Here is a 60,948-nt window from a genome sequence, read left to right as displayed (position 1 = left end):
ATTTTGAACAGTTAGTGATGAATTGCACACACACGTCACAATGGCAAAGTTAATACCTTGATTGCAGTAATTTGACCTTGAACTTCTGTAAAAGAAAGGAAATTTTATTAACTGTCGGGAAGACGGATTTATGCAGAGAGTAATTAAGGGCGCTTGTTTGTTTACAATTTAATAGAAGTAAAGTGGTAAGGTATGGCATTTGCTAACATGGAGTTCAGAGTTTCTGCGCCTTCTAGATTTACTGGATTAACACCAGCCGTTGCAGGCTCACGGAGAACCAGTCACATTTTTATCGCTCCAACAAAAGGAACGTTTACAAGAAACGGTATTTACGCAGTCGAGGAACCGATCAAAAGAGCCCCAAAGCGACCGAAAGCTAAAGACTACGAAATCATCTACAAAGCGTACCTGGAGATAAGGGAAGAAAATGGTGCTTTAAGGCACGAGGGTCAACAGTTACGAGATGAACTTCTGCAAACGAAATCGAAACTTCTTGTTCTTTCCCAGGAAAACGAAGAACTAAAGGCCCAAATTTCTCAGCTTCCGTTCCCTGAAAACTGGGGACAGGTTATCCGCGGAAAAGACGAGGAATTGAAAAGACTGAAAGAATCAATTCATAAAATGTCGTACGACCGAGCTGAAGCAATCAACAACAAGTCTGTGGCAGAACTGGCCGTCGATGAACTGAAATTGAAACTTCGCAACAAGGTTAAAGAAGTAAAAGACGCAAAGGAGTTGGAGAAAGTTCAGAGCAAAGCAAAAATTCTCAACGAGACAGAGAAGTTGCGAAACGAGAGAAACATCGCAGTCGCCAATCTCACACGTCTTGAAGTTGTTGTCGACAAGCTTCGCCAGGAAGCCGGCCACGAGAAACGAATAAGCGAAGAAAGAAAAATGGTAATTCAAGAAATACACAAGAGACTTACAAGCAAAGAAAAGCATGTTGACGATCTACGAAAACAGCTCGCTTTGTCGCGTCTTTTTAGCAAGTAGAACTAAACAGTTCATTGTGACACAAACACGTGAAATTATCATCTTGGTTCATTTTTCCGAATAATGCAGAGAGTAAATTGTGTTGTTCATGAGAGGGCAAGATAGAACTGAATGTAATTTTAACTGACAAACCCGAGACACACATTGTGTTTGCCTAGGAAACTCGAAAGGAAGTTGATGTAAATGTTAATGTATATATGTTCGTTTCACGAAGCAGCAGCAAAACGTTAAATATTTATTTTTGAATATGGAAGCTTAATGTTGTGAAAACAAGTGAGTATTTTGAATGGGAGTGTATTAGCACTGTACGTAGAGGAAAAGTAATAATTTCAAAATGACTCTATAAAATGGAAGAAAAATCTCAACTGATGGTGATGTGTGCTGCTCAAGAATGAAAAATGGATCATCATGGGCTAACTGCAATTGATCCGAAGAAAACGCAAAACTGAAGCCTGAGAAAAAATTCAGAGTTCAACGGGGCTCAACCCCGTGCCTGCTGGAGATTTGTTACTAACAACTAAGCTACGAAATCATCTGTTGGTAACGAGTTCTCCTATAAGCTCCCCGCCCCCCCCCCTCCCGATCTTTTCATCTATCTTTTCTCTCGCACTCTCAGTGGCACTCTAACATTCGTTTTAAATCATGAATCCGTTTATTAAGTGTTATTTAAGAAAAGTTGTGATCTTTGTACAAAGGCAACTCAAAACAAAGTCATTTCTGGGTTCCAATAAACGCTGAGGAGGGCGCCAATCAATTCCTTTTCATTCTGGGCCAGTTTGACGATAGTCAAATGATAAGGTTCGGTTGCCAACGATGAGAGCAACTGGCTGCGAATCAATCAGTAAGCGGAAGAGGGGATTAAGGGTAAGGCAGCGTCGTCCTCCCTACCCTCATCCCCTCCTCGCTCTCTTTCTCCCCGCTTCGCACGAACTTGGAATAGGGAGCCAGTTTACAGGCTAGTTTCCCGCCGGCTGACACGACAGTAACGTACTTTTACCTAATGGTTTCCCATGTGTTTTAATGAGTGCTTAAGACGCATGGACGAAGCCGGGAATGAGTGAGGACAACCGAAAACAGGCCAATGAGACCAGTCTACACGTAAAGAGAATCTAATAATCAACCAAATTTATCCGCCTTGTTTAGTTAATTCACATAAACATATGGGAATTTATTACAAAAAGGAAAACGCTCGGAAAATAACGGACAACACTCAACCAACTCTTAAATTTGTTAGTCAATTCCAACCATTAGCCTCATGAAGAAAGCAATTTTTTTGTGACAGCTACATGCCACATGTAATAGACTTCTATGAAATTTTGCTATTTACCATATAGATCCCATGTTGTTGTGCTTCTGTTCAGTAATAAATCACAGATGACGTAAAATTGTGGTAAAAAAAAAGAGGCACACGAGGGTTGGCCGAGTGTGTCACTGATTTGAAGTCTTCTGTGATCTATTACTGTAAAGACACGGCAACGTGGAAACTATTTTTCTATAAGATAAAGGCAAAATGTTATTTATGGTAACGTCATCTTTGCCTCTGTCCCATACAATAAATCATAAGACACAATCAAATTGCGCGCACGATTCAGCCAATCATATAAAAGATTACAATCCACACGCTTATACTTGTTTATTAAATAGAATTTTATTTTTGCCTTTTTTGTTGATATATGGTTACCCCGTTGTCATGATGGCAAGACGAACAAGTTAACAAAAGTAGCCATATTCAGAAAATTATGAAGATTTTGAACCTCTTACAATAATATAAAATTAAAATCATGTAATCATTTAGACTTTATAAGATGCCTTATATAATCTCAATCATTATTTTCCTCAGTATTATTTTATTTTATTATTTAATCTCAATTATTATTTTGCTTAGTAATACCCCTGTATCAATTAATATTTCAGAGATTAAAATGTTCTTTTAGAACCACACATCATCATATTGTTCTCATTTACTTACCAGGTTGAAACTCAAAAAGGCCTTTCACATATCTTGACCAAACTAAAATATAAATTCATTATGTTTTGGAGTTTCAACTCTAAGTCCCAATTACATTACTTTCCCCGGATTAATCTTGGACAAATTTAAAAGCGAGTCCGTCACATCTCAGAGATTCAACTACAATTTCTAATAAAGACTCCTGTTAATTTTGGAATGTTATCTTAGAAATTCCATGCACTGAAGCGCAACTTGACTGGATGTCGTCAAACTAAAACCAAAATAATCGCAACTGCCAATAGAAAAAAATTATGTGGATATTATCCGTTTACGAAAATAAAAGGATCTGTGCGGAGCTTAAAAAAAATGGAACAATGGGCTTTTAATTTCACTAACAAGTTTTTTTTTTCCACTTTTAAATTTTCATCTTCCGTGCCATCGTTCGTGTGGCCGCTTCCCAGTTGGCTCCAAATTCCAGTCGGGAGTAAAGAAGAGGAATCTTCCTTTCCTGGATCTTAACCCACTTGAGCGCTTTTGTGATGTCTTTGGAATACTTCACTCCCAAACCACCAACAGTTACCTAGAAGACAAAACGTCAAACTAAAAAACCTGCCCTTGAAAAAACAATAACTGGGCCATTAGGACTTTGCCAACAGGTCCCAGACCCTACGCTAATAATAATTTTTCAGTGATACGACTTGGTTCCCAGTGTCCAGGAAGGCTTCCCGGCGTACATAAAAAAAACACAAAAAAAAACACGAAGACACGGAGAACGAAGTTTGAGACTGCTAAGATTCAGTAAGTAAGGAGTTTTTTCCCTATCTATATCACCTAAATAGAGCCAATTAATGACTGTCCTATCACGTTACGTTGCGTTAAAGATTCTTAATTTCGCTAAAGGGACATTTGAACGCGTTCACCATTGTTGCGTCTTAAAGGACACGTATCACCTTAGGAGACTTGCCATCAAAACGCTTTGTTAATTTTTTTTCCCAGCTATACTACCAGGAGAACCTGTCCAGGAATTCTTGTTTTAGCTGCCAACGTCTTCCATTGATGAATTAACAGCTTGTTCAGGTTATTGGAGCTAATTTTAACGATTGGTTAAGCACTCTAAGTTCTGACCAAAAGACAACAGTGCCTCAAAATATTGAGACAAATTCTCACCTCAGACTCAGGTTGTCCGAATGGAAGCGTCAGTGGGAACACGACATGAAGCCTCAGTTTCATGAACGCCAACATCATGAAGGTGGCCAGAAGTCTTTTCACGCTTTCAAAAACTTTAAGACCTGCAGTGTATCGCGTGAAATGCCGTGTAAAACAATAAATCAGGGAATTACTTCTTAATTTGGCTGCATTAAAATTTGTCTTCCTCATCAAAGTCCAACGAAAGTTTTACGGAAAATTATCCATTTTCGAAATTTTCATAGCCTCTGTTTTAAAACGTAGGCAATTGCTAAGCCTTTGGAATTAAATAATTCCTCACTTTGTTTGGCTCGCCTAGCAGTCTCTGTTTCTTTTCAGACAAACGGGAGAAGCACAAGGCTCAAGGAGGGAAGAATCAAGAGCGTAGGAGAGGGGTAGGAAGTGAGAGAAACTAAATCCTGGTTAAATTTTGCCCGATCTCGAAAAAATTCGAAGCATAAATTAGAATTAATCTGTATAAAATCTACAAAAGAATCAGCAAATTCCCACATTGTTAATGTCGCCACGTTCAAGATAAGTCTCAATTTAGCAACTCGGTAGAATCTTCTGTTGTCGCTGATAAGGTTGGTAGAAATGTAATGAAATAAAGATTTCAACAAAAGATCTTGTACTGAAGGAAAGGCGTTTGACTATGTTTTACTCTTTCAATTGTGTACCCGTCTTAGATAAAACAACAGCAACAATACAGAACAGAACAGAACAGAACAGAACAGAAGCGTACCAAGAGACCTGGCACCAGCACCTGCCAGCAAATCAGTAAAGCCTTGTGTGTCTATACCAATGATAGGCAAGTCATCCACATTCCAGAAACCCTCCTGAAAAACACCAAAAAGCTCATCAAATAAAAAAAATCGACAAATTTTATTAAAAAATATAAGCTGTACTGTTTATATCATTGAAACCAAAGGACTCTTGGGCTGTACCTGAAACACACTTAAGGTCGAGGGCAAAGAATTCTCCCTTACCTGGATTCTTTACACCATAAATGGTGGTTCTAGCTTAAGAATCTTTTTTCTTACACTGACGTTTGGGAAGCTTGTTTTACCAAAGGAAGACAGAATTAACAATTATTTACGACTAAATTAGTTACGGTCATGGGACTGAGGGGAGCCATGGTATCACACGACTGTTATAACATAAGAATATTCATTATTTTGAAGTTAACAGGCTATTACCAAACCTCCTTTTTATAAGGAGTAATGGAACTGTAATTTTTACAATTACAGTTCCAAAATAATACCAATTCCTAAACAAATCTCTGGCCGATAAAGTAAATTATTTACTATGCGGTAAATTACTGGATATGATCAATGATTCGATTTGAGGAGTAAGGAGTTATCAATATATATCAGTTAAAAATAATTTATGATATAACAATCCAAACTTGCATTTGGGGAATGATATTACAATCTAGGAAATTTCAATTGCTGATTCATAGCAAAATTGCATGTCCCCACGTAGTCTCAAGCCGTTACAGTTAGTTCTAAGGAAGAGAGTTGAGGTTTAAGGTTCGGAAAACCAACTGGAATTTGCCCAGATCAGTTTGATGATGGAAATATGACGAAATCCCACCTAGATTGTGTGACTTTAACCAATGGAAAATAAGCACCCTTAATTGGATAATCGTATGCATTTTGCGATACTTACCGAATTTTGTGCAGTAAATATCCGTTCTAGCTTTTCTCGCTCATCTTGAATGATGGCTTTCCTCAGCTCTCGACATTTCATCTCATTTTCATTCATCTCTAAAGATCTCGTACAAACGATCCCGTGGTATGTTGAACCGATCGAGGGAGGGGGTTTTGACCCGACAGAAAGAAGTTTAGAGCTGCCTGCTGCTGAACAGGCCGGAGGAGGAGGAGGAGGAGGGGGAGCCCCAAATCCGGTTACTGCAGTTGTGGTTGCAGATGCTGACTGCTTAGAGGCTACTGTTACTCCCTTTAGCGTCTTGCTCACTCCAGGGAAATCTTTCATCAACGACGCTCTAGCTGGTACAACGGTTGGAGGACGAGAGCCCCCTGGGAGGAGAGTAGGGCGGTGCAAGGGTGCAAGGGAAGCAGGTGGTGGTGGTGGTGGTGCAGGAGGTGGAGGAAGAGGTTGTTGGAGATTTCCTGGGACTGGACATGTTTCCTGTTTTAACATTGGCTCTGCATTCATTGGAACTGCTCCATCTCCTTTGATAGTTGCTGGTATCTCTTGCCTCACTTCCTCTTCCATCCGACGATCTGCTCTGTTTAATGTGGAACGAGAGCTACATGGATCGGTTGCAGCTTTCAGTGGCTGGGAAAACATTTTGATCTGCTGATAATTACCAAATAATCCACCAGTTTGTGGAAAATTTAAGGGGTTTCGCTGCAACGTCTGAAATCGGGCAAACGTAGAACTACCAGATGACTGAGCTGAGTTAGACATCTCCATATTCTGCAGACTAGAACCTGGGCGTCTTCCAACAACTGGGGGCACTGCTTCCTTTTCCATGAACGTTGGTATCTCTTGAATTGCTTTCTTTTTGGATGAATCAAATAATCCATCATCTTCTCCCGACTTACCAAATAATTGGTTTCGCTGTGACTGCTGTGAAATCTTCATATTCTGTCCACCAAAACGACAAGATCTTCCAAAAGGAATACCTTCTCTTTGAACAATTCTTCCTCCAAAGGTAACAGGTGCTGTCTTCTTTAATAATGGTTCTTGTGGCTGTTGTAACTTGTCAGACAAACCGGAACCAGCTTGGCACGAAGATGCCTCAGTGGTAGGAAGAGCTGCGAGCTTTGATGTGAAAGCAAAACCAGGTGCTTCAAAGGCAGACACGCCGTCTCTTGTAATTACATTAGAAGGATAATCCTGTCTTGGGAGCAAGAATGCCGATGATGAGGACGAAGCGACTCTTTGCGTAACCAGAGAAGCATCATCGCCTCGCTCCATTTGCGGTTTGTAACTTTCTTTCTTTTCTGCCTTCTTGCTCTCATCTACTTAAGGGGATAAATCAAAGAATAAAAAAATAATTAGTAGCCAGATTAAGTTACGACTAAGAACACCTATCTTTGTGTTCGTTTAAAGCTAGGAAATCCACACAAAAAAATTATGGAATGTTCATCTGAAACCTAACAGAGTAGTTTATTCTATTTTAAGACAGACAGTCCTGAATAAAAATATGTGAACTGGCGCTCTTTTCCATCAAAAACGCTACTAAACTGACTTTTCTTTTGGTCAGGGAGCACAAACTCGTATCGAAGAAAATATGGAACAAATTCTTAGTATGAAATGTCGAGAAATGTTTGGTTTGTCAAGTGAAGTTTGAAGCAATAAATGAAAACAAAGGAGCGATAACCTTTTCAAAATTGTGACTTCTGGTAGACTCTTCGACTCGCCTTTCAAATTGTCTCTTTTTTATTTGTAAAACCCGAGGAGAATTTGATTTTTAATCAGAGATGACCTACGATTTTTTATGTACACGCATCCCAGGACTTTTTATCTTCAAAAGTTAATGTTCGATTAGAAAAACTCTCCTGCGCAAATTGTCCGACTGCAGCCAAGAAATTGATGGAATTGTACCAAACCAATTTTAGTTAAATAGTGCGCCGTAATAATTATTTATTTAGTGCAGATCAAAAAATCTTCACAACAATAAGGTTTCCTCAAGTAATGTGCCATGAAATTTGAAGTCATACCAACTCATACTGATGATTGGAGGAATGACGACCTGAATTTTTTTATAGTATAGACTTCTTCTTGATTGATAGGGGGAATGTCATTTTCACCTTTCAAATTTCACTTTTATAGCTCGAAGAACCAGTTACTGCATCAATCTTCGAAAGATCACCAGATAAAGCGGTTCCTTTTGATGAAATGCTATATATTTCCTGATAGTCACCAAGCAAAGCAAGTGGCTTTAAAAAAGTTGACAAGACGTAGTTACATCTTAACATCAGTGTGCATATTATCCTTACTATTCTCCACACATTTCCTACTGCGCTGACAAGGAGAATTTGTTAAACAATCAAGAGCTTCTTAACTGGCGATCATTTCCTTTATTCTCCAGACCTTAATGTGTGATTCAGGTGTGATATTGTAAGGAGAAATTAGATGCTTGTCACACTTAGGGGTCAAAAGGTTAACTATCATCACCCATCAAACCGACTAGTAAGAGAAAACACGTTCTACTGTACCTTCGGTCCTCGGTTTAGTTGCTGAATTCATGTCTCTCGTGATTACCCGCGGGGAGGGCACCTCTGAAGCTTCCGCTTCCTCATCGATGCCTGTAAGTTGAAAATATAATTCGTATTTTGATGTTTAATTTATGTTGTCATGGCGTGATTAGCTTCTTTGCTCCTTTTTGTCTATCCTTATCCCAGAAAACTATCATGTTGAGGTTTCCGTCAATATTCTCTATTTGATAAATCCCAAGAAATAAACAGAGGGAAAGTACATTCCACTCCCTGGCTCCCACAATGATTATGTATACTTTTCTACTGTACTAAGTTTGAACTTCGAACTACGTGTAATGGTAACACTTTACGCAGTCTACATTGTAGCAAGCAGGCACAGTTTTGCACAACGAAAATTAACCTTAACTTGTTGTCAACGGACTGTTGTTGAGTTAGGGGAGGGGTGGGTGGGCGGGCAGTTGCCCAGATACTGATATTCATACGCTAACTCTAATAAAAGAACGAAGACAAAGAAAACATCAAAATCACGAGATTAACATTAACCTCTAGAGAACGCAGCCATGCGTGGCTTTGCCCTAGCTCGCCATAATGCCTCAGGTTTTCTCTCGGCGTCACGAGTGCCGATGCTCTTCACCGGCTCAGGCTTTGATTCACTCTCTGTATCCATGTCTGTTTGGACAGAAACAGGATCATGTTAGTGGCAATTAGTTTTTTTTCTTTTTCTTTTGGAGAATGCAGAGTAACATCCATTGGAAAATCATCCTTTGTAGTTGTCCGCCCAAAATAAGAAACTCTGTTCTGTCGAACTTTGTAATAATCGTCACACTCTGTAATACCTGTCGCACTATGTATAAAAATTGTCGCACTTTGTAATAGCTGGCGACCTTTACAAAAACTTTTCGTCGCACTTCGTAACAAAAAAGCTGTCACTCTTTGTAATAATAAATTATCGCACTTGGTAAGAAAATACGCTTTTTGAAATTTTTTCCTCCAACCTCGAGCCTTTAATGGGCCGTAATAATTATTTGCATATCAAAAAATCTTCGCTACAATTAGGTTTTCTCAAGTAATGTGCCATAAAATTTGACGTCATACCAACTCATACTGATGATCGAAGGAATGACGACCTGAATTTTTTTATAGTGAAAGACTTCTTCTTGATTGATAGGGGGAATGTCATTTTCACCTTTCAAATTTCACTTTTATAGCTCGAAGAACCAGTTACTGCATCAATCTTCGAAAGATCACTAGATAAAGCGGTTCCTTTTAATGAAATGTTATACATTTCCCGAAAGTCACCAAGCCAAGCAAGTGGCTTTAAAAAAGTTGATAAGACGTAGTTACATCTTAACATCAGTGTGCATATTATCCTTACTATTCTCCACACATTTCCTACTGCGCTGACAAGGAGAATTTGTTAAACAATCAAGAGCTTCTTAATTGGCGATCATTTCCTTTATTCTCGACACCTTAATGTACGATTCAGGTGTGATATTGTAAGGAGAAATTAGATGCTTGTCACACTTAGGGGTCAAAAGGTAAACTATCATCACCCATCAAACCGACTAGTAAGAGAAAACACGTTCTACTGTACCTTCGGTCCTCGTTTTAGAGGCTGAATTCATGTCTCTCGAGATTACCCGCGGGGAGGGCACCTCTGAAGGCTTCCTCTTCCTCATCCTCATCCTCATCCTCATCCATGCCTGTAAGTTGAAAATATAATTCGTATTTTGATATTTAATTTATGTTGTCATGGTGTAGTTAGCTTCTTTGCTACTTTTTGTCTATCCTTATCCCAGAAAACTATCATGTTGAGGTTTCCATCAATATTCTCTATTTGATAAATCCCAAGAAATAAACAGAGGGAAAGTACATTCCACTCCCTGGCTCCCGCATGATTATGTATACTTTTCTACTGTACTAAGTTTGAACTTCGAACTACGTGTAATGATAACACTTTACGCAGTCTACATTGTAGCAAACAGGCACAGTTTTGCACAACGAAAATAAGCAAGCATACAAACTAGTAGAAATCAAGCTAACTCGGATCAATATCAGTATTTGGGCAACTGCCCACCTACCCCTCCCCTAAGCCAACATTAACCTTAACTTGTTGTCAACTGACTATTGTTGAGTTAGGGGAGGGGTGGGTGGGCGGGCAGTTGCCCAGATACTGATATTCATACGCTAACTCTAATAAAAGAACGAAGACAAAGACAAAGAAAACATCAAAATCACGAGATTAACATTAACCTCTATAGAACACAGCCATGCGTGACTTTGTCCTAGCTCGCCATAATGCCTCAGGTTTTCTCTCGGCGTCACGAGTGCCGATGCTCTTCACCGGCTCAGGCTTTGATTCACTCTCTGTATCCATGTCTGTTTGGACAGAAACAGGATCATGTTAGTGGCAATTAGTTTTTTTTCTTTTTCTTTTGGAGAATGCAGAGTAACATCCATTGGAAAATCATCCTTTGTAGTTGTCCGCCCAAAATAAGAAACTCTGTTCTGTCGAACTTTGTAATAATCGTCACACTCTGTAATACCTGTCGCACTATGTATAAAAATTGTCGCACTTTGTAATAGCTGGCGACCTTTACAAAAACTTTTCGTCGCACTATGTAACAAAAAAGCTGTCACTCTTTGTAATAATAAATTATCGCACTTGGTAAGAAAATACGCTTTTTGAAATTTTTTCCTCCAACCTCGAGCCTTTAATGGGCCGTAATAATTATTTGCATATCAAAAAACCTCACTACAATAAGGCTTTCTCAATTAATGTGCCATGAAATTTGACGTCATACCAACTCATACTGATGATTGGAGGAATGACGACCTGAATTTTTTATAGTGAAAGACTTCTTCTTGATTGATAAGGGGAATGTCATTTTCACCTTTCAAATTTCACTTTTATAGCTCGAAGAACCAGTTACTGCATCAATCTTCGAAAGATCACCAGATAAAGCGGTTCCTTTTAATGAAATGTTATACATTTCCCGAAAGTCACCAAGCCAAGCAAGTGGCTTTAAAAAAGTTGACAAGACGTAGTTACATCCTAACATCAGTGTGCATATTATCCTTACTATTCTCCACACATTTCCTACTGCGCTGACAAGGAGAATTTGTTAAACAATCAAGAGCTTCTTAATTGGCGATCATTTCCTTTATATTCGACACCTTAATGTACGATTCAGGTGTGATATTGTAAGGAGAAATTAGATGCTTGTCACACTTAGGGGTCCAAAGGTTAACTATCATCACCCATCAAACCGACTAGTAAGAGAAAACACGTTCTACTGTACCTTGGGTCCTCGTTTTAGAGGCTGAATTCATGTCTTTCGTGATTACCCGCGGGAAGGGCGCCTCTGAAGCTTCCTTTTCCTCATCCATGCCTGTAGGTTGAAAATATAATTCGTATTTTGATATTTAACTTATGTTGTCATGGTGTAGTTAGCTTCTTTGCTCCTTTTTGTCTATCCTTATCCCAGAAAACTATCATGTTGAGGTTTCCATAAATATTCTCTATTTGATAAATCCCAAGAAATAAACAGAGGGAAAGTACACTCCACTCCCCGGCTCCCACAATGATTATGTGTACTTTTCTTTTCCAAGACAGAATTTCTCCGTAAAATATCGATATAATATCAACCAGATAAGTGATAAGAATAAAAAAATATCAATTTGGGGATAATTAGTTTATCCAATACTAAATTCTCTGAACTAACATTATAAGAATTGTATGGTTGATAGCAAGGAGAATTACAAATTTGATCTAGGAGTTAAAGGGTTAAATAATGGCCGCTCCCTTGGTGTAAGTTTCCTCGTACCTTGCTGGTCCATTTCACAGAATTCAAGCTCCTCTTCATCCAGAAGTTCTGCCTCCGCCACCGAAACATTATTGTCGCTACTATCCCCAGAGGAGAAGGCACTACCTTCTGTAGGATCACTCCAGTCGGAATCTTTGCTTGTGGAATTCCGTGGCACTTCCACATCGAGACTACAATCGAAAAAATGTATAATCGCGGAAATTCTCAAATTGATTTTCTCTTGTTGATGTTCTTATTTACCTCATGGTATCGATCAATTTCCAGCTTTTTATATTTTCGCTTAGAAGAAAAATTTAAAAGTCCCTTTGGTTGTTGAAATGTACATGTAAATGTAAATGTTAATGTAGGGGAAGATTCAAAGGTCAGGTTCCATTAGAAAAACACGATCTTCAACTGCAAACGATTGGTAAAGTGTTCGATTGAGAGAATGACTGAACCACTTCCAACTCAAACAAGCTGCAAACTGAAAAGGTTGATCCCGATGAAAAATAACCAAAGTATAGCTTGCCACAGGAAACCAGACCATCGCGTGAAATCAAGAAAGTTGTTTAGTAATTGTCATCACATGAATAGGAAATATCAGCGACAGTTAACGACAACCCTTCATGGCGAGTTATAACTTTTAAGAAAACTTTAGGCAAAAAGACCTATTTTACGGAGTCAAAAAAGTGTGATCACATATTATCACCCGTTCTACTCCGTGCTTCGAGAAAAAGTAAAAAATGAAAATGTTTTATTCCTAGCAAGCAACAGGTTTAGTTAAGTTTAGTTCAAACTTCGATCCAAGGGTTAGAGGTTAAGTAAAGGAGGGGAGTAGAGGGGAGGGGAGGGGAGGGGAGGGGAGGGGAGGGACTGACAAAAGATGTAACTTGTCCTATGAAGTGACAGTCACAGTCATGATAATTAAACACTATAATATATATATATATATATATATATATATATATATATATATATATATATGGAATCCGTATCAATGTTTCTATCCTTCACTATATCCTTGTACTTTCTTAGTGAGTCTTTCCTTCGTTTTGGTCTTTCTGTCGCGCAAAATGAAGGTAGTTTGTCCAAGTGCCAAAAGTAACTTAAAATATAATGATGAAGGAGAAAAGGAATAAGTACGCTCTTACCTGAAATCACTGACAGCCGACTCGTTTTCTTCAAAAATTCGACAAGCCTTCTCCTCTTCACCCATCAAAGTGTACAGGTGTGAAAGGGCTTTTATTGCCTGTGTTAAAAAAAAAAATAAACATGACTAAACGGCCAGAAATACTCTTCATTGTTGGTTTTAAAGACAAAGACAGTCAAGGACTCCAGAGGCAACTTATTCGTGTCTTAACATCGTTTGTATACGAGGCTGACCTACACAGCTGCTGTAGTTGAGCTCGGGCGCTGTGGAATGAAGCAACTAGGAGTACTTCTCATGAATAAAATGTCAGTCCACCACAGGTTACCACATCCCCTCCTCCAATTTCCTTGGATTTTACTTACAGTTCAATGGTTATCATTTCTACTGAGTTGAGAGAAGGAGGAGAGGGTTGTTCAATATAAATTATCTAGCCCAAGAATACAACACGAAGAACTAGAACCCAACCTATTCGCTTCGAAGTTCAGTAGGCTAACCACTTGACAAATACGTCTCTCTTGCATCTCGTGGCGTGTCTTTGTCTACTCTACCACACTTTAGTCATGAACGACCAGAAACAGACAAGTAGACAAAAAACCATGGAAATCAAATAGGCCCAGTTTACCTTAACTGTCACTGGCTGATCAGCACCGAGGTTTTCCTTCGCTTCTTCAATAATTTCTTTGTAAAGGCGCTCGCATTGTAAAACTGAGCTTGTCTCCAACACCTTCGCCTCTTGGAGCTTTTTCTCTAGTTTCTCTTCAATATTCTGTGGTTGGAACGTGGAGGGCAATCATGCAGATTTGCACATAACGACAAAATTACAATCTTAGCCTTGACCTCCAAAATCATTGTAACAAAACACCAAACCCCGAAAACGCTTTTCTTTTTGTTAAGTTAAAACCTCTCCCAACAAGGAGTGACTTCAAAAGAAGTTTGTCTTTACAAGATCTATACATTTTCAAGCAGAAAGCTGATGGGAAGAAAGGAATACCAGAATATCAACTAGGGGATGTTGTTTTATTTGACAGTAAATTCTCCGAACCTAAAATGAGAAATATGTTCTGGAAAATGGAGAAAATTTATAGCTAGATCTTGGGACTAAGGTCATAAAAAAAAAACAAGATATAAGGCTTTGCAGTAAGCTCGATTTGAAGGCTACTGCTGAAAAAGGACCATTCTTACCAGTTCCTGATTTTTCTCCATTACAGGTCGACTCTCCCAAGCTATGTATTCCAATATGTCTACATCTTCCGTAGAGACCAACTGGAGTATACTCGGTCCCTGGCCCTCCTTGAATTTCTCGTCCTATAAGAAGGAAACGGAAAAGCAACACACATGTTGTCAAGAAGTTTGAGAGGTTATATGGGTAATTCAACTCCAGCCAATACTCCTTTAAACAGGGTTTCAACGAGACGTATACTCTGGAAACCTTATCATTCATGTTATTAAAAAGCATTTACATGTAAATTCTTAGCTTACCCCTATTTGAGATTCCAGAGTTATCTCGCCATTCGAAAATTTTCTCCTAATGCTTTAAAATTCAACTTTAGACTCCGCCATTTTGAAAACAATTCAGTAAAATGGGAACGCACACATAACCTATGAGCAACGGTTCACATTCTGCCGCTCCTGTAGCTTCAAACAAATTGGCGAGAGATGGAAGAGTGGGGAATGAGCCTTGTTATGTCACAGGTAAGAAGCCAGATCGCTAAGAAAGATTTAATATGGCGACCTCCATGGTCGAATCTTCAGCAAATTGAAAAAAGACTTAGAAAGGCTCGGTTACTCTTAATAATCTCAAAATGAAGCAAGAATCATAATTTCGTACATACGCTATTCATCAATGAGACTAAATTGCATGGTTTCTTGGGCATATTTCTCCCTTTATCTCATTTCTACCTTTTCTCTGTGTTCAACTGCAACAAAACTTGTGAATTTGGATACCACGGAGAACGTCTTGCTCAAGGAAACGATGAAGTCTTTCCTGTCTCTCTTCACAATCTACGGAATCATAAAATAACAACAACCTCGGTTCAGTCATGAACAAGGCAAATCTCGACGGCCTAGACATAAGTAAGCACTTGGGTATTAACATGCAACTGCTGCCCCGGTTCTTTGAATGGTGGATAACTCAATCCCCAAGACAAATCTCTATCCCGTGGATAGCGCAATACGTTTTGTTCGCAGTTATCCACTAGATAGCGACTTATCCGTTATTTAGTGTTAGTTTAGCCTCTTAGTCAGCCCCTTGAACAACTCGCAGCCAGTAAATTGTGTTCGCCAAGAACACAACATGATAACCCTGAGCAGGGTTTGAACCCAGACCCCTCCATCAGGATAGTGAATCAGTGTGTAATGTGTCAATCACCATTTGAAGTTATCGTCATAATCCTCATTGTTTCTGTCTCATCTTATGGAGACTAGGGCCAATCCCTCTTTCTCCCTCCAACACGATTTGAATTACTCAGCACCGACAACATGCGGCTAAAATAAATGCAATGTTGAATGATATTATTTAATATTAGCTATGTTTTTGAGACAAACCTCGTGCCCAGTGCGCTGCTCATGCAGGCTACCTTCGTCCCAGTCTCTGATGATTGCACGCGCGGTCAGCTGATGAAGAATCTGTGCAAGGAAGCGATTGTAGAAAATTACCAAAAATGCAATCACTGAAAGCTGGATAGTTTTGTTCCACTTGCACTTACTTTGCCCTTAGTGATATTTAGATCAGCGGTAGACACCATGGTTGATACCGTTGTGCCGTTAACCTCTGCGCTCAAGGTGGCCTGGTAGGAGTTCAGAAAAAATTCAAAGCATCAGTGTAGCCTTAAAATGAACTTGATGTCAGAAAATCAGTAGTTACCTGTGTGCAGTTATCAACAAATCCATAAACCACTTGTCTAGAACCGTTGAACAGCGACAAGAGTTGGTGAGGAGCTTGTACAGGGGGACTGGACCCGGAATCGTGCTGCTGCCAGGTTACTCCCACTGATGTCAGGCCTGGTTGCTCAGCTTTGGACAACTGCGATCTCACCTAAATAAACATTATTTTCTCAACAACGAATTCTTAAATATTCTTTGGATAATCAATTTATCCAGAAGCTATGGCCGTTTTCTAAGAGACTATGAAGATTGGCGGAAGTTGTCATCGATAAATAATTTCATGCCATCAATTTTCATCTCGAGTCATAATAGCCTTTTCTGTTGACAGGAATTCCATACCTTTCTTTCCCATTTAGACTTGGCACTACCGTCAAAAACTCTGAGGCACCAGCTCCAACTCTGGACATTGCTCGTAGAAGGTAACGATTGGCCGTGGAACTGAGGAGAAAAGGAAACGAACCAAACAAGGTGTAGTGATGAGAAACTTCTCGCATACAAACGGATATATATAGCAATTTTAAAGGTAACGCCTCAAGTCATCGGTGGCGTTTAACCAAAAATCCGAATTGTCACTTATCGTCTACAGGTAGAACAGGAAAAAATAATTTAGTATCAGAGATCACATTTCTTTACGGGATGCTGCGCACCCCGAGATCTGCCCAATCCTAACTTGAAGCATCGTAGCTCAGTTGGTACCGGCATCCAACCGCAGCACACGGACTTGAGTCGACTGTCATCAGAAAAGAAAAGAAGACCGAATTGGACGACATCTTTGGATCTCTTCGCTAAGATTAAAAACAAGGGAAGCTTTATCTCATGGAAAAAACATTAAGTTTACAAAATCTGAGAGCTCAAAACGCCCTTCCTGAGTGTTTGCAAAATTTAAACTTAGCTTGAGCATCCAACACAGAGCTGAAGCCTTTGGGAGATATGGTACAATACGATCCTAACCTGGAAAGGCCCTTTTCCGGTTACTTACCCCACACCAAGGGAAAAGAGCCTGTCACTTTGGCAATGATTGCGGATCAAGCCAAGAGTGGTTTCCTCTTCTGTCACGTGGCCATCCGAGATTAAGAACAGATTGCGTGGGTGGTCAGCGGTCGATAAGGTGGGTAACATGTACAGCTTCCGAAGGACTCGCCACAACTCTGTGCTGCCTTTGTCAGCGGTTAAGGACTGGAAAAAAATGACGTAATAACTAACGATCTTGACTTTCAACCGGGTTGAAAACCAAAGGAATGGAATGGCATTTTAATTCGTTTGCACAGAAAAAGAATGTTATATTCAATGAGAAGGCAATCTGAGGAAGGAATTACATTCTCAACAAGTTTTTAAATTCTTTTCACGTGCCTTACACGCGGTAAATTTTGCCAGCATGAGAAATTTTCAAGTGAAATAACTGAGAAAATCGTATGCAGCCTGTGCTCATATTTTACCATTGCGAGAATCTGAGTAAACGCAGGAGCCCATTAATGAGCTCCTAGTATACGCCGATATGTCTCTGGTCAACTGAGCCACCCTACGGAAGCTTAGGAGTTTGCTTACCTCGACAAATTTTTTAGCTTCTTCAAAAGAATCTTTGTCTTTTCGTACGCTATATAGAAACAGCTCTGAATGTTCTGAAAACAGACAAGTACAGCCAGTTAACTGAACTGATTTAATATCAATTTGAAGCTGCACAAAGGGCTAAAGACGCGATGGAAATGCTAAAAAACGTTTACAGAGTAAGTTGACAATTAAACGTGTCCCTCCCTACCTGCCGTCAAAACACAGTAGTTAAACTACAAACTAATCTGAATTTCATATATTTGCACTGCGGTGAAGAGATGAAATTAAGAGATCCTCGCAGCTAAGAACACTACTGAAACGAGTAGTTGAAAATAGGACCTGAAAAAAATTCAGGCTCGTACGGGATTTGAGCCCATGACCTCTGCGATACCGGTGCAGCGCTTTACCAACTGAGCTAACAAGCCAACTGGGAGCTGGTCAATGTGTTGAGTCCAAATAAACCATCCAAGTAATGAATGAAGATTTTAGATATATGAATTTCATATATTTAAATATATATTTATAAACTAATCTCTTGTTTGTAGTCAACAAACCATTGACAGAAATGTAGCGTCCACGGATTTACGAAAAGAGCATGGAAATGGAGCGTGTTACTCTTATTTTAACTTCAATGTTCATGGCAATCAAATTTATAACCAAGGATTCTAAGTTATGCGCGAGTTGATTGGTCAATTCCGTTTCCGAGCCCACGTTCTACCAGGCCATTGACTCCCACAAAATGAGGAGAGCACCTGGTAAATCAAACGCTATTCATATGTACATCTGAATTGTTGACGAGACAATAAATATTCTAATTCAAATAAATTACAGAAACTTTTGATTCTCTGATCTGCGATTGAAGCTGGTTCGGAAGGTTTTTTCTGTAAAACAATTGTTGAGGGTTTTGAGGAGGATTTATGACCATTGCTCAGTACTGACTGCAAGGAAAATTAGAACCATTTAATTAAAGAAGAGGTACTACATTGTGACTATAAAGTAGCTAAATATAAACTTATGTACATGGCATTTCGTGCATTCTGGCATGACTGCTTTTCATACAATTCGAATTGAGTAAACAGAATAGGAAAAACGCTAGAAGAGCAGAGTTCGCGGAAATAAACTAAAACCGAGAAAAAATTCCTGGTGCAGACCTGAGTTCTAAGCTTGCAAGGTTTTGTATGCAGTAGTACTCTTTCGCATTCGTCAGACAATTTCTGGTTACGATATTCTTGATTTCACTGTCAAAATTGATCAGTCTATTTGTCTCTGAACGAGGTTGTGCTTCATTTAAAATTACGTTAGCCCCGGTTAGTTCTCTTCGTAACTTCTTCTGAATCTTTCATCTCATTTTTTTCAACTATTGGGCTAATGCAGGTCCTCCTTACTCTTTCGAGCATTTTGATTGGTTTCTAACGCCAATAAACAATTAAGCACCACATAACAATCGCTTTTATGATTGAAATAAATTTAATTCACCACCTGACAAATCCATGTTAAGGTTATGTCATGAAAGAAGTAAGATACATTTTCCAAGGGTTTATGCCGTGATAAACACTCACGGGATATTCAAAGAATACTCAGAAAGACTGACAATCATTCGCCCAACGGCTCGTTATTCATGTTCTTTAAACAACCTGAGCGACTTTATGCCGCTAAACACTCTTGGATAAGGCTCTCTGTCGCCTACATAAATCACATCAGTATAATTTTGCACGCTGCGGAGAACGAGTCAATACATCGCTAAGTAGCTACATTAAATGGAGATAAAACTCATTCCTACACTATTTTTGCTTTCCTATAAGGGAGATCTTATATCACCGTTTTTGAAAAATGCGGAAAGGACTCAAAGAAAATGTAATATTTAAAGCCTTAAAAATAAGTCTGAAATCATTCTCAGTTTATGCGATAACTAATTGTTAATACTCTCAGATTTGTGCTTTACAGAACGCAGCTTTCCCGCACACCACAAGACAATAGCAACATGTCCAAAGAGAACAAACATGGCCACGCCGACCGTGTTCATAAGAGTGGGCTGTGAAGAAAAACGATCTAACAGAGCTGATCTCCTTTCTTGAAGATCCACTTGGGCCGCGTTGAACGCCTGTTGGATACCCATGGCGATCAATATATGAGCTAAGTTGTGGCTTTGGCCAAAATTATCGAACACACCTGCCATTAAACGTTCTGGAACTCTCGCGGCGTACAGCGCGGCGCCTAAACCGCAGAAGACAACATGACGTTTGAAATACACCGTGGATATGCGGTTATACGCTGGGTCGGCGTTTTCACATAACAAAATACGGACCGTGTACGGTGATGTGATAACAAGCCAATTTACGGCAAGAACGCCGACCCTTAGCAAGGCTTTGTAATCTTTACAACGTGGATGGTTTGATGCGCAACACAAAAAAGTTATGAAAAACGAAAAGAACGTCGAAATAGACTGGAAAACGGTAAGCGAATCGTGCACTGCCCAAGCAGACGCGCCCGCGGTCCTAGAGTAGAAAACATTGCTTGCCCGGCCGTGAACGTGTAAAACCCGATAGCCGCGTAGTCAAAGAAGAAACAAATTCTATGGGAATCCTCTGACATGCAGTTGAAAAGATGTGCAGAGGAACTCATTAAATACAGAACCGAAATTCCCACGGCGAAGGAGATCAGCGGCAGAAAAAATGGGTCAGTCGTGGGTAAGGACGTCATGTTTACAGACACGAACAGTACTAGAGCAAGCAGGTGGCTCCAAACGTTTATAGTTTCGTTGGAAGATCGGAGCAAACTTCTGATACATTCCCAGAAGGTTAATCCGGGTCGTCGATAACCAGACACGATGAATGGCGTCCTGAACACTTCAGGGATTTGGTTGCTTGAGAAGCCGTACTTTTTCTTGTTCGCCCCTTCAGAGTTCTCTTTTACACTTGAAGTTTTCTTCATATTGTCGTAGGCTGAAAAATTATTTTCCCATTCGTGACAGTTTGTCGGCTTTCTTTCTTTCATTTCGTTGGGTTGTTGAGGCCTTTTGTACGTCTTTAGATGCATTCTCACGGATTAGCAGCTCCTTCTTTCGTTTCACTCAGCGATAAAATTGATTGATGGCGTTGTCTTCCTCAATTAGACAACAGTTTATTCATTTGTGGGTCATTCACTTGAAGATTCCCGCCGTTAAATAAAAAATGTGGCTCACACCTACGGCTGATTTCCTAGGTGCTTTCGCTTTTGCTCAATTTCCTTGAGCTTACCCGGTGTCAAGTCAAGCACTGATATCAAACCGCTACCAGTTCTGAAAACGCCAAGCGCTGATCGGACCGCTTACCAGTCGCGACGCTTATCATGAATAAATAAAATCGTTCTCTGCTACACTGGCAGGACAGATACGCAGACATTCTCTTGAAAAGTTCATTAAGAACTACACGAAACCACAGATTAATACAACATTCCCGAACAAAACAAGCCAGCGCTAAAACCGGTATGAAATGGATGGCACAATAAGTTCAATTGCAACTGGCTTGTAGAATCCCACGCGCGTCTGCTCGCGTTGACTAACGTCATATAATTTTAAATATTTACCAGATCATCTTTCTAGAAAGCATCTCCCAGCATTAGAACGCCAGCAATTACCTTTGCCAGTATTATAAAGGCGAACAAAAGAGATTTTTTTCGCCTGTGGCGCATAAATTTGATAGATTAGGAAAGTCCCATTATTCATGTTAATATTTATTGTATAAGTCTCGAGGGACCCTCTGTTATATTTGAATATTTGCGTAAATATGGGCCAAACTGAAAATAATTTGAAACAAAACAGTAATACTAGTTAAAAATTTGGTATTTCAAGTAAAAACAACGTTCGTGATAAACTCCACAAATTTATCAATTCCACTCACGAGTATTCGAACCATCGACTTTGCAATGTATTACAAAAAAACGGACCGCATGAAATGGAGTTAATTGTACAGAGATGTATGTAAAAAATCTGTAAAACAATTCCGTTGTGATTTATTCTATCTAGGAAAAAATCAACAGAATCTGATTTTCCTCGTTTTCTTCGCGGGATGTTTCGGTATGAGCTTTAAACTGACATTATAACGAACTAACAAAGCTAGGTGATACAATACTGTAGCGGAAACAAAACGATAAAATTCATTCATTGGATAGAGAAACAGGTTGCTAGAAGCAGTACCCTCATGAGGGCTTCTCGCTTTTTTTGTTTCTTTATAGCATCAAAGCAGGTGATGACTCTGGACAATCAAGTCACCAGAAAAGTTTTATTTAACAAATTTCTATGGAAACGTTAGCGTTTCAGCGGAAATTCGCTAATCGTAGTGCTATAAATCACGACGTTTGCTTGAATGTAACGGTTGAAGCGCATGCATGAAACGCACGTACAGTCAGTCTTCTTGTTATAATTTCTGTCTAGACGGATAATTCCCTTAAATTATTGAGAAGAATTTTTTAGATGCAATAACATATCACCAAAAGGATGCTCTAAGTGGATAGAGTTCCAAAGTCGTAATATATCCTTTGAACTAGACTAAAAGTAGACTGCTTTATAGAGCTCTTAAAATAGCTCTTCACGTGGAGCCCCGCACAATGCGAGCAGGGCTACCACAGGAACAAGTTGATGTAATATCTGAAAATAATATTATTCTCTCTACTTGAGATTAGGTATCACGAGGAAACATATCAAAATTCCATGCAGCTCTTGATAAAACAACAACTACATCAGACCCATAAAAACATCCGGAAGCAAGCACCTTTGAAAATCCTCGCGTTTGGGGCGTATATTTTAATATAGGAAATAAATGGGCGCTTTTACAAGGGCAAGAGAAGACACTCATTGAATTTTTCCCAAAAACGAGGCCAGATGTGGTCACTTTAAGATGCAGAATGAAAAAAACAAAGAAAAAAACAACAACAAAAAACCAGATACTATGAGTAGAATAGAAAGATGGTGAATGTTAGGATCGGTCACAACTTACAATTTTGCAATGAGCGCTATGTAGAAAAGGAAATGGTTTCCTTTATTGAAATGCTTTAGTTAGAATCTATTATCAGTTATTGGAAGAAAGGATAGACGAGTGTGATAAACCAGTCAAAGAATCAACGCCGAAATCTAATCCTCTCTCATAATAAAACATTGTTCTTAAAGGTTTTGTAACTCGTCCTTACAACAAAGGGACTGAAGAGAGCGCTTTTTTCAATTGTTTCTAATTTTTTATTGGAGGGCCGTTCATTTAAAGAGAGCTGCTGAAACGAGGATTGAATGTGCGCCACTTAAAAGCAGTTATTCTGATAACAGTTCGAGTACGATGACCAAAGCTGTCTCAAAATTTGTTTTAACCACAATGGTAAAAACATTTTGCGAGTAAAGACAATCATGAAATCAATTTACAAGTAGAACAAAGGTACTATGTCTGTAAAAAGTTCATTTTCATCTAATTTTCATGGACATTACATTACAATGATCAGCACAAGAATAGCGTGGAACACTGAAGTGTTAACAGGCCATTGATATCTGCAAAAAATGAATTCAAATACCTTTCTAATTAAAAATATATATAAAAAACCTCATTAAAAGATCAAGTCCTAATTGAAAGAAAAAGTTTCGGACATTTCTCTGAAGAGGACAACTTGCCTCGGTGACATAAAACATCTGTACTTAAAATAACATAAAAAATATTCAACTAAATTCATACTATATGTATCTCAACAGTAGAAAGCAAACCGCTTGTTCTTCTTTACAATTTTCACGCGTTCCTCTTTAGAAAAACAATGGCAAACTTAACATAAATTTTACTTTTGGAGGAAACATCCACTTCGATCAAATTACAGTATTTGCAACATAGGCGAACTTCTCGCCTTCCTTCGCAGAAATTTAAAAGTTCAGTTTAAGTAGATTTATCATGTCCAATTTTACCGGATGAATTCGAAATTAAAGACCTAGCAAACCAGAGTACGATAGCGAGATTCCCAACCAGAACTAAAAGAGTCAAACCGATCGTCTCGAAAAAACTCGGTGTATGTTCCGTGATGAGGAATTCTTTTCTGGCTGAGAGATCCGAAAGGAGAACGGAGAATGCAAAATGGTCACCGGTAGTGGTAAGCACATGAAGAAAGTTGTGACTTTGCCCGATAAAATCGAAGAACCCGGGAACGAACCGTTCAGGTATTCGGGTCATATTCATTAAGGCAGCGGCGGCGAACGAGATAAGACACCCTACGAAGAGACCAAGAGAATCGGGATTGCATGCAGGATCAGAAGAGCACACGAACAGACGAACGAAGTACGGTGAACAGTTGTGCAACCAGGATAGGATGTAGAAACCGGTGCGGATGATGAAACGGAGATCGAACCACTGATGACGAGACTTGCAACAGTTGAAAGTGGCACTGAACGAAATCAGGGCTGAAACGAATAGGAACAACTCCCGCCAGTCGAACAAAAGGAGCCCAGATCCCAGCGGATGGCAGTAAAAATAGAAGGCTTGGCCATTGGTAAATGTGTATACGCTGATAGCAGCGTAATCCAGGTAGTACCCGATGTGGTTTTGTAGCTCGGTCATAGAGCTGAACATATGGGCCACACAACTCATCGTGTACATAATGCAGCAGCCGAGAGTGTACGACACCAGTGGAAAATAAAAATGATCAGTGAAAGGATTATGGTTCCACACCACTGAGCAGTAGCGGGCAATGAGTATCACGGCGGAGAGAACATGGCTCCAGAAATTTACTGTCTCGTTGTTGGCGTAGAAAACACTCTTCACGCTATCGAGAGCGGTCAGGTTTCGCGGCCGGTATCTTGTCGTAAGAAACTCGGTGCGGAAAGCTTGTGGGATTTGATCTTCACGTAATAACATGGAGTAGCGGTGGACCTCTTCAGTTTTACCTCCTTTCCGTGACCCATTTTTGTAAACACTATCATCTAAATCGTGCGACATCACCGCACCGTTTCGTTCGACTTGTTGAAGCTTTCCTTGTCTCGTCAGCACCTTCGTCATTTTTAACGATTTCTCCGCTCCTAAAAATATTTTTGTTTTTCTGAACCGGCGCCGGCGCTTCGCTTGTTGATGAATCGATATTGCAAACTGTAAAAACAATTATGCAAATTCCAAACAATACGTAAGAACTGAGCAGATCTAACTTGCGCACGTTCAAAGTCATCTTCGTGGGTTGCACATTTTAAATAACGAAAAATCATTAGAAAACGACAAATTAAAAGACACATTCTGGAGAAAACTTTACAGTAAAATCCTTCTAAAGCATCTGTATCTGTTGGATTTAATAATGGTTTCAAAGTTTTGAGTATATGGACTTTAAACTACTATCAATTAAAGAGTCTGATTATCTTTTGACTAAATAATTGACTCGTGACAGAATAGAGTGATTTTCACAATATCTGTAAAGAATGAAGCAAAACCAAGTTTCTTTTTCTCTCTCTCTCGCACAGTTAAACCATTGCTTTGTTCATTTGAGAGTTATGAACACACTGAACAGAGGTTTAAATAAAAAGGTTGGAGAGAAGAAGCTTACGCTCAAGAATCTTGAAGGGAGTACTTGAAGAAAGGAAAATACGTCACACCATAAGTGAAATTTTTTAAATGTCTTGAAATCCGCAATCGTTACGACGTGACGTTAACGCGTGACTGATTATCATGCTGAAATGCACTGGCGTTTTTCAAGGATAGTTATTTCATATTTGCACGCTTGAGTTGTTACAAAATTACGCTTCAAAATGCACACCATTTAACATCTAAATCCAGGTGTTTTAAGATGTGTTCAAAAATTAAAACTTCAGATATTTCGATTCCACTCTAACGGTTCACGAATATCGCACCACAGTTGTGGTGTCGGCTCCAGGAACATTGCACATCATGGGGACGAGTATGTGCAAACATCGTGGTAACTGAAGACATTAGTTGTTAAAAAATTTTCTCTAAGTCTCGTTTAAAACAGATTTTTTTCGAGCCTCTCTTTTGGCACTGTTCTGATCTTCGTGCTTTAGGAGTGGTGCCTTCTTATGTCTAACGTGGCTTCAACGGAGTCTACGAATGTGAGGCGCATGAGCGAGTGCAATTAGCTATTCTGACGAAAATATGACCATGGACTAGTATGAGATAAGACACATGAAACTTTCTTTTCCAATGAAGAAACGCATTTGAGTTGCAATGTGTAAGTCCGTGGTATATCTTTTTTCAAAAAATCCCTTTAACACACAAATGAACTTACTGCTTCCAAACACGAGTACGTTGAAAATCCAACCTTCCTTCACAAGACTAAGGCACATCAGTAGTATCTTTTTGGCGTCGTTAAGATTTGAACCCTGTTAGAGAAAACAGATGTCAGCGGTATAACATATTTTTTTCAGAGCAATAAGGACAATGGTGCAGTTCTGGGCCCAGTTCTGGGCCCAGTTGTTCGAAGGCCGATTAGCGCTAACCCAGGATTAAATTTTAGTCTGGGTCTCTTTATTCCTTTACTCAAAATCCTTTTCGGGGTAGTTTTCAATGTTATTTTTAAAGCATCAAATAGACATATTCTAGACAAAAAGAATTTGACTGAATTTTCTTTTAAAGCTTTTAGATCTGAAATCAGATTTCACAGTAACCCTAGAGCTTGGTTCGTTCCTTGTAAAAGGCTAATGAGAATGTGCCACTGGATGGGGTCGCTCAAACGACTGGATTGCCTGCAATGAGGTCGTATTTTCAATGGAGTTACTAAAATGGTTAATTTAGTATTATCAACTGAATTGATAACGTAAATTGGCCACCGTAAAGAGTTTCAAAGCATTAGCCCTTCGTCAGAGCGATTGGAGGAATTGTGGGTTGTGTGTGACGAAGGGCTAACGCTAAAAACGTCAGCTTTTAAACTCTTTACGGTGGCCAATTTACCTTTTCAACTCAGTTGATAATACATTACTCTCCCACCGATGCAGCACCACGGTTTCTTTAGAAACTTACCCCCTTTATTTACTAGAATGAGTTCGCCCATTTTCGGCATTATAGGGGTAGGAGGTTTCTGTCAAGTAGGGATTTAAAGATGGGAAGATTCCCGGCTAAAAAGTTGATACCATGTTACCAAAAGTGATTAAGGTGGTATGATACCTTAAAAAAGGCAAAAATTTCGAAGTTTTATCTAAAAATTTTTATTGCTGGAAAAGGTCCGTATTTCACTTGGTATTAACGACACAGTTTAATTTTTCATGAAAATGTTATTTGTTGTCCAGTATTTACTCATTTTTGAGACCAGGTCTTTGGTTGCCAGGGGCAACAGGTTTGTTTTTATCTTGTTTACAGTGAAGAAACAATCCCCTAATAGTTGTTTTCGCCCGGAAAACGATCGTTGCGTGACGAGGGACTCTCTGTTACCCCGTACATAACAACGATTAGCCTGTCGTAGTTGATGAGCCTGCGAAACACTAGAAATTGTCGTTGCGAAATTCACAACAATACTAGTGGCGTAGCGTTTTGAGTTTTTTATCCTGTTTCTCGTTCTTTTTTCACGTTAACAACCATGCCTCCTAAGCATCGTGCAATAAGGCGTCCTAAAAGGAAGTTTTCGGGAAATCAATTCACGAAACCTTCGAAAGAAAATGCCAAGAGGACGAAAGAAGCGAAAGAAGAAGCACATGGTTCGAACACCCTCGGTCAACATACTAAGAAGTCCGATGCCATGGAATCAAAACCTGGCAAAGTTGAGTTTTGAGTTTTGAGTTGCAAAAGTCAAACCTGTATACCAAAGATTAAGTGAAGATTCTTTGCTAGAAAAATGCCTTCATGGAAAAACCCAAAATCAGAATGAAGCTGTAAATGGAATGGTGTGGGAGCGCATTCCCAAGGACGTTTTCGTGGGAGCTGACTTGCTGGAATTTGGCTTGTTTGATGCCATAAACCACTTCAATATTGGAGCAAGGGCTGTTCTACTGCTTCTAAAAGCACTCAAAATTTCCCCAGGAAAATACACTGAAGAGGGGTGTAGGCACCTTGACATGGATCGAATTCGTGGTGCTGAGTACAAACACAGCGAGGAAAGGAAAAAGAGGAGAAAGGTCCTAAGGGGACAAAGAAAGAAGAAAGAAGACAAGGACCAACAAGCAGAGGGTGTTACTTATGCTGCTGGAGCATTTTAAGACACTTCCTTTGCTCAGAGATTGAACAGAGGGTTTTCAAACCCAAATACAACTTTTAAATGCATTTTTCCATCAAACTGCATTTTGATAGAACTCCGAGTAGCTCAATATGTTCAGTTCAAAAACTATTTAAGATAATTTCATGAAATTTCAACAGAAAATCTTGAATGATGCTTCTGTGCAATAAACCTAAAACAAAGTACAAAGGTAAATTGATGATTCAATGGCAGGCAAATTTTTTTCCAGAAGGGGCCCATTATTTGTTTATGTGAAAGTTTTTCATTATTTGACATGGTTATAACCATGTTGTATAAAATGATTTAGGTTCATTGCACAGATCCATCTATGCATAAGATATCCTGAAAATTTCAGAGCCATGGGATTTTTTGTTATAGAGTTATTGTTGTTGGCGTGATGCCTGTAAAATGAGGGTTTGGTGGGCGTGGTCCTGTTGCTATAGTAACAGATGGTGTCAACAACAGTGCCAAACAATTTCTCTCAGTGAGTGTTATCACTGGAGGGACTAATAAAAATGTTTCAAATAATGTAAAAAATTTCCCTTTTTGAAGGTATCATACCACCTTAAGATGGGGTCTGTAATTGGCTAAAGTATATACTACAATGGGGTTGGGGTTCTGAGAGGCCAGCGGCACGTTTCCGGCAAAAATTGACCCAGGAACCTTCCTTGCCCTGGCTTATCGTTTCCTTCGGAAAGTACAAATAGCACAACCTGAGATTAAACAGCTGTGGACAAACCATAGAAAAATGACGCAAATTTCCTAATTAAATGGTTCTGGAGTTTGAGATTAGCGCCGGAAATGAACAGCTCTCATTTGATCCCCAGAGGGATTTGCTTTAGCATGCGAAGAACATAACTACTACGCGCTTCTGTACAGAAACGTACAAATAATATATTGACAGAGATCAACACTGACCTTCATTGAGCAGGAGAGATCAAGCAGAAATATCACTTCAACTTCAGAAGGACTTTTAGCCTCGAACTCAGGATAAAATGTGAGCATACAAGCCTAGAGGAAAAATGCGTCCATGAGATTAAAGGTCTTTAGAGAAGAACACACGTGGCCCTCATCGCTCTTCCACAGCAGAAAGCAACTAAGAGGATCTTAACTACTTTGGAATGGAAAGGCAGGTCGTCACAGGTCCTGAGTATTAACCTTGCTATTCCGCCTCTTTACATCAAAAGTACAAGTGATTGTAAGTGTTCAATGTGAAAGATAACACTAGAGAGCTGACCACTGACCTGTCTATCTGAATTGTTGGTGTGCCGCTCCACCCACATCCGGGGTACGTGAATCTCTGCTAAACCAATCAAAAGTTGAAATCCATCCCCAAGAGACTGGCCTGGCTCCAGTTCTATCACTGCTTTGGTGGCTGTTCGCTGGATAGAGAAACAAACAAACATGAATATTCAGATAACAACGTTATGCTGGGCTAATGCTCGAAACGCTAGGTTTTCAAAATTCGCTGCAGCGACTCATCTACCTTTATCAACATATAGTTTACAATTGACAAAAGGCGATTAAAATCTTCCTCTCTAGAATCGTGGATAGAAGAGGAAATGCGAAAGGCACAAGTAAGAAATGAAGTCAAGAAATATAACTAGAGAGCGCTATTCAATTGCGTATTTTAAAACCAAAACTTGAGAAAAATATCGTGAAGCGCAGGAAAACGCGGGCGATCAAGTCGTGATCGGTTTAGTCTTGTAACTGATTAATTGAGAAGAAGAAGGCGCGAGTTTTCTGGACCAGTCACAAAACATAGTTGAAAGTAGCCAATGCAGTCCGTTACATCTTTCGATACGCAATGAAAAAGTGCTCCACAAAAGCGTGAGTGAATGAATATTACCTTAACTTTCATCGCATGAGTCGGTGAGTCAAGTGAGCGAATCTCAAAGGGCATCTCCACGGACACTTTCATAGAAACGTCAAAGGCGGGATCGCTGAAAGAGAACAACGAATAAAGGATAATAAAAAAAGGAAATGCAGCTTAATTTCTCAAGGTTGCACCCGAGCAACAAATCAACGCACTCCCATCCCAGAACTCACCAGGGTCCCACTTCCCCTATCCGCACTGTATCCACATAAGTCTGATAAGAAAAAAAAACAAAAGAACTTGATTCAACGATGAAGTTGAAGTCAAACGCGCAACAACACAAAAGAAGTAAGTAAAAGAAGGCATAAAATGTGGCTCATGACCTGAGTTACTTCTTCTAAGGCCTTGTCACGTGTCCACGGAGCCACGGAGCCTGGGAGAGAGAAACAGATGTGTTCGCCGTCCACTGTTAATTCAGTGACATAAGTTATCTTGATTAATACTTGAGCACCGGGAGGAAGGTTTCCAACACTGACTGTAAACACATCCTGAGTAAATATGAAATAAGCAAGAGAAATATGAGATATAAATAAAGGGTGGGATCTTATTAGCGTTACCTTGAGGAACCCAGAGAATTCGGAGAAAGGGGCCGACATGTTGTGGTGGTGGCGCAGTCTTACTCCATATAACAACAAATGAACATTTACTCTAAAGATTCTACGTTTCAAGAAATCTACGAGGAGGTAATCCCTCTCGGCCACCACTAAAGCTATCCACGATTACCTTCATCTCAAAATAGCAAAGACTTCGCTACAAAGGTGGAGGTGTACGAATTGCATGATAGCCAAAATTTTGTTTGAAGGAGACAGGATAACTAAAAAAATGTAACCTTTTCGAAGTTTTAGACCTATAAATTCTTCTTGTGTTCACTCAATTCAAATGAGCAACTTCGATATCACAACACAACGTAGATGAAGTTTCGTGGTTGAAAATCAGGTGGAAAACACGTTACCTACCGGAGTTTCCTCGTCCATAAGGTAGGCCCCATGCCCCTTGCTGATGGCTTCCCTATATTCTTTGTGCGCTTGTTCTTTTTCCTTCACTTCACCAACGATATGCTTACCATTGATGAACGCCTCAAAACCACAAACTATGACCAGAAGGACGTCAACAGAGAAGGTATGTTAAACTTCTATTCAACAGTACTTCGGGAGCTTTTTAAACCCCGTTAAGATAAAACAGCGGGCCCGATTCGTCGGCAACGTGAACCCTTAATTTTGAATTCATTCTCTCAACCAAAACAAGGGAAAAAACTATTACAGAGAAGTGAATCACCTGGATAATATGAGAATCCAACAAAGTTTACCCCTCAACTATAACCACAAGTCCGAAGGTCATCTGCCGTAGCCAAGATACAAATTACAGGAGTTCGAAAGTTCATCACACAAGTTTTTTAAAAAGAGTTTCGAATTTTTCTATAAACTATCAGGCCGTCGACTAAAGACAAACCTGCTGCCATGTCGTCGAGAGGGAAAACGTATTTAGCTTCTATGGGCGTCGAGCTGTTATTGCTGTACTCTTGAAAAACTATCACCTGTGGTAAAAAAAAAAAAAAGAATATAAAAATGATTTGTAAGCTTATCATTGCCAAAAATTCAAACAGCTCTTGGAGAGAGACGATAGGAGCTACGTCACGCTTCGGGCATCTTAAACTAGATCGCTTGCAATCCGTATGAATCTTCTCCATCCTTGACCTTACTTCTTCCAGGGCCCCTAAGGATACCAGCCTTGCAGCTAACTGGGCTACCCTGGTAAAATAAAGTTGTCTTGTCTTGTCTTCCTTCTTAGTTTAGTCTTGCCTCTCTGGTGTTTTCCTGTCTAATCAAACTAATCATTAGTCATTACTAATCATTACTAATTTGCAATCCGTGTCAATCTGCGCCATCCTTGACCATACTTCTCCCTCTTGGTTTATCTTCTCCCCTTCGATGTTTTTCCACCTTGCCGATCTAATATTTTGTAGCCTTCTTCAAGATGAAATTGATTTTTCGCGCCCAGAAACCGGAAAAAATGTGACATAATATCAGAGATCGCGATGCAGCTCAATCAGAAAGGGAATGAATGATGTAGCCTACCAAATAAGCTTAATCAAATTTTCCTCGGCAATTTGACCAACCTGAGCCGCCAAATCCAACAGCCTAGCTCTAATATGAACTGACTGCAACGGGATGGACTTGTCTCCAGTTCCCTTAAGTCCTGCCTCAACTTTAGTCAGAGGATCCACAATTGACATCACATCCGTTAGGACTACACTGCCGCGATGGTCTAGGAAAAAGCATTTGAAATCAGTTCAAAACTCTAGTTACATTTTCAACTATTGTAAGAACATGCTTAAAAGCAATAACAAATAGCAAATAGACTCATATCGCAATTTATTATCCATAATATAATTGAATAACAGCGACCTGTCACCTTAATTTTAGAAACCTACAAAAAAAATTTCAAAATGGAGGACGTTCATTCAATACCTTCGGGAGCAGCTTCCGAGCTATCATCGAAAAACCCGCTATCAATCGAGGCATCATCTCGATCAGCGACTACAACATCACCACGCAACACAAACTCAACCAGATATCTGCAAAAAAATGGAAATTTTTAAAGATCTTTGGACAGATATTTTACACACACGTATCGTAAATAAAGGTTATAGTTCTAAAAAAAGTATCAAATAAATCTGGCCCTGCATAACTGCCGAGGCTTAACGCACTTTTTTTTTTTAGCATTACGTGACTTAGGGTAGTAAACAGCCTCAAGTAAGCTCCCTAACAACTCTGGGAAGGAAGAGAGACTGTATCACTTCAGGCTTTTCCAGAAACGAAAAATCGTTTCCCGGCCAAAGCTTGGCCTCAGTTTATTTTACAGATCCAGAATTGATCAAGATGCACCGTCTCTTTTTAATATGAATCTATTATCCAACAAACAAATACCGAGAATGGAAAATCTTATCAAGAAAATATGTGTTGATATAACACCGAATCCTCCCAACTAATTTAAAAGAAAATGTAAAGCAGTTTATGAATCAGATCTATGAAGTCCTCTTAACTGCAACCCTCAAAGCTAGGTGATGGACACCAAGCACTGTTACAGTTACCTTATTTTCTGTTGGTTCCCGTTGTAGATGGCAAACTCGTCGTCCTGAAGATCAAAAACGATTTTGTCAGTTACAGCAGTCTGGTGGAAGCAACTTGCTTACTTTAAATGCCTACACAACCGACCTTAAAGTCAGAAGGCTCATTATCCGTGTTTCTCACTCCATGGCAGCTGCTATAACCTGGTGGAGGCGAGGTCAAATCCATGGCAAATGTCTTGAACTCCTGAGGAACCACAAAACACCAATTACATCGGTTGTTGCTTGTGCTTTGAACGTCACACCTTATTGACCAATAGAAACATCTTAATTGGCTTCCCACCCCCCCTTCCCTTGGGATCGAACATAGAGGCTCGACGATTAACGTTCAGGTACCAGACTCACAATCACATTGTAAGAGTTCGAATTCTGGTCAGAACTATAGTGCTGTTTACTTTGGAGAAACACTTTACTGTCACAGAGCCTCTCTCCACCCATGAGTATAAATGGGCGAGGGGGGAGGAAGGGCTAGAGAGGAAGGGGGGGGGGCAACCTGAGATAACCCTACGTCCCATCAAGATGCAGTAGCAATACTCTTGGTCGTTTCAAGTTTCAAGCAACAAAAACCGCAACAAGCTCTGACTGCAATTTGGGGGTAACTCGAACTTAAACCACATATTTTGGGCGACCTACATGTGAAATGTGAAATGTGAACTCACCCATTTCTGTTACTTCATCAGAGCGTTTTCCGTAGGAAAAAGAGGAAATACAGGACGTTTCATACAGGCTATGGTATATTGTGTTGTTCATCATCATCTTAAAAGGTTTTTTAGAAGCCTCTCGTGTTACTATGAGTTTCAAGATTGTTACCTTGACTTTACCCAAGGCGACCTCATTCACAAGCATAAGCCTTGATCCCTTGCTTCCAGGTGCCGAGTACTTGGCACTGGTGCTGTATGAGAAAAAGTAAGAAAATGATGAGGTTTGAGCTTAATTTTGATATAAGACTTTCCTAACTTCGCCCACTTAGATACAGTAAGAGATGGAACTCAGGTTATCCAGCATGTGTGCAGCAAACGCTCCTCTTCCTCCCGGAAAAAAAAAAAAAGAAAAGAAAAAAAAAGACGAAGTATCTTATTTAGAGAAGTGACAACTTCATCCTGGCTGCAGACTAAGAACAGTACCGCTCCAAAGCGTGATACGTGGCGCGAGTCAATAAAAACCGGTGGAAGATATCGCAACGCCCCGTAAAGGTGTGGCTTTCTAGAGTTAAACCCGTGAGGAGATCTTTTATTGATTACCACATTGTTTGAATCGATTGAGAGGCACTGACTGTAGATTATCGAGGCTGGATCATTCAGCACACAAGTAGCTCCTACCTGGCAGAATTGGAAAAGTAAATCCCACTTCCTAACATTCCTGGGTCTGAACGTTGTCCTCCAAAGTCATCCACGACAATTTTAGGCATAAGAAGCCCTCTACAAGAAATTTAAAGTACATCTTACATGTTCCCCTCCTCCTCTAAAATATGATACTGTACATGACTCTTGAAGGTTTGAGAAATAGGAGAAAAGAAAGCTCGATATAATTTCGAACAATGTTATAACAACAACAATCCACAATCTTAATAATACTCATAAAGACGTACCTTGAAAGTATGCCTACAAAGTTTGCCACCTGCAATAAAATTAAAGTCACATCATTACATATACCCTTTACATATATGCAGCCAACTGTCTTCAGCTCCACTGTCCATTAGCGCACGTATCTTCCTTACAGGAAACCTCCGGGTAAATCAATTTAATATCTTGTCCTGTTACCGTCTCCTTTTAACGATTTAAGATATCAAGTGCACGCGCGGTTAAAATTAAAACAGAATATTAACATACACAAAACTATAGAAGAAAACTAGAGAAAAGGAAAGAGTGCAGAATTACTAACAAGAACGTGACAGTTAAGCGTTACTTTTGCAAATGGCGCTCACCTTCGATGCATGGAAAAGAAGAGCATTATTTCCAATGTGGGGAGAAAAGGCAGTTTCCTCCACAGGACGGTGGATAGAGTATACATTGAGTACATCAATCTCTGGAGGACTGACAAAGAGAGCAACATTTACAAGTTATATTCAACTCTTATATCTCTGACTTACGTCTGTTCAATGTCTAAAAATACATCTATCACGAACACCTTTAACACGATAGGTAGACTAAATCCTACCCCTCCCCCCCCCATCCTTCCCCACTCCCAATCCGGAGCTTATCCCGGTTTCCAAAGCACAAATCCCTGGATGGCATGCTTGTCCATCGCCAGGTAACCACCCAGCTTTTCATCAGGCTTCCCTGACCGCTGGCCGGTACCTGGGTGGAGAGAAGCACTGTGAGAGTGAAGTATTTGGCCAAAGAACACAACACAGTGACCTGGCCAGGTGTGAAGAAACAGAACACGAACATTAAGAACTGAACCTTAAGAATCTCAGAATTGAACCTTGCCAACAGTTGTATAATTTTTAATTAGAACCTGGCATGAAACCGAATACTGTTTATCCTATCAAAGGGCATGTTTATTGACCCACGCATAGCTTTCACATACCAGAATTGAGTTTAAGCCTTTGAGAGAGGTTGTTGTTCATGAGTAAGGATAGTTTTTTTTGACGAGGTAGAGCCTTGGAATCAAATAAAATCTAATTCTGGGAGGATACAGCCAATAAAAACCTTAACACCAGGTCTTGAGACCAGCCGCTTGACCCTGAGTCCAGAGCACTAACTGTGAGGCTACCTCGTCTCCCACCCTTTTGTGTGGTTACAGCCAATTCTTTGAATGTGATTCACACACTTGTAGAATGCTATCAAATCTCCAGAAGTGTTGCTAAAAAAAATTAGTAGTTGTTTTACAGTGGAGTTCTCAACTTCAGTTGTTTGATTTTCTTACCTTGTTTCGCTTGATTTAACAAGCTTTTGGATTTTTTTGAAGCCATCACTTTCATGGTTAAGGCATTCAATATAGGACTTGAGTGCCCTGTACTTGGAATGTACATCTTGTCTGGTTTTCCAGTTTGTAGACTCGCCAATGCTCACCATGTCTTTAATAAGCTGTCAACAAATAATGATAATTTAAGATACAATCAGAAGAAATGGGTAACCCTTATAAGCTTTACCGTACCTACCCAAACTGTAATCTTAAAATTGTCACCAGTATTTCAGAACTGGTGAATCAAACAACTTCCTTTCAAATACAATGAAATTTACCAGTAAGCCATTTGAAAGGATGTTCATGATCAACAGTATAACTGACACCAGCAATTTAACTCTTCAACTCCCAGAAGTTACTAACATATAACATCTCCCTTTAATTCCATGTAATATCCAGCAAACAGGTAATAAAAATACTTAAAACTTTTCAGGTAGATGTTGTAATCACAAATTCTCCTAACTAATTTACAAGAACATGTGTAGCAAATAGAGGGGAGAATTAACAATCAGATCTCAGGAATTTAAGGGTTAAACAACTATTCCCACCCACATGATAAAAAACACTCATGAATCAACCTTTTCTAATATCTGAGATGTTCCTTACTTGACAAAAGTCTTGTTTTTGAGCAATGAGACGCTTTGAACTTATGTTTTCTCCTCTGTTCTTGTGAGGAATAGCTGAGAAAAACTCATCAGATAGCTGGTGAATAGTGCTGACCCCTTCACCATCATCTATTGATTTTCTCAATAAAAGTAAGATTGCTTCAGCTTTCTCTACATCCTCAAGTTTGATGGAACTGAGAGGAGTGGCCAGAATATCTGCCAGACTGCCTACTGCCTCATTCCAAATGTAATTGATAAGGTTTGCAACTTCAGGGGAGATTGAAGAATCTTCTTGAGAAGATGATTCCTCATTCACCAACTGAAAATAGACAAGAGACATATATCAATAGACAACAAAAAGATATTTTTCCTGGGGAAATAAGTTTGAGATATGTTGTATCTTGTTCTACAAAATACTACGATTTGAGCATCCTCTTTTATGCCATAAATTTGTCTTACAGAGCAATATTCAATCTTGTTGTCCTATCAGTGGGTAAGAGTAGTCCCAAGAAGGACTATTGTTGGAAAGAAAATCACTGAAATTTCAAAAATCTTGATGTAAGTAACTCTTGGAGTCCTTGTCAGAGTCAACTTTGATGACGACTTCCACAAAGGTTGCCAAAGTGTCAATCACTTCTACCAAAAACAATCCCTCTCAGGACTAATGAATAAAGGGGGTAAGTTTCTAGAGAAACAGTGGTACTGTGTCAGTGGGAGGGTATAACAGTGTAATTTAGTGTTATCAATTAAGTTGATAACGCGAATTGGCCACCATAAAGAGTTAAAAGGCTGACGTTTTGAGTGTTAGCCTTTTGTCAAAGCGATTGGGACTCAGGACTATTCACACTAGGACAATCAGACCACACTATCAAATATCTTTTTTCTGTGAGGATAATTTCCAAACAGATTGTCAAAGCCTCTGTCACCCTCCCTTACAATAGTCCTTTCCAGGACTACTCTCACTCTAGATCAAGGAATTTCTCATTTTCTTCTATTTTACTCAGACAAAAATTACCATTTTTTGTTAAATACATAAGTTAATACCCACCTGTTTCAGTCTGTCAGAGCCAATATTAGGTGATGGATACTTTGATAATTTCTTGTAACCGTCTGCAAATTGCTGATCTGTTATAGCAATGAATGCTCCAAATGCCTCCTCAGAAGAGCTGAAATATCTGCACTCCTTTGTTCCTTCATTATATCCCTGCAAGAATCAAATGTAAAGGTTACCGGTAACCTAAAAGAAATCACACTTAAAGCAAAAATAATTATGTTTTGCTAAGGTGTGATGTATCCATACAGTAAATGCATATTGTTAAGTCTTGTGCATCTTATGTAATGGGGCTCCAGGTACATTTTTCATATTCACCTTTTAATGAGGGATAAAATTTTTGTTGCTTCAAAAGAAAAAAGCCAAATTCTGCAATATTACTTATTACATATATGTCTACAGCCAGGTTGCCTTGAGGTTAATCCAACTATTCTGATTAGTTCTTACTTAGCTGGGATTTTGCCATACAGATGGTTTCCACAGAAATGATTATCAGAAGTGTTTACAAAGAGGTGGTAAATTCAAACCAGACAAGTTTAATCCAAGTGCCATGATGATGTATGAAATTACTTACTAACCTTACTTGCTTGAGCTGCACTGGGTAATATTGGCCTGCAGTCCATACTGCCATGACCTTAGGCCAATATTCCTCAGTACTGCCCTTGCACTTAGTTACTAAGAGGTCAATATTCAAAACTGCTGATCACATTGCTTTTCTTTGGAGTTACAACCCAAGGCTAAATACTCGAGCAGAGTTTGCTGTTGTTAATTTCATTTCTGTGAGTGGGCTGAGTAACAATGCAAGAGATACACAGTATTGTTTTTCCACATCTTGCTGAAGAAATTACAACAGCAAGGCTGATGGCACTAATTTTGTCAACGACCAAATTTGAAACATTTGTATCTACATATAATTTGTGGTTCAATTGCTACATTATCATAATCTGGCACAAAAGGAGATAAAACTCAAACTGATTTTAACTGTCTAACAACACTCCAAAATTTGATCTTACCATGATGAATGCCATCAAGGTACCTTGGTGCGTAAATAAGCGGTATCTTGAGCTGGTGCAAGGTACATGTGAAGGAATGAAGTGCAACTCCAGAGAGTAAAGAAGAAGAGGACCCTCACCAGGATTTGTTTTCTGAAAGAAGCAATGCTATATCTAGAGCATCAATTACGCTTATTATCAATGATTACCTAATAACTAAAGGTCTTCATTGTTACTTTAAAAAATTCAGGTTTAACATAATTTTTACCCAAACTTCAAATCTTGTAAGCCTATGTGGGGATTCTCCAAGTCATGCAAATCTTTAAAGTTCTCGCATGTCTGAAATTGTAACAACCAGAGTTCCAGAGCTAAAGTAGGGCTCCAAGGTCATTTTCTTTACAAAAAGCCACCTTTTGGCAACCTTCAATAGTAAAATGGTTTTCAGGAAAAAAATTCTGGTTCCCCCCCCCCCCCCCCCCGCCAAAAAAAAAAATAACCTTCATATAAGTGGGAAGACATTTCATGTCCACTACATTAACAACCAGTAGGACATGGTACATGTTTATTTGCAACACTTTCATTTGCCAAATTTGTATGGTCAACCTCTTGCCAAGTTGCAATTTTTGTATATTATAGAAAGAAAAGAAACAAGTTACAAAAATAACCACTGACTGAACATCTTGAATAAGAAAAACTGACTTAAAATGGCCCATTTACGGGAGAATACCACCTGATTGGTGTGTGTTTTGAGACAATTAACTGTCACATAATTTTTTATCTGTGCTGTAATTAGATCTTGGAAGTTGAGTAGCCATAATAGCTTATCTATAATTTATCTTTTAAAGTTGAACAAAGCATTACCGCTAGTAGGGCATCTTTAACAATTTCACAGTTTGGCTCATCAAATTCTGGACCATCAACTGCTTTGTAAGGCCACACCCTATTAAAAGGAAAGGTTGAGACTGAAATGAAAGCATTACAGGATCATATTTTTCTTAGTTGGCTAGCTAACCAGCACCTTCCCAGCCTATGGGCACATCAAATTGAAGGTTTTTGCTGGTTTCCATAGCATGAAGCAATTCAGTAACATCACCAAGAGGCCAGCAAAGTCTGTCGACTCCCTGCTCTTGGTTAATGTATATGCTCTACTGCTAATAGCCTGGGATTAAGCCACCAGAACTGGACACACCCTAGAGTGAAACTGATTCAACCAACCCCAAGACTGTGGTACGTACTTGTAAGGGATGGCCGTAAAAAAGTTTGATAGTCAGTATCAATGGACACTAATACTATTGCCCTTTCTTAAAGTGAAACCTCCAAAAAGAGATATCAGTTAGTATTGAGCCAAAAGTATGACTCAAAATGTAAGACTATATACCACACGTCCATGGTCAACATTACCAATAACATATCTGATGTATTTTATTACACCTACTTTATTCTATTGAGATCTGGAAGCTTCTGTTTCTTTGTAGGTTTGGTCACATTATCTTCCCTTTGGTTCTTAGCTATCATAATAATAAATGTAGCATGCATACAATAAGCACAAATTTAGCACAGATAGAAACTGTAAAACTCCTTTTTAACCTCTGATGTTTCTGTTTCAAGGATGGAAAAAAATAGGAGACATTTACATGCAATGGATAGGGTTGCTAATTAGAGAAAATAATTAGAGGACTTCATGTTTTAAATACAATGATCAATTTGACTCAAATGATTATGTTCTTCCAGCTGTTTTGTCAAAACCACATCAAAGGAAGTCAATTTTAAAGGGGAAAAACTGCATGCTTTTATCTGTATGCCTTTCATGAATTCAAATAACTTGCTTGGTATCTGATACCTTACTACTAACTTTTCAAGATTTAATAGTTTGGAGTTTAAGATGTGATTAAAAAAATCTAAAAGTAAGCCAAGCTGACAATCATAATGTGCCTCCATAACCCAGTTTCTGCTGCAATATAAATAACCAGAAGCATTTCAACTTCCCCTGAATGCCAGGTTTAGTAGTCTCAATTTAATTAACAATTTGTGATTACCAATTTACTCCTGGGTGATATGAAAGTGAAGTACTTTGCCCAAAACTGACAAAATAATCTTGCCAGGATCAAAATCAATGCATTATGGAATTAAGTCCAACCCCTACTATTTGATATTGTAGTATTAGATCCTATCTGGAATCTTAAATGAACCAATAACAGAGGCCATTGGGCTGTTGAACTGTTAGATCTGACAAAGTCAATGTTCACACAAAATTGACAACCATGAATGCCAAAAAAGTTTGTCACAGCTTACCAACAATCTTGCCTGAACTAAAGTTCTGTGATTCAAGGGTTTCTGACAAAGGAAAAGGCTGTGGATCAACAAGTTTTCCAGACTTGATGCAGTCAGTAATGAAATCAAATGGAACCACTGGAATTCCAAGCTTCACTGCAGTTCTTCCCTTATACGATGACAAAGCTCGTTCAGAATCACCAGTCACCAGAAAGTTTGTCTACAAAAAATAAAATAGATATTTTGATAATGGAGCTTGTAATACAGAAATATACAAGTTTCAACAAAACATAACTGTTGCCACACAAGCATTTCCAAATAGGAGGTGTATTCTTATAGACTGCTAGATTCTCAAACAAAACAGTCTTATATTCCATCATAGAAGACAGGAATAAGTGAAGGTACATAAGTAGAGATTGAGAGCTTTATTCAAACTAACCCTTAAATTTATTGTGCCATAAAATCTGTTAAGTTATTAATAGCAAAATATTTACCCTTGTAATGCTCTTATTGTACTTTTTGCCATCACCTACTTTTGCCAAGTCTAATGCCTATTTCAAAACATTTGAAACCCTGTAGTAGGTATCAGTATACATGTTTTTAGTTTTTTTTTTTTTTTTCAGACAGGTTGGTAAAGGTATCGCACCTTTACATCAATACACTCTCCATAGGCCAGAATGACAGCAATGCTGAACCAAACCCTTTCCCCTCCCTCTCCCTAGCCTGCTAGGGTCCCCAATTGCAACATTAGCATGATTATTGACAAATTCGACTGTCATAACCCTAAAAAAAGGAAACAGAAACCTTTCAGGCTGTGAGAATTTCAAGCCAAAAATAAAAAAAAGTCACTATTTCATTTTCTATGATCAGCTAGAGAAAGTTTCTTTTCAACAACCCATACATTATTCAGTTGAACTAACTTCGATTTGCCCATAGCTAGCTGCCCTATCATTCTGTGACAGAGTTCGAATGCCCCCTTACGGACCAATTTAGAATGTCGGACCATCCATAACACCGAATTAAAATCACCAAAATTTGGTTATTGAAAGATTAAAAATCGTTTGAACTTATGAAATCCTCCAGCTATTTACAACCCACATTGTAGGCTCAAGTGTCGTTGTGGCCAAGGGGATTTTGCTATACTGGTTGAAAAGCCTCGTCGTCTAAGTTGACGAAGAGCCAAGCTACGTTAATAAGCAAAGCTACGACTGAAACTAAAGATTATTTATACCTGTTTTGTTAGTACATATGACAATGTACCGCCATTTTCTACGATCTTTCGTCGAATTTCTTCCTTCCCTTTGTACGTTAGCGACAAGGAAGCAGCAAAATCAACCACGAACTGGCAATTTTCAAAGACGCCGGAGACTTTCAATGTACCCATGTCTAGGACAGAAGGCATACACTTTGTGTTTTCATTTTGCACTTTCTGCAGGTAGCTGCGCTGTCAGCGCTAAATAAAGAGATGGCCTGGGAATGAACTTACACCAGAGAAAATGTCAGGCGAACAACAACAATAATGGCCGACTTTATCATCACAACACAGCGGTCAAACGTCCAGCATGCGCGAAGGGAGCAATTCTGGCCGACCCCCGCTAAATAATTTCAAAGAAAAACATAACATGTAACTACTGCCTCGCAAAATAGGCGAAAGAAAATTGAAAAGTTTATAAATATCTGTGAAGACTTTATTGCCTGTTTGCAGTCTGCAAGTCTGATCTTCGAAACCTTTGTTTCTACGGGCGACTTGACCGGCTACCGGGGTACACGTTCCCCATTTCTTCCACCTGCTGGTTTTCAGAGGTTTTCGAGTCCGGCTTTGGCGCAATTAGTTTCCTTCCATCGTAATAAACTTTTGTAAACATACTGGTGTTAAATAAACGGTTCGGTGGCTTGGCTAGCTAGCGCGCCCTGGCAGCAACACTTTGTGTGCCCGGATGAGCAGTAGAGGCAAAATAGCTCATTTTCGTCGTTTCCGTCCAATTTGGACGGTAATTGCAGATTTTATACGCTTTATTTCAATACGAGTCGCTTCTATTTGATCTTGGACGTTTCTGACCATTTCCTCCGATTTTGTGGTTTCCGTGAGATTTCCATCCAATCGATTTCTGTCCCATTTCAGACGCTTCCGTCTGATTTCAAACAAATTCCGCCAAAGTTCAGATGGAAAAGTTCTTTCGACTACTCGCCATCACACAAATCTGCTTTTTTGAAGGAGAAGTTACTTAGTGGTCATTCCTAACGGTCAGAGAAGGTTAATTCCGCAATTGTACAAATAAAATCAATGTTGTTTTTCCAGATTTTGTAATAGCGCAACATCATTAGGCCTCAATCATTTAAGGTTTCCCGGTAATTCATTAAATTAGCGGCCACAATACACTCATTTACCCCAATTACCGGTTCAAATCAATATTATCCAAAATAAAAGCCGATTTGCAATTGGCTTACCTTTATCGAAGGGCAAAACAATGTTTTTCGAGCAATCAAAACCAAGAACGTCCTCATACAGTCACAATGACCATGACCATTTCGTTTGATTCCTAATCATAAGCTCTAATTGTTTTGTTTGTTTTGAACAAAACGATTGTTTTTAAACTACTCATTGCAAGTCTTGCTAAGCCCCGATTCAGACGAGTCATGGCAAACAACAGCGGACGAAAAATCGAGCCTATTTTTGCATGGGCAGAATATGAGGAAAGCCCTTTAGCAGATCACCCAATGCCAAATGATTTTTCATCACCAAAGGGAAGTGAATGGCCCTGTACCAACGGAAAAAGCAGCAAACAAGTGGATTTTCCGCGCGACGAGCCTGAACTGATAGTAGAGCCTTTTGATATAGAAGGAGCTGCCTCTCCCCCTTGCAAAAAGTTTCTGTCATCTAAACGATTGTTTAGAAGGCGCATATGGAAAGGAAAGAAGAAGTCATCGTCATCCGTTCAGATCTTTGAAGATAAAGATTACCACCCGGACAATTGTGAAAATGTGCCATGTTTTACCTCGCGCCTTAGTCCTCCCAGCATAACGTACCCAGGTCATGTGCAGGTCTGTCTCCCTACAGGTTGTCTTCCTAGTGAGGTGATGCTTATGTTATCTGGTGGTGACACGGAATCAACGCCACAATCGAGGGATGTGATGGTAGAAGACACAGAAGTTGATCTCTGGCTGAAAGATATTTGCAATCAAGCAATGACTCCGCATACTTCTGCGCAACCCGTGATCTCTGCACCAGCTAGTCCAGCTTCGTCTAGTGCTAAGGACCTCGAGAGAGATGTTCCCGAGGAAAAAAAGTCTTCTCTGGGTAGCAGACTGATGCTGTTTGTCCAGAATCAAAAGGGAATTATTCGCCGAAATGCTATTTGTGAAGAACTGGAAATGACCATGGGCTTGGTAAAAATCAACGGGATGAAATTCAGTCTGTGGCACCTCCGGGCGGAGTTGTTGAACACTCTAAAGATAAAGAAATGATAAAGCTATCTGTGGGCCAGACTATAGCTGTAACTTTTAGTTTAATAATGAACAAAAAAAGAATTGTTTTCGCTTAGATGTAAGATGTTTGCATTATTTTCGGTTTCGTTTCAGTTCGTTTAATGAAGTCAGGCTGTACTAGAATTTATTAACGGGAGAATGTTTTTCTTGAGTATGGAAAATGTTTTCTATTTGGGCAGTAAACTAAAACGTCAAGAATCACGTGAACATTTTGGAACCAATAAGGTTCACTGCTAGAGTATTGTTCAGTCTTCAGTCTTATGGTCGGAAGAAACACCAAAAAATTAAAGTAATATCGAGATCCTTCGGAAGGCACTCTAACACTCTGTTACTAATACTTCATGGGATCCGGAGAAGGTCTTGCTCACAATATATGACTAGTCAACAGGGGTAACAAGAGATACGAGGACGCAAAACTAAGCTAAGCAAAAACGAAAACCACGAACAAAGACAGTTACGTAATAACTTGTTTGCACTTAACAATCATTGTGTTCGTTTTTCTAGGGCGCTACACTTGGACTTTTCAACAGCAAATGTTATTTGGCATTCAAATTTACAACGCATTTTGTGGTGTGTTGTCGTCAGAGCAAAATTGTATTAGTCGATAACGACTGATCAGAAAACGCGAGTGACTAAGTCGTGATTGGTTGAAGTTTTTCCACGTGGCAGACTGTCAATTGGCGCGAAGTTTCTCGGCCAATCACTGAGCATAGTAAAGTAAAACCAAAACAATGGCACACCGATAAAAAGACAAGAATCCATCGTCTTTCGTAAATAACGTCTAAGTTAAAGGAAAGGGGATCATCGTAACTGCCATAATTAGAGGAGAATTCAGCTCCTTACTGACCTTACTCTGCTAAGCGAAGTACACACCATGGATTTGCTGGAGAGGATCAGGAAAGTTGTGAACGGATGCAGGCAGATCTCGCACGGTCAAGTCAGCAACCTTCCGCATAATTAGAAAACAGTCGGTAGACTAGTAATAAACCTTGCCGGTTGAGTTGATATCTAGAGAGTGTGCGAAATGGTAGACAAAGCAATACTCAGGAAAATCCTGAGATCAGCCTGTAAAGCATCTCGCAAACAATGATCATCAAATTCATTCAGGGTCGTTATTAAGATACTACGTACAGAGTCAGTTTCAGTGTTGACTTGTCTGCACCTTTCACTGTCAGCATAAGGGTGTAGCAGGGTTGTTTTTTCCCTACTTATCTTCTTACCGGCCATTGCTTTGGTGATTCTGAAAACAACAAGGACAATTTTGTGAATCCTGCAAGGCTTATCAAGCTGCGCGAAAGAGACATTCCTATCAAATTCATGGGACTGCTTTTGGGAACGAAAATCATTTTAACTGGCACTAATCGTAATACACTTAATGATTTAACACTATTTAGAAAATATCAATTAATCTCCTTTTATCATTTAGCAGATGTTTAGCTGTGAAGTGAAAGTAACGTACAATAAACGGCTTGAAATACCTCAGTGCAGCTCGATAATTGCCAAATGATTATTGAACCAATGTTATGCAAATATTTGTGCCTTAAAACAATTTTTTCCATGCTTTAGCAATCACACTTTCAAGCCGTTTTTTTGCAATATTGCAACTTTTGCCAACATGCAAGCGCCGAGATACCACGGAGAAAATGTTAGGTATACAGGTTGACAAAGAAATAAAATTCCAAATGAAATAAAATTCAAGCGAGGAATCGCTTTAGGCGTATGGCTACCAAGGTGTTTAGGACTATTTTTCGGGTCGCACTCACGAGAACCAAAGTGAAGGTTAACAGAGATTTATTGTCCATAAAAACCAGAATACTAAAACTACCAAGACATTAACACGAACAAGTAGCTAAAACAAGCAAGTGGCTAAAAACGACCGTAAACTAAAGTAATAATACAACAAATACCTACTAATGGAGGCGGAAACTTCCTAACTATGAGATCAAAGCATATAAAAACAAATCTAACCATTCGCCTTCTTTTCTAAGTATTGATCTTATTTAATTTCTTTCTCTTGTATGTAATGATCTTGTCCTCTCTTTATGTATTAATTTTCTAGCAGATATACATGTGTATATGTTTTCTCATAATTATTATTTTATGTTGTGTACAAATACAAATATACATTAACTCTACACCGCCCAGATTAGGTTTCATTAGTTAACTTTCAATACCTAATAAACAGTGTGTCAAAAACAGTGTCAATTACAACTCAAATCGCGAAAAAAACCTAAAAAGCGAAAAAAAAAAAAAAACTACGTAAAGTGATTCACGCAAACAGTCAATAGCTCAAGCGTTCTCAGACTGAAAGGTAGGCGTTCACTTGTAAACGCTAAGCGTGATTTTCGCTTCTCCTCACAAAGCAATTAAAAAGGTACACTGTACAAAAGATTTTCGACTACCTTTATCTTATCAAAGTAAAAGAAAACTAAACCTGAGCAAAATAAAAGAATAAACTTCCATATCGGTCCCGCTTGTGCCAAAGGCCTTCAAAAGTCACAAATCGCAAAGGATCCTTTGAATTATTAAATACAACAGAAGAAAGGACGATAAGTTCGCCTTTTATGTGCGCGTGGGACGCAAAAAGGGCGCTAAAGGGTCAGGTTTCAAAAACGATAGATAGGCAAATCAACATGAATAAACATTGTAACTAAGATCGTAACTAAGGAGAAAAACGTTTTCGGGGTAGTTAATAGTCAATAGAATCGGCTAGTATCCTTAACATTCCTGCAAGTCGAAATAATCTAAAATCTATAACCGTCTCCTTAGGAAGCATCCTTGAAAGTCACTTACACCATCAGTATTCGTTTTTGATAGTTTTTCTCACCTATTCTGCCACGCAAAACTTGTTTAGGGAAACTATATATCATTATTCCTCATCCTCTACTGCTTGTTTACAAAGTAATTTTTTGACTAAATTTTTACACCTATCTTAATCTCCTTAATCCTCCAGCAATAAAGCAAAGGATTTAAAAGCGAGGAAACATAAACAAAAATCGTAGTAAAATTATGGCGTGTTAGGAACATGTCTCCGAATTCTTGCAAAACGTAAAAGGTTAACTCGTTGCCCAGATAGGGGAGGTAAGTGATCACAAAAAGTGCAAGTATATATAGAACGGTGAATACAGATTTTCTATATTTTGAAATATCAATGGAATTTTGATTTGCTTGAACTCCTTTTTGATGGTGACGAATTATTCCAAACACCTTGTAATACGAAACTGCTATGACCAGAATACAAATCGCCGCTGCCGTCAAGCTCCATTTAGCAAATTGTCTATGTCCTTCGATAGATGCCGAAAACTGGTAACGCGGACAGTTACAAAAGCAGTTATCAAGCACACCATTATGGTAAAAAGAATGGTAACTCGGCGCACTGTAAGAAGAGACCTCCGGCTCATGCAAAGCCATCTTTCTGCAGCAGCCATCACTATGACAACGACCGTCAAGGAGGCAAAAAACAGACCAACACTAAATGAAATCAGAACAAGAGTGCATGTCATACTGCTTTTCCTTAAATGTGCTAACTTATACGCAGCTGTAAGTGGCAAAGTTATTAGTCCTGTGCAAAAGTCCGTGAAGGCCAATCCAGCAAGAAGCACATGGGATGGAGTCCTTAGCGTCGGGTTTCTCCAAACTGCTGCCAAAACGAAAGCATTCCCTGTCACTGTCATGGGAGCGAGAAGAAACGCAAAAACACTGTTCGCCAGAGTTGCCCAATAGTTAAATGAGATGCTCACATTTCTATAAGTATAAACATAACACAACCTATCTAATACGTCAGATGAATTGGACAGCATTTCTGTTTGCAAACTCGGATTTGAAGCTCCCAGAGTGAAGGATGATTGGTAATACAAGTGTTTGGTTTTCCGAGTAAACTTTTTCATTAGAGAAACATTACCCTTTTGGAGTTTAATGAGTGTCCCAGCTCACGCGTCGTCTCTCGCAGTTTGATGAATCTTGTTACGATTGCATCTATTGAAAAATAACCACTGAAATTATTCAGTTTTTAATCTACGTATCATGATGTCCTCTTTGTTCAATTAAAACCAGGAACAGTTACATGCAATGTAAAAAAAAAAAAAAATCTCCAATTTAACAATCTTTCAAGATTTTAGTGATGCTCGACCGATACCTTTTTCTCCCTACCTCCAAAGTCGCTTTGTCTCGATCAAAATAAATGAATTTCGCATATCAAAAACATTTAACAGCTGTTTAGCTTGTTTACCTGTTCGAAGCTGGATACAATTACTCTACCCACCGTCCTGGAATCTTCAGTTTATGGCTTTGCAGGGTCATCTTAAAGGGGCGAAATGTTTTCTTTGATGTTCTATTCTTTATAATATTTATTTTTTAACAAATTATCGGTAAAAAGATATTTTGAAATTGTTTCAGTCAAAAAAGTACACAAGTTCGTTTGTATCGATTTAGTCGCTTGTTAGTGTACCCGAAAGAAACATTTATATAATCCCATGTGAAATAATTGGACGGAGTAAAAACAACACATGTAATTGGTTGAGAAGATAACTGAAAAAAAAGATTTTCCATGCCAGTCATCAGCTTGGAAACAACATGAAAAATAAACACGAAAAAACCTCACAAAGTTTGGTGACTTAATGCGTAACTACCATTTAGACAAATTTTCATCCGAAAATCTGATAAATCCAAATAGACATTACCTTTTTTAATTCATTGGGATTTGGTTTCTTTACAGGAACAAAGAACTAAGCAAAGTAGGCTGCTTTATTGCTCAGTTGTGGCACCCATCAACTATCTGGGAGGCGTGGGATTAAATCCCATCAAAGCCTCAACTGTTTCAAGAGTCTTTTCTGAAATTTCTTAAATTGCAGCTCACCTGCAAGGAATTTTTCTTTGTATGTATTTCATCTTCAGGTCAAAATATGATTACTTATTTTCACTTAATTTTTCATGTCCTTTTCCATATTTTATAAGGGCTTAGTGTCATTTGAAATCATGTCCCTCAAATTGATTTTCTTTTGTCCTCTCATGAGGCTACAATTTCAGCTGAGGGGTGGGGGGAAGGGGGCACTTAAGAGTGGCCAATAAGGTGTTTAAACCTGAACCTGGAAAGAGAAAATCTTTTTATTTTGCGATCCAATTTAAGAGCATCTTTCTTAGACTTCAAATCAGAGTTAAAAAGAAAAAAATGCCAGAACCTCAAGACATAGACCATGCACTGCAAACTTCATTACATTTACAAGGCTTTTGGCCCAAAAATATGACCTGATCTTGAGACCAAATGGCAAAACGTTATCGCTCGTTGGAGACTTGTAAGACCCCTAAAACCCATACCTCGGACTTGAAAGAGGTCTACTGTTGTTTGATTTGCTTATTGAGCGCTTTATTGTCGCTTTATCATCTGTTTTGCTCAAAGAATTAAGCCACGCTGATAAAAATTTTTTTTATCAAACCAGAGGTCAATCATTGAAATATAAACAATCATCGTAAGACTTACCCGTGGAGGTCAAACTTTTCCGAATCTGGTTTGCAATATCATCGTTGATTTTACTGCTGCGTGCGAATTACTCTACATTTTTCCTCGGATTATCAAGCATCGCATTGAGATTTCTGTTTCCGATCAAGTCCAAAATCGCAATGGCATGTTGATTACTGATTCAGCATGCCTGCGTCAGAAACAACGAGGTCAAATCAATATAAGTTGCGTCAATAAAGAAAAAATAACATACAGCCGTCCCTTTGCAAATAATAATCATCAAGATCATTCAGGGTCGTTCTAAAGATACCACGCACAGTGTCAGTTGCAGTGTTGACCTGTCTGCACCTTTTACTGTCAGTACAAGGGTGTGGCAGGGTTGTTTCTTTTCCATAGTTACTCACCTTCTTACCGGTAATTGATTAGGTGATGCTGAAGGTGAAGACAACACTAACAATTTTTTGAATCCTGCGAGGCTTAATCAAGCTGCGCGAAAGAGACATTCCTATCAAATTCATAGGACTGCTTTAGGGAACGAAAAGCATTTCAACTGGCAATAATCGCAATACACTTACTGATTTAACACTATTCAGTTTGAAAACATCAATTTATATCCTTTTATCATTCATCACATGTCTAACTCACTGGCAATTTTAAGGCAATATGATGGTGAAGTAAAAGTAACGTGCGATAAACGGTTCGAAATATCTCAGTGTAGCTCGATAATTACCAAACGATTAAACATACTAATGTTATGCAAATATTTGTGCCTTGAAATAATTTTTTCCATGCTTTAGCAATCACACTTTTAAGTCGTTTTTTGTAATATTGCAACTTTTGCCAACATGCAAGCGACGAGTTGCCACGGAGAAAGTGTTAGGTATACAGGTTGACAAAGAAAATTAACAACAAAACTTGTTAAAGTAAACTTCCGTGTTACGCTTGCGGCGACTGAAACAAAATTCAAGCGAGGCGTCGCTCTGGGCACATGGTTACCAAGGTGTTTGGGACTACTGTACGGGTCGCAATCACTAGCACCAAAGTGAAGGTTAAAAAAGATTTATTGTCGATAAAAACAAGAATACTAAAACTACTAAGATATTAAGACGAACAAGTAGCTAAAAAAAGCAAGTGGCTAAAAACGACCGTAAACTGAAGTAATAATGCAACGAATTCCTATTAATGGAGGCGGAAACTTCCTAAATATAAGATCAAAGCATGTAAAAACAAATCTAACCATTCGCCTTCTTTTCTAAGTATTGATCTTATTTAGTTTCTTTCTCTTGTATGTAATGATGTTGTCCTCTCTTTATGTATTAATTTTCTAGCAGATATGCATATGTATATGTTTTCCCATATTTATTATTTTATGTTGTGTAATACAAAAACTCTACACCACCCAGATTAGCTATGCTATCTGCGGTGTACAGTTACCTCTCTTTCATTTGTTAACTCTTATTACTTAATAAACAGTGTGTCAAAAACAGGGTCAATTACAACTCAAATCGCAACAAAAAAACTAAAAGGCAAAAAAAAAAAGCTACGTTAAGAGATTCAAGCAAACAGTCAATGGCCCAAGCGTTCTCAAACTAAAAGGTGGGCGTTCACTCGTAAACGCTAAGCGTGATTTTCGCTACTCATCAGAAAGCAATTAAAAAGGTACACTGTACAATAGATTTTCGAGTACCTTTATCTAATCAAAATAAAAGAAAACTGAACACAAGCGAAATAAAAGAATAAACTTCCACATCGGTCCCACTTGCGCCAAAGGTTTCAAAAGTTACAAATGTAGCAAACGTCAGGATCCTTCGAATTACTAAATACAACTGAAGAAAGGACGATAAGGTCGCCTTTAATGCGCGCGTGGGACGCAAAAAGGACGCTAAAGGGTCAGCTTTCAAGAACGATAGATAGGCAAATCAACATGAATAAACATTGTAACTGAGGAGAAAAACGTTTTCATGGTAGTTAATAGTCAAGAAAATCGGCTAGTATCCTTAGCATTCCTGCAGTAATAATCTAAAATCTTTTACTGTTTCCTTTGGAAACGTCCTTAAAAAGTCACTTACACCATCAGTATTCGTTTTTGATAGTTTTCTTCTACCTATTCTGCCACGCACAACTTGTCAAGGGAAACTTACTAGTGAAAATTTGTCGTTATTCCTCATTCTTTGCTGCTTGTTTACAAAATAGTTTTCTCACTAAGCTTTTTACACCCATCTTTATCTCCTTAATCCTCCAGCAATAAAGCAAAGGATTTAAAAGCGAGGAAACATAAATTATACTCGAAGTAAACTTGACGCATGCTAGGAACATGTCTCCGAATTCTTGCAAAACGTAAAAGGTTAACGCGTTACCCAGATAGGGAAGGTAACTGATCACAAAAAGTGCAAGTATATATAGAACGGTGAATATAGATTTTCTGTATTTTGAAATATTGATGGAACTATGGTTTGCTTGAACTCCTTTTTGATGGTGACGAATTATTCTAAACACCTTGTAATAAGAAACTGCCATAACCAGAATACAAATCGCTGCTGCTGTCAAAAAAGCTCCATTCAGCAAATTGTCTATGTCCTTCGATAGATACCCAAAACTGAAAACGCGGACAGTTACAAAGGCGGTTATTAAGAACACCACTATGATGTAAAGAATGGTAACTCGGCGTACTGTAAGAAGAGACCTCCGGCTCATGCAAAGCCATCTTTCTGCAGCAGCCACCGCTATGACAACGACCGTCAAGTAGGCGCAAAACTGACTTACACAATATGAAATCAGAACAAGAGTGCATGTCATTCTGCTTTCCCTTAACAGTGCTAAGTTGGACACAGCTGCAAGTGGCAAACTTATTAGTCCTGTGCAAAAATTCGGGAAGGCCAATCCAGCAAGAAGCACATAGGATGGAGTCCTTAGCGCCGGGTTTCTCCAAATTGCTGCCAAAACAAAAGCATTCCCTGTCACTGTCATGGGAGCGAGAAGAAACGCAAAAACACTGGTTACCACAGTTGTCCAATAGTTAAATGAGATGCTTACATTTCTATAGGTAAAAACAGAGCAAAACCTATCTAATGCGTCAGATGAATTGGACAGCATTTCTGTATGCAAACTCGAGTGATTTGAAGCTCCCTGAGTGAAGGATTATTGGTAATACAAGCGTTAATTTTAGGTTAAACTTTTTATTAGAGCAACATTACCCTTGTGGAGTTTAATGAGTGTCCTAACCCACGCGTCGTCTCTCGCAGTTCAGTTGATGAATCTTGTTTCGATTACATCTATTGAAAAACAAGCACTGGAGGTATTCAGTTTTTAATCAACGTATCATGATGTCCTCTTTGTTCAATTAAAACAAGGAACAGTTATATTCAAAATAGAAAAAAAAATCTCCAATTTGGCAATCTTTCAAGATTTTAGTGATGCCCGACCGATGCCTTTTACTCCTTACCTCCAAAGTCGCTTTGTCTCGATCAAAATCAATGAATTTCGTATATCAAAAACATTCAAGAGCTGTTTAGCTTGTTTACCTGTTCGAAGCTGGATACAAGTACTCTACACAGCTACACAGCTGTTGGAAGAATACAATTACTCTACCCACCGTCCTGGAATCTCCAATTTACGGCTTTGAAGGATCATCTTAAAGGGGCGAAATTTTTTCTTTTACGTTCCATTCTTTACTATTTTAATTTTTGGCAAAGTATCGGTAATGGGGTATTTTGAAATTGTTTCAGTCAAAAAGGTGCACAAGTTGGTTTATATCGATTTAATTGCTTTTAAGTGTATACTCCCATGTAAAATAATTGGACGATGTAAAAACAACACATTTAATTGACTGTATTCACAACAGCCATATTCCTAGCAAAGTTAAAAACCACCGTGAGTCCGTAAGAAACCAAACTATCCAAACAGCTGAAAGACAGTTCTAACAACGAAAACATTGTAAAAAGCACTGCTTTTTGGTTGTCGGTTTGGAAAAAGTGGTGTTTAGAGAAGGGAATTGACAAGAAAATCAAAAATTACGAGCCGACCTGGCTTAACACATACCTCGAGCGATCCTAGGCCGAAATTAAAAACAAACATGGTTAAACCTCGCAAACGACAATTCCATTTCATCGAAAGTGCTTCTGACACAGACTGAACAATTCCTTGAACTGTTTAGCCAGACTTTGAACTCTTTTGCCTCAAAGATGTGAAAACATCATTGTATATTATTAATTGGAGGAGAATCCAGCTCCTTACTAACCCTACTCTGCTAAGCGAAGTACGCACCATGGATTTGCTGAAGAGGACCAAGAAAGTTGTGGATGGATGCAGGCAGATCGCGCACGATCAAGTTAGCAACCTTCCGCATAATAAGGAAGCAGTCGGTAGACTAGTAATAAACTTTGCCGGTTGAGTTGATATCTAGAGGGTGTGTGAAATGGTAGACAAAGAAATACTCTGAAAAATCCTTAGATCAGTATTATAGCATCTCGCAGATAATGATCATCGAGATCATCCAGGGTCATTATTAAGATACCACGCACAGAGTCAGTTACAATGTTGACTTGTCTGTACCTTTTATTGTCAGTACAAGGGTGTGGCAGGGTTGTTTCTTTTCCCTAAATTGTCACCCTGGCTGACAGGGTTACCTTACCTGGCAGACCGGGCAACCCGCCTAGGTGGGTCACCCCACCTATCATATAGACGCGATCAAAATAAAATAAGAAATTATATGGAAAAACGGGTTACCCCACCTACCTGGGGTTCCACCTCCATGTAAATAGGCCCTAATGGTTCGAGATATCTCAGTGCAGCTCGATAATTACCAAATGATTATTAAACATACCAACATTATGCAAATATTTGTGCCTTGAAATAATTTTTTCCATGGTTCAGCAATGACACTTTCAAGGCTTTTTTTTGCAATATTGCAACTTTTGCCAACATGCAAGCGCCGAGTTGCCACGGAGAAAGTGCTAGGTATACAGGTTGACAAAGAAAATTAACAACCAAACTTGTCAAAGTAAACTTCCCTGTTACGCTTGCGGCGACTGGAACAAAATTCAAGCGACGCGTTACTTTGGGAGTATGGCTACCAAGGTGTTTGGGACTATTTTTCGGGACGCAATCACGAGAAGCAAAGTGACGGTTACAGAGATTTATTGTCGATAAAACCAGAATACTAAAACTACCAAGATATTGACACGAACAAGTTGCTAAAACAAGCAAGTGGCTAAAAACGACCGTAAACTAATCGAGGCAAAAACTTCCTATAAATAAGACAAAAGCATTTAAAAACAAATCTTACTATTCGCCTTCTTTTCTAAGTATTGATCTTATTTAATTTCTTTCTTCTCTGTGTAATGATCTTGTCCTCTCTTTATGTATTAATTTTCTAGCAGGTATGCGTATGTTTATGTTTTTTTTGTCAAGGGAAACTTACTACTGAAAATATGGCGTTATTCCTCATCCTCTGCTGCTTGTTTACAAAATAGCTTTCTCATTAAATTTTTTACACCCATCTTTATCTCCTTCATCCTCCAGCAATAAAGCAAAGGATTTAAAAACGATGAAGAATAAACAATAGTCGTAGTTAATCTGTTGAATGTTACGAACGTGTCCCCGAATTCTTGCAAAACGTAAAAGGTCAACGCGTTAACCAAATAGGGGAGGTAACTGATCACAAAAAGTGAAAATATATACAGAACGGTGAATATAGATTTTCTGTATTTTGAAATATCAATGGAATTTTGATTTCCTTGAACTCCTTTTTGATGGTGACGAATTATTCCAAACACCTTGTAATACGAAACTGCTATGACCAGAATACAAATCGCCGCTGCTGTCAGAAAAACTCCATTCAGCAAATTGTCTATGTCCTTTGATAGATACCGAAAACTGAAAACGCGGACAGTTACAAAGGCAGTTATCAAGCACACCATTATGATGTAAAGAATGGTAACTCGGCGTACTGTAAGAAGAGACCTCCGGCTCATACACAGCCATCTTTCTGCAGCAGCCATCGTTATGATACCGACCGTCGAGACGCCGAAAAAATTACCAACACCATATGAAATCAGATTAAAAGTGCATCTCAGACTTCTTTCCCTTAAATGTGCTGACATGAACGCAGCAAAAACTGGCAAACTTATTAGTCCTGTGCAAAAGTCCGTGAAGGCCAATCCAGCGAGAAGCACATGGGATGGAGTCCTTAGCGCCGGGTTTCTCCAAATTGCTGCCAAAACGAAAGCATTCCCAGCCACTGTCATGGGGGCAAGAAGACACGCAAAAACACTGGTTACCATAAGTGTCCAATAGTTAAATGAGATGCTCATATGCTCATTTCTATAAGTAAAAGCAGAGCAAAACCTATCTAATGCGTCAGATGAATTGGACAGCATTTCTGTTTGCAAACTCGGTAGATTTGAAGCTCCCTGAGTGAAGGATGATTGGTAATACAAGCGTTTGGTTTTCCGAGTACTTTTTCATGAGAGCAACATTACCCTTTGAAGTTTAATGAATGTCCCAGCTCACGCGTCGTCTCTCGCAGTTTGATGAATCTTGTTTCGATTACACCCATTGAGAAAAAAGCCACTGGAAGTATTCAGTTTTTAATCCACGTATCATGATGTCTTCTTTGTTCAATTAACACATGGAACAGTTATGTGCAATGTAAAAGAAAAATCTCCAATTTGGCAATCTTTCAAGATTTTACTGATGCCCGACCGATGCCTTCTTCTCCTCAACTCCAGAGTCGCTTTGTCTCGATCGAAATCAATCAATTTCGTTTATCAAAAACATTCAACAGCTGTTTAGTTGTTTTGTTGTTCGAAGCTGGATACAATTACTCTACCCACCGTCCAGGAATCTCCAATTTATGGCTTTGGAGGATCATCTTAGAGGGGCGAAATGTTTTCTTTTACGTTCTATTCTTTACTATTTTTATTTTTGTAACAAAGAATTGGTAATAACATATTTTGAAATTGTTTTAGTCAAAAAGGTACACAAGTTCGTTTGTATCGATTTAGTCGCTTGTTAGTGTACCCGAAAGAAACACATATATAATTCCATGTGAAATAATTGGACGGGGTGAAAACAACACATGTAATTGGTTGAGAAGATAACTAAAGAAAAAGGTTTTCCATGTCAGTCATCAGCTTGGAAACAACATGAAAAATAAACACGACAAAACCTCACAAAGTTTGGTGACTTAATGCGTAACTACCATTTAGACAAATTTTCATCAAAATCTGATAAATCCAAATAGACATTACCTTTTGAATTTATTGTGATTTGATTTCTTTACTGGAACAAAGAACCAATTAAAGTAGACTGCTTTATTGCTCAGTTGGTAGTGGCACCCATCAACTATCTGGGAGGCGTGGGTTTAACTGAATCTCATGAAAGCCTTAACTGTTTCAAGAGTCTTTTCTGAAATTTCTTAAATTGCAGCTCACCTGCAAGGAATTCTTCTTTGCATGTATTTCAGTTTCAGGTCAAAATATGATTACTTATTTTCATTTAATTTTCCATGTCCTTTTCATATTTTTCAAGGGCTTAGTGTCATTTGAAATCATGTCCCTCAAATTGATTTTCTTTTGGCCCCCTTATGAGGCTACAATTTCAGCTGAGGGGTGGGGGGAAGGGGGCACTAAAGAGTGGCCTTTAAGGTGTTTAAACCTGAACCTGGTAAGAGAAAATCTATTTATTTTGCGATCCAAAGGAGCATCTTTCTTAGATTGTAGCATATCTACCTCAAGTTGCCACCAAGAACATATCGAGACAAGAGGGCTCCTGATTGAGACATATATTTTTTTTCAAATCAGGCTTTAAAAAAAAGATGCCAGAACCTCAAGACATAGACCATGCACTGCAAACTTCATTACCTTTCCAAGGCTTTCGGCCCAAAAATATGACCTGATCTTGAGACCAAATGGCAAAACGTTATTTCTCGTTGGAGACTTTTGAGACCCCTAAAAACCATACCACGGACTTGAAAGAGGTCTATTGTTGTTTGATTTGCTTATTGAGCGCTTTATTGTCGCTTTATCATTTTTTTTGCTTTAAGAATTAAGCCACGCTAATAAAAAAACTTCATCAATCAGAGGTCAATCATTGAAATATAGACAATCATCGTAAGACTTACCCGTGGAGGTCAAACTTTTCCGAATCTGGTTTGCAATATCATCGTTGACTTTACTGCTGCGCGCGAATTCCTCTACGTTTTTCTTCGGATTATTGAGCATCGCAGTGAGATTTCTGTTTTCGATCAAGTCCAAAATCGCAAAGGCATGTTGATTACTGATTCAGCATGCCTGCGTCAGAAACAACGAGATCAAAGTTTATCGACCCCGTCGTCAGATCGAATGCTGTAGGACGGAATGCTCTGCTGCCCATTAGATCTTTTATTCACTATCATCTCAACCATCCATCAAGGGTAAGTAAACATTCGATCAAATCTGACACGCCCAAATTTTTCTCTCTTTGGCAGAAGCTGGCCATACAGTTCTTTCAGCTTTTCTAGGGTCTTCGACGGGCGGTAGAGCTGGTATTACCTACTTGTAGTATTAAGGATGTCTTTACATTCTAAGTATTTGTCGTCACTTTCACTTTCCACTTCAGAGTCGTCTTCATCCTCGTTCCAGTCTCTTTCTTTGGGTAAAAAGTAGCCTCGAAAGCTCGCCATGATGTTGACGATTACAAATTTACCGAGGAAATTTTTGAATCAGATCTCTAAATTACATGTAACATGATTTGGGTAAACAGTGCACACTTACATGAACAATGATCGTTTTTTCCCGCGCTCCCGTTTGATAACTGGTAAGGTCACGTGGTCTGTCTTAGTCACGGCTATTTTAAGAGCTGTCATGCAAGAACACTCATGAACAAAGTGACAAGAAGTTTCCAATTTGGCCAAGTTTCAAGACAATAAAAACTCCACGCGAGGCATTTTTTCCTAAACTCCAATCTGGCTTTGTCTCGATTTAAATCGATATAAGTTGCGTCAATAAAGAAAAAAATAACATACCGCTGTCCATTTATACTCTCCTTTTTTCTTTTTGTAATTGGAAGAGTATGCGTACATGTAACCTCTTATAAAAGTTTATTAAATATTCAACAGATAGAACGCGCGCTCTCACTGGTTGATAGGTGTTTTCAGTTGTGTGGTTGTATCTATGGTTGTGGCGTCACGTTTTGTGTTTTCCGTAAATATTTTACAGAAGATCGCCAGGAAATTTGTGGACTGATGCAGGCAGATCTCGCACGGTCAAGTTAGCAACCTTCCGCATAATTAGAAAACAGTCATTAGACTAGTAATAAACTTTGCCGGTTAAATTGATATCTAGAGGGTGTGTGAGATCATTATTACGGCATCTCGTAGATAATGATTATCGAGATCATCCAGGGTCATTATGAAGATACCATGCACAGAGTCAGTTTCAATGTTGACTTGTCTGCACCTTGCACTGTCAGCACAAGGGTGTGGTAGGGTTAACACTATTTAAAAAACATAAATTTATCTCCTTTTATCATTTAACAGATGTCTAACTCACTGGTAATTTAATGGCAATATGATGGTGAAGTAAAAGTAACGTACAATAAACGGTTCGAAATATCTCAGTGCAGTTCGATTATTATCAAATGATTATTAAACATACCAACATTATGCAAATATTTGTTGCTTGAAATAATTTTTCCATGGTTCAGTAATCAGACTTTGAAGCCGTTTTTTTCAATGTTGCAACTTTTGCCAACATGCAAGCGCCGAGTTACAACGGAGAAAGTGCTAGGTATACAGGTTGACAAAGAAAATTAACAACAAAATTTGTTTAAGTAAACTTCCGTGTTACGCTTGCGACGACTGAAAGAAAATTCAAGCGAGGCGTCGCTTTAGGCGTATGGCTACCGAAGTGTTTGGGACTATTTTTCGGGTCGCAATCACGAGAAGCAAAGTGACGGTTAACAAAGATTTGTTGTCGATGAAAACCAGAATACTAAAACTACCAAGATATTAAGACGAACAAGTTGCTAAAACAGGCAAAAGGCTAAAAACGACCTAAACTGAATTAATAATAAAACAAATTCCTGTTAATCGAGGCGAACACTTCCCATATATAAGATAAAAGCATGAAAAAACAAATCTAACCATTCGCCTTCTTTTTTAAGCATTGATCTTATTTAATTTCTTTCTTCTCTGTGTAATGATCTTATCCTCTCTTTATGTATTAATTTTCTAGCAGATATGCATGTGTATATATTTTCTCATATTTATTATTTTATGTTGTGTAATACAAAAACTCTACACCGCCTAGATTAGCTATGCTATTTTCGGTGTACAGTTACCTCTCTTTCATTAGTTAACTTTCATTTCTAAATAAACAGTGAGTCAAAAACAGAGTCAATTACAAATCGCGATGAAAACGTTTAAGGCAAAAAAAAAAAACAACGTCAATATATTCACGCAAACAGTCAGTAGCTCAAACGTTCTCAAACTAATAGGTGAGCGTTTGCTAGTAAACGCTAAGCGTGATTATCGCTACTTATCACAAAGCAATTAAAAAGGTACACAGTACAATAGATTTTCGACTACCTTTATCTAATCAAAATAAAAGAAAACTAAACCTAAGGAAAATAAAAGAATAAACTTTCATATCGGTCCCACTTGTGCCAAAGGTTTCAAAAGTTACAAATGTAGCAGAGGTCAGGATCCTTCGAATTACTAAATACAACAGAAGAAAGGACGATAAGGTTGCCTTTTATGCGCGCGTGGGACGCAAAAAGGACGCTAAAAGGTCAGGTTTCAAGAACGATAGATAGGCAAATCAACATGAATAAACATTGTAACTGAGGAGAAAAACGTTTTCAGGGTAGTTAATAGTCAAGAAAATCGGCTAGTATCCTTAGTATCCTGCAGTCGAAATAATCTAAAATCTACAACCGTCTCCTTAGGAAGCGTCCTTAAAAAGTCAACTACGCCATCAGTATTCGTTTTTGATAGTTTTCTTTCACCTATTCTGCTACGCAAAACTTGTCAAGGGAAATTTACGAATTTTATCATTATTCCTCATTCTCTGCTGCTTGTTTACAAAGTAATTTTTCTACTAAATTTTTTACACCCATCTTTATCTCCTTAATTCTCCAGCAATAAAGCAAAGGATTTAATAGCGAGGAAAAATAAACAAAAATCAAGGTAAAATTGGAGCATGTTAGGAACATGTCTCCGAATTCCTGCAAAACGTGAAAGGTTAACTCGCTACCTAGATAGGGGATGTAACCGATCACAAAAAGTGCAAGTATATAGAGAACGGTGAATATAGATTTTTTGTACTTGGCAATATTAATGGAATTTTGATTTGCT

At 38.8% G+C, this 60,948-nt stretch overlaps 3 protein-coding genes and 1 pseudogene across 3 annotated transcripts; 1 reads left to right on the top strand and 3 right to left on the bottom strand.

Annotated features, from left to right (window-relative positions):
- Positions 1 to 207: 207 nt before the first annotated feature.
- LOC131780561 (uncharacterized protein PF3D7_1120000-like) lies at positions 208 to 1,341 on the top strand. The gene has a single exon (XM_059097179.2). The coding sequence runs from the start codon at positions 208 to 210 to the stop codon at positions 991 to 993; it is 786 nt and encodes a 261-aa protein (XP_058953162.2). The 3' UTR covers positions 994 to 1,341.
- Positions 1,342 to 8,859: 7,518 nt separating this feature from the next.
- On the bottom strand, positions 8,860 to 42,156 carry LOC131780165 (protein mono-ADP-ribosyltransferase PARP4). The gene is given in 40 exon segments (XM_059096784.2): positions 8,860 to 8,985; positions 9,911 to 10,019; positions 10,570 to 10,695; positions 11,619 to 11,708; positions 12,144 to 12,313; positions 13,274 to 13,371; positions 13,895 to 14,038; positions 14,455 to 14,577; positions 15,172 to 15,273; positions 15,817 to 15,897; positions 15,978 to 16,058; positions 16,136 to 16,306; positions 16,495 to 16,532; positions 16,535 to 16,593; positions 17,135 to 17,331; positions 17,701 to 17,774; positions 25,927 to 26,020; positions 28,762 to 28,854; positions 29,088 to 29,225; positions 29,693 to 29,786; positions 29,893 to 29,933; positions 30,043 to 30,207; positions 30,676 to 30,809; positions 31,169 to 31,253; positions 31,836 to 31,984; positions 32,188 to 32,294; positions 32,811 to 32,854; positions 32,935 to 33,033; positions 33,657 to 33,738; positions 34,166 to 34,264; positions 34,435 to 34,463; positions 34,771 to 34,879; positions 35,715 to 35,875; positions 36,360 to 36,677; positions 37,407 to 37,562; positions 38,423 to 38,554; positions 39,263 to 39,341; positions 39,837 to 39,909; positions 40,694 to 40,892; positions 41,904 to 42,156. Coding segments are annotated over 39 exon segments (4,500 nt in total). The 5' UTR covers positions 42,075 to 42,156; the 3' UTR covers positions 8,860 to 8,985; positions 9,911 to 9,924.
- LOC131779809 (membrane progestin receptor gamma-A-like) lies at positions 19,198 to 21,239 on the bottom strand (annotated as a pseudogene).
- LOC131779818 (membrane progestin receptor delta-like) lies at positions 22,577 to 24,903 on the bottom strand. Its single transcript, XM_059096408.2, has one exon. It carries the CDS (start codon positions 24,696 to 24,698, stop codon positions 23,586 to 23,588), a length of 1,113 nt encoding a protein of 370 aa, XP_058952391.2. The 5' UTR covers positions 24,699 to 24,903; the 3' UTR covers positions 22,577 to 23,585.
- Positions 42,157 to 60,948: the final 18,792 nt, after the last annotated feature.

The sequence above is a fragment of the Pocillopora verrucosa genome, chromosome 9 (genome assembly GCF_036669915.1).
Source record: "Pocillopora verrucosa isolate sample1 chromosome 9, ASM3666991v2, whole genome shotgun sequence".
In the NCBI taxonomy this organism is placed as follows: Eukaryota; Metazoa; Cnidaria; class Anthozoa; order Scleractinia; family Pocilloporidae; genus Pocillopora; species Pocillopora verrucosa.
The sequence above is the reverse complement of the archived record's forward strand: the minus strand, read 5'-3'. Positions and strand labels throughout refer to the sequence as shown.

Excerpts from the sequence above, each read along its gene's own strand:
- LOC131780561 (XM_059097179.2), top strand. The coding sequence starts at position 208 with ATGGAGTTCAGAGTTTCTGCGCCTTCTAGATTTACTGGATTAACACCA.
- LOC131779818 (XM_059096408.2), bottom strand. The coding sequence starts at position 24,698 with ATGACGAAGGTGCTGACGAGACAAGGAAAGCTTCAACAAGTCGAACGA.